The sequence below is a fragment of the Uloborus diversus genome, chromosome 7, assembly GCF_026930045.1.
Source record: "Uloborus diversus isolate 005 chromosome 7, Udiv.v.3.1, whole genome shotgun sequence".
Taxonomy (NCBI): domain Eukaryota; kingdom Metazoa; phylum Arthropoda; class Arachnida; order Araneae; family Uloboridae; genus Uloborus; species Uloborus diversus.
The window spans coordinates 71888546-71960634 of record NC_072737.1 but is presented as its reverse complement, the minus strand read 5'-3'; the positions used below and the strand labels follow the sequence as shown (position 1 = coordinate 71960634).

General features: G+C 34.1%; 1 protein-coding gene across 1 annotated transcript; it reads right to left on the bottom strand.

The window, feature by feature from the left end:
* Nucleotides 1-27459: 27459 nt before the first annotated feature.
* LOC129226016 (uncharacterized) lies at nt 27460-57078 on the bottom strand. The gene is made up of 12 exons (XM_054860591.1): nt 56920-57078; nt 50933-51697; nt 48966-49042; nt 47264-47413; nt 45416-45567; nt 43477-43732; nt 42317-42774; nt 40767-40858; nt 37551-37721; nt 34775-34844; nt 29879-30218; nt 27460-28471 (listed from the first exon to the last, which is right to left on the bottom strand). Exons 2-12 carry the CDS (start codon nt 51644-51646, stop codon nt 27835-27837), a joined length of 3117 nt encoding a protein of 1038 aa, XP_054716566.1. The 5' UTR covers nt 51647-51697; nt 56920-57078; the 3' UTR covers nt 27460-27834.
* Between the last annotated feature and the right edge of the window lie 15011 nt (nt 57079-72089).

Below are 72089 nucleotides of genomic sequence, written 5' to 3'. Positions count from 1 at the left end.
AGTTTTTTATTATGGTAGTATAGATTACTCAATTTTCGTAGATGTTCATTTTTTTGCTTTAAAACTCACATTTAAAATTTACTCGTAAATATTTCAATCCTAGAAAACGAGTATGTTTAAGAAAAAAAACTTTTCTAATGGCAGGAAATCCTTCATATGTATGTGTTATTATTAATATTTCGCTAACTGAAAAAGCAATTAATTTGATACTTTAAAAATTTCTTTAGGATACACTTATAAACTACAAAATCGCCCGTTAAGGTATGACGGGTACAAATTGCTTTTACAATTGAACGAAGGAATTGCCTGTTTGCTGATATTTTGATAGTTGAAATTTTAACCCTAACTCCAGTGGATTAACCCCAAACTTCAATAGATAGCATTGACCACTTTTACATTTTTTCATGCACCAAAAATTAGTCTTACCAGTAAAACAATTAACTTATCGGATCCAGTTCAGCCTTATAAAAATAAAGCCTTTCCCTGCATGTCAAACATTGAAGAAAAAATATTATGAAATTATGAATAACTTACTGAATGTTTTGGTGCTTCAACAATAAAATATTGGCTTCACGCATGCTATGGCGCGAGTTTCATTGTTGGTGACGTCAGAGCGTTGCTCGATCAGTGATTTTGGCTAATTTAGATCCACTATATATACAGGCCGACAAATCTGCTCAAGTTTAGCCATTTTGGATCGGATTTTTCATTGTTGCGTAACAAGGGTTACCAGAGCAAAGTTTTGGGTTTTCCCAAACTGACCAAAAATAATATTTTACTTAATAAACAATTCACGTTCCACTTATAATTTTTCACAGTGAAAAATCACCAAACGCAATAACTTGCCAGAAAAGACAACCACTCAAACACGCGCTCCGATAAGGGTCTTAGGCTATTATATATTTGAGGACTTTTAATTCGGAGCATTTTACGGCGGATCAATTTGAAAATTATAGAGCTGATAACAGATGACAGCAGACTGCAGTGCCTTCGGTGTTTAACCATCGACCTGTACCAAAATCCAGAGACGCACGCATTTAGAATATTTCAAGTAATTTGTAACTCAGAAAATCTTGGCTAAAAAAAAAAAAAAAAAAAACTTTTCAAATTGATCGAAGTTTTTTTCAAAGCACCTATTTACTAACTAGTACATCAACGACAAACTATTTTTTCCAGGATAAAACTTGATGGATATGTAAGCATCCTCTATAAAAAGACACTTTTCAAGAAGCGAAACTCAGTATTTTTCTATTGTCGAGATAGGGAAAAATAGCATTAACTAAGATAGCGGACGGCTTAGCGTGTAGCTACTTAAACTAAGCACACACTGTTAAAACCAGAGATGCTTAATAGGACAGTTTTTCACCCTAGAGTGAAAAAACGGTGCCTCGGGGTGCAGTGGAGGCTAGGAAATGTGTTAAAGATGCACTTCACTGGGTGAGGATGTAATAAACAGAACAGCAGAGAAAGAAGAAAAAACAATTTGAAAAGGAAATATTCTCTCTCTGTTTCGCTTTTTTTTCCCCTTGAATTACCTATCGCGCTAACGTTAGTATCTTTCGTTTAAGTTATTGCGTGAAGCGAATGTAGTATCTCTATTCTTTTACTTATATTTTTTCTGACTTCAGTCAGTGTTTGTGTTTCGTCTGTAGATCAGTTAGAATTAATAGATCGTTAAAAAATTTATTTTGCTTTTTAATCTAACGAACATTGAAAAAAAAATGGATATTCAAATGTCGAATCATATATATACGTACGTTACTCTTGATTGAAAATTCTAATTCGATTTTCTTGTCCCTTGATTGAATATTTTTGAATATTTTTGGTCGCTCATGTAAATGATTCATAAGTACGTACTCTTTGTTTTCGGTACGGATCATGCTGTAGTAAATGTCAATAACATATTGAAGTTAGAACATTAGTGCAAGAACAGACAGATTAAAGTCATGAAAACTTGCAAATTATGCTGTAAAATTTGAAATGTGATCATATGCCTTAAATTACAAGTTTTAAACAGAACTGAATTCAATGTGAAAAACGTACCAAGACTTCATATATCATGAATCAAAGCAATAAATAGGACACCATTTATTCAAAACCACTCTTTACAAGGGGGGAGGGACAGGATCCGAATACGCAGTAGTAAAGGTGCCATTTTTCTCTCCTAAGGTTCCATCTTTCATCCCTAATGCACGTTGGGTTTAGGGTGCCAGCTTTTCATCGTAGCTAGGGAGCAATTTCAGCTCTGTATTGGGTGCCACTGATGCTACCTGTAGTTTTAACTGTGTACACGGCTTTAGGTTGTACTGCTTCTAACCGTTACTGGATGACTGTCACGTGCTCACTTTCGGCAAGGAATATGAAGGCAAACATCTGGATGCACCGATTGATCATCAGCAATCGGCCACTTTGCAGATTATTTATAATTGACGAATATTCAAACAATCATAACATTAAGTGTTATTTTTTTTTAAATATTTGTATTTTTGTTGCGCTGTATTTGTTTTAAAGTATTTCATTGTTCGTTGTCCTCTCTTTGGCCATATTAACTGCTTCAAATCCAGCCGAATTTCTAAAAGTTAACGGCAAAAGCAGACTTTCCTCCCTCGAAAATTAAGACCTTTAATCCCAGCTAATTTTACCGTTTGTTTTTTTTTTTCCTTAATTTCCTTCAACTCTTGTAACATCATATGTATCTAAATTTAGCTAGTGCTATAGGTTATACACAATGATCTAGGACAAAAATTTTCGTGTGAAATGGACTAAAGAAACTCATGGCATATAATAGCTCTGTGATAAACTAATGTCATTCTATTACATATCCATGCATTCAATCGAACGAACTTTTAGACTAGTTGTCGCCAATATCATGGCCAATATAAAGCCATTAAAACCATGTTTACGCACAGAAGGCGACAAACGCTCAATAAAAGATGTGTGCATCACATTACTTCCTTTTACTCCAATTTAATGTCATTTTCTCATTATTGGCAGTTTTGATGTGATCGAATAGTTTACTCTCTAAATATCGCCAATAGTGGCCAAATTAAAACCAGATTTTTTTTTTAAAAGTAAAAATTTAAAAAATCGCCAAATTTGTCGCCAAGTTGGCGACAAAACTTGGCGACCAAAAGACTGGTGATATATCACGAAATGTCCGCCAAATTATAACACCACTTGAGTTTACATCGAAATTAACAATGATTCCCCCCCAAAAAGGGGCGAAAGACCCCCTTTGAGGCATCCGAATGCAACCAAAAGTAGGTGCACAACTAGACCCCACTAAGAATCTAAGTACCAAATTTCAACTTTCTAGGACATCCCATTCTTGAGTTATGCGACATACATACATACACATATACGCACATACATACGTACATACAGACGTCACGAGAAAACTCGTTGTAATTAACTCGGGGATCGTCAAAATGGATATTTCGGGTGTCTATATGTTCCCAGGCACATATCCACGTGTAGTCGGGTTGAAAAATAAACTCCACATTCATTCGGGGGTGAGCAAAATGGAAATTAAGGCCGATTTTTGAGTGAAATTTTTTTCACGAATACAATACTTCCTTTTCTGTAAAAGGAAGTAATAACAATAAAAACCTGTAGCTTAAAAACTTTATTATACGTATTGTTTTTTTTTTTTTTTTTTTTTTTTTTTCTGTTTTGTGTTGTATTACATTTGTGAGGATAGTAGTAAAATTGCTTGTTTTCTCTTCCATTAAGAATTAGAATATTGAAATTCTCATTAAACGAGCTGATGTGTGCATCACATGACTTCCTTTTACGCCAATTTAATGATAATAGCGCTTTGGGGTAAGCAAGGAAACACTAAATATTTCCATCCCTACTTTCTTACGAACCGAAGCAAAAAAAGTTTTACACACATTTATTTCCGCATTATTGGCAATTTTAATGTAATTTAAATATCACCAACATGGGCCAAATTAAAACCAGACTTAAAAATTTAAAAAAAGAAAAAAATATTTCACCCCTATTTTCACCCCTAGTTTCTTGCGAACCGAAGCAAACGAGCTGATGTGTGCATCACATGACTTCCTTTTACTCCAATTTAATGTCATTTACCCATTATTGGCAATTTTAATGTGATTCAATTGTTTACTCTTTAAATGTCATAAACAGTGGCCAAATTAAAACCAAATCAAAAAAAAGCCGCCAAATTTGTCGCCAAGTTGGCGACAAATCTTGGCGACTATAAAGAGGCGATATATCGCCAATTGTCCAAAAAATTATAATACCACTTGAGTTTACATCGAAATTAACAATGATTTCCCCCCAAAAAAGGAGCAAAAGACCCCCTTAAGAACAGCCGAATGCAATCAAAAGGGAAGGTGCTCAACTAGGTCCCACTAGGAGTCTACGTACCAAATTTCAACTTTCTAGGACATTTTTGAGTTTCGCGAGATACATACACACAGACGCACATACGCACAAACATACGTACATCAACTCAACATTCATTCGGGGATGAGAAAAACGGAAATTAAGACTGATTTTTGAGTGAAATTTTTTTTGTGAATATAATACTTTTTTGTAAAAGGAAGTAAAAAATCATTAAACCAAAAATAAAGTAGTGTACACAGTACCATGGTCCCAGTGAAAAAAAAAGTATTTCCCATAAAAACAACAACCAATTCTTTTAAAATCTTTTTGTAAATCATTGCAAACGCCCTGACAGTAAAAATCAACATGCACTTTCAGGTAACTAGTTTAATGAAAAGAATTAACTGTAAGAAAATTAGCACGAAGGGAATAGAAAAAATATTAGATAAACATATAATTTGAATTTTATCAATAATTAAGATTATTGTTTTTTTTTTTTTTTTGTTTTTTTTTTTTTTTTGGCATAAAAAGAATTAACTACAAACCTCCTCCAGTAATATACAATTTGGCATTTACCAAGAATATATTTCCAAAAAAAAAAACATTCTTTTTGCATTATTTGAACTAAGAGTATGACCAAACATGGCGACTACATTCCATACACAGCGTCTCCATATTGGGATGAGTCTCCTATGAAGGGAAAAAGATCAAAGGACTGGCTATTTGGCTTATATTTTAATCTGACACGATTGATGATTAAAAGATTACATCAGTTATTTGAATAAATAGAAATTAGCCCCCATTGTTTAAACGATTTTCAATGGAACGTATTCCTAATCGATTGCGAGTATTAGCGTTCACATCACAGCAGAAATATAAGATATAGTTTATAGAAATATAGTTTTTTTTCTTTCTATTTTTAATGATGTATAGGATTTTTAATGAAATACAGGATTTATGGGACAACATGGAACATTGATTGTGGCAAAGGAATGATAAAACGGGGCGCGCGGGGGTAGGGGGCTTTGTGCGGTCAAAAACAAGTTGCCTTTTCAAGTTTTGAATTAAATAAGTTGTCTTCCTATTTTGACGATTTTCAGAATAAAGGCTGTTTGAGTTAATTGGGAATCAAATAGGATCGGAACGACCTTCGAGGATTTAATGTAAACGAGCTGATGTGTGCATCACATGACTTCCTTTTACTCCAAATAATGTCATTTCCCCATTATTGGCAATTTTAATGTGATTCAATTGTTTACTCTCTAAATATCACCAACAGTGGCCAAATTGAAACCAAATTTAAAATTTCAAATAAAAATTTTTTTTAAAAAAATCGACAAATTTGTCGCCAAATTGGCGACAAAACTTGGCGACCAAAAGCTTAGCGATATATCGCCAAGTGTTTGACAAATTATAACACCACTTGAGTTAACATCGAAATTAACAATTATTTCCCCCCAAAAAGGTGCAAAAGTCCCCCTTAGGAACATCCGAATGCAACCAAAATGGAAGGTGCACAACTAGACCCAATAGGAGTCTACGTACCGAATTTCACCTTTCTAGAACAAACCGTTTTTGAGTTATGCGAGATACATACACACATACGCACATACATACGTACATACGGACGTCACGAGAAAACTCGTTGTAATTAACTCGGGGTTCGTCAAAATGGATATTTCGGGTGTCTGTACGTTCCTATGCATGTATCCACGTGTGGTCGGGTCGAAAAAAAATCTCAACATTCATTCGGGGGTGAGCAAAATGGAAATTAAGGCCGATTTTTGAGTGAAATTTTTTTCGCGAATACAATACTTTCTTTTTTGTGAAAGGAAGTAAAAAGGGGTTTGGTTCCGTAGATTTAAAAAAAAAACTGCTTCATTCTAGCGATGACTAATTCTATAATAAGTTTAACGTGTACTTACATCGATTTTTATGCACAACATGCATAAACAAAACATAAATTAATTTCGTATTCTGTTTATAAAATGGCAATGATAGTCTTTTGGCAGTCATTAAGATTTTTTCTCTGTAATTCTTTGCAGAGCATTAACGCATCCATGACCACTTGTGTCATTTCCATGATAGAATCTTCCTTCCCTAACAAAACAGAAAGATCATTTCTATTGTCTAGGAATGGCTCAAAATTTTCAATGTGAACGGTTTTGGTTGTATGTCATCGAAATCGGTATCTTCGTTGGTTTTGGCTGCCTTTGTCACTCCTAAACTCTCTTTTTTCCTGTGAGTTCTGAACTGTATGAGTTTAATAGCTTTACTTCTGGAAAGAGATTTGGAACCAATTGCATAAAATGTCTTCAGTGACCCAAGCTCGATTATTAGCACGCCAAAATGCAGTTCATTACGTGTAATCTGCAATCTTTAAGAGTTAGTATTTTGAAAGAGGTGGAAAATTTTATCTGTTTGCATTGCCGCATCCGCGTAAAACCGAAATTCATCCGCATAAATTAAAATAAAGGTGCCAAATCTTAAACCACGTATAATCGAAACGGCGTAAAATAAACCAGCGTAAAACGAGGGTCTACTGTAATACAATTAGCCATAAAAACATAGCAGTTAGTATGAGCTATAGTTGCAGCAAACCTAACCTGGCAGCTTCATAATGCTGTGATTATAGGATCTGCGAAACCTTCAAAATGCTTCCAGGCTAGGTTTGTCTAAACCAGGGTGTCTCCGAACTATGGTCCGCGGGCTAAAAGTGGCCCGCGATTGTACAAATTCTCACCCACTGCAACGGGCCAATTTTTAGCTAAATAAACCATCCAAATATGAATTGCTAGGTATGTTTAACATAGTACTGTGGGAATTTCTTATCCATTTATATTTTGTAAACCTTTACTTTTCACATACATTAGGACAAATGAATTATCAGTTGTTAAAATATTAAGTACTTCAGTTGAGTTTCTGTATTTATAACTGGTTTGAAATTAATGAAAAACAATATAATACTCTAATTTCAAGTAAACAATATAAAGTTATAAAACCAAATAAAGCGATTATTAATAAGCAATTCTTTTTCTTGGCACCGCGGCTGTTTAATGAACTAACGGAAGAGATGTCAGGAATGAGAAGAACTTCAAAAAATATAACAAGGGGGCCAATCGGGGGGAATTTGTATTGTATTTTTACTTTTTTCTATATCTAATGTATAGAAGAAAGTATTGGATTCGTGCAAATTTTCGAATTTCGAATTTTGACGGATTCGAACGTTTTGAGGTGTGCTGAGTTCATTTCGACCATTTTTTGAAAATGTCTGTCCGTGTGTGTGTGTGTGTGTGTGTATGTGTGTGTGTGTGTGTGTGTATGTGTCACGTCTGTGTGTGAAAAGTTTTTTGTGGCCGCTCTACAGCAAAAACTACCACATGAAATCGAACGAAATTTGGTACACGGATGTGCCGTTGTGTGAACTTGTGCCCATTGGTTTTTGGCGCGAATTCCTCCGAGGGGGTGGAGCAATGGGACGTTTTTTGAGTTTTGCGTGACTGCTATTCCCCAGGAAGTAACAGGTGGAATCAAACAAAATTTGGTCCATATGTTGCCCCTAACAGGAACAGGTGCTGATTCAATTTTGGTGTCAATAGCTCAAACGGGGGTTGAGTTATAGAACGTTTTTTGTCGTCAATTGTGATTGCTGTATCTCAAGAAATAACGAACGGAATCAAACAAAAATTTTTTGACAAGTAGCCCTTATTGGGTATAAGAGCTAATTTTATTTTGGTGTCAACAGCTAAAAAGGGGGGTAGCGCAATCGCCCATTCTTTTTTTCCATTGTGAGTGCCCTATCTCAAGAAGTAATGCTACGTTCTGGTTGAAATTTGGAATATATGTGAATCCATACGTAAACAGGCTTTGGTTCAATTTTGACTCCAATCGCTTCAAGAGGTGTTGATTTTTTTTCTTTCTTTTTTTTTTTTTTTTTTTTTTTTTTTTTGCGAATAAAAATAGTTTTATTAATGCAACAATAAGAAAGATAAATCGTAATAGATTGTCGTCTGCGTATTTCTCAATGATTTAAAATTTTTAACTGTTGCCATCTTATGTTTGTTAATAAATAAAACATTTGTAATTAATTCAAGCAAGGCTTTTGAAATAACTTTCAATTTTCGCTCTTTGCTTTGCTTTTACAATAATTCAGACAGTGGGATGGTCGTCAAGTTTTTGCATGTGTAATTTTGTTTTTGTTAGGAATATTGCTTCCTCGTCAAGCATGGGGAGGGATCAGAAAAGGAAAAATATAGAAGAAAGTTTCGTGATGGCCACAACATACTAGTTTAATTTGTATGAATAAAAATAGCTTTATAATTGCAACAATAAGAAAAATAAATCGTAATAGACTGTCGTCTGCGTTTATCTCGTGAGTTTATGTACTAATTTTATTACTTAAAGATAAGACACGAAAACTTAGCTTTTAATAACTATAAACTGCTACTACATCTTACAATGATTGTAGTTGGAATCCTAATTTAAATTAAAGTTCAAAGTGTTGCCAACGAGAAATATGAATACAATAATTGCCAAATAACAAGAATAAAAATATCACATTCACCCCCTATAAAAATTCGATTCTTATAGCTCAGTTCAGAATGTAGTCCTTTAGGTAAGTAGGAGGTCGCCTTTGGCGAGTAGGACGAGATGGTGTAACATCCAAGTTCTTTTCCGCCAAATCTTCTGAATTGATGACAGGGTCTGTGTGAGTTGGCGACGAATCTGAATTAATTACTTCGTTTTCTTCGGTATTTACTTGGCTATCAGAAAGCCTGATGTTTTCTCCTCTTGGGGCTAGATGTCTTATCGAAACAGTTGTCTCCCTTCCATCCGCAAGCTTTACATGAGCATAATCTGGGTTAGCTTCAATTAGTTCAACTTCTTGGACTAGCGGTTCGTTCTTGTTTGTGCGTACATGATTCTTCATTAGAATTGGACCAGGTTGAGTAAGCCAAGTGGGAATGGATGAGCCATTATGTGATCTCCTAGGGTGGGAGAACATTCTCTCATGAGGTGTGGCATTGGTGGCCGTGCAAAGTAAGGAGCGAATAGAATGAAGAGCGGGTTGGACAACACTTTCCCACTGTTCGGTTCTCATATTATTAGATCTTAAGGCAAGTTGAATAGTTTTCCAGATTATTCCATTGTAGCGCTCCACCTGTCCATTTTCCGCAGGATTATAAGGAATAGTTCGACTCGTGGCTATACCATGAGATGTTAGGAACAGTTTTAACTCGTGAGACATAAAAGCTGATCCTCTATCGGAGTGAATGAATGATGGCATTCCAAAAATGGAGAAAATATTCTTCAAATTCTGTATTACGGTAGATGCGGAAATATCACTGCAAGGAATAGCGAATGGAAATCTGGAGAATTCATCCACAATTGTTAAGATGTAGCGATTTCTTGAAACACTAGGAAGAGGTCCTTTAAAATCAAGGTTCAATCTTTCAAAAGAGGACGTAGCTTTTACAAGAGTTCCCGAATTTTTAACAAATCTGGGTTTTAACTCATTGCAAATCAAGCAAGAATTCGTTATTTTTCTTACATCCTCTAAAGAAAAAGGAAGATTCTTGCAGCAAACCCAGTGATACATTCGTGTCACCCCTGGATGGCAAAGAGAGTTGTGCATATCACATAAATCTATGCTAGGAGTTAAAGCACCAGCTATACGTGATAAAGTATCAGCAATTACATTTTGTTTCCCAGGACGATATATAGTGTCAAACTTGAAACTGGCGAGTTCAAGTCTCCAGCGAATTAATTTCTCATTTTTAATTTTGCTACTGTGTCGTTGATCAAACACAAATGAGACTGCTTGTTGATCGGTAAAAACTTCAAAATGTTTTCCCATCAAGAAATGTCGCCAATGACGAAGAGATTCAACAATTGCATACGCTTCTTTCTCTGGAGAAGAATGTTTTAGTTCCGATGAGCTTAAGGTTCTTGAGAAAAAAGCAACAGGTCGGCCAGCTTGACTTAGAGTGGCACCTATGGCAAAGTCCGAAGCATCTGTTTCAACCCTGAAAGGTATGTCGTCCTTTATTGCAGCCAACATAGCATTGGCTACATCATTTTTAAGTGAATTAAATGCCAATATCGCTTCACCTGAGAGAGGAAATTGTTTCTTTCCTAGCAGAGGGCGTATCTTTGCTGAAAAACCATTTATCCATCTACAATAATGGGCGAACATACCCAAAGCCCGCTGCAACGCAGAAGAGTCTTCGGGAGGAGGCATTTCCATTAACGGTTTCAGACGATCTGGATCCGGTTTAATTTGGCCGTCACTAACAATATATCCCAGTAATTGTACCGAATTTGTCGAAAACGTACATTTTTCTTCATTTAGAGTCAAATTATATTTCTTCGCCACAGTCAAAAATTTCTCTAAGTTATTATCATGTTCTTTCTGATCTTTTCCACATATAGTCACATCATCAATAAATGGATACGTCAAACTAAGTTCTTCGTCCTCAACAATCTTATCGATCACTCTTTGGAAGCAAGCTACACCATTGGTCACTCCAAATAGTACTCTCAAAAATTGGTACAATTTCCCACATCCTTCGAAAGCGGTGTAATGCCTTTCGCTATCAAGAATTGGAATTTGGTGGTAAGCACTTCGCAAATCAATTTTACTAAACACTTTATTTTTAGAAATTTTTAAAATTATTTCTTCGATCTTAGGAAGAGGATAAGCGTCTAGTAATGTATATTTATTAATTGTTTGCGAGTAGTCTACAACCATCCTGGGCTTGTGATTGTCTCCTCTAATAACAAAAGCCTGAGCTCTCCATGGTGAATTGCTCGGTTCAATGATCCCTTCTTCGAGAAGTTTCTGGATTTCCATCTGCATGAAATGATAGTCCTCATTAGTTTGTCGTCTTGATTTAGTTGTTACTGGTTTGCAAGCTGGGTTTAATCTGGAAAACAAAGAAACTGGTGTAACTTGCGCTACAGCCAAAGAGCAGATTGTTAATGGAGGCATGTTACCCTCAAACTCTATTTCTACTGATGAATGCCCTTTCAGGATATCATGACCTATTAATATATCACTACAAAGATCTTTCATGATTAGCAATTCCACGTCTGGATAAGTGAAGCGATCAATTTTTAAGTTTACTTTACAACAACCCATTACTTCAGCGACCATTGAAGAATTGGCCATAGATATTTTTCCCGAATATGGTTCGATCTTCGCATTGCATTTAGATACATATTTCTCATTAAGGAAACTCATGGAGCTCCCTGTGTCGATTAATGCATTTAGTCGAATATCGTTCACCGATGCCTTAACTATTGATTTTTGAAGGCAGTGAATTGCTCCCGAAATCGATGCAAGAGTGTTTGAAGATGCTGAAGTATTTGATGAGTTTCTTGATGACTTAGACTTACAAACACGTTGATAATGTCCTTTCTTGCCACATTTTCTACAAATTGCGTCACGGGCTGGACACAAAGTTCTTAAATGTATATCATTTCCACAGAAAAAGCATCTAGAGGACTTGGAGACATATGCCGCAGGTGATACATCTTCTTCCGAAAAATTGTTGTCTTTCACAGCAGCAGAGAGTGGCTGATCAGAACTTCCAGTATATGAAGCAGCATGCACTTCCGCTAATTCGAGGGTTCTGGCTTGCTCGAAAGCTTGATCAAGAGTCATTGAAGTGTTTTCAAGAAGACGTTGGCGGATTCTAGGACATCTTAATCCACGAATGAACGCATCTCTGATATATTCTTTGCGATAATCATCTGCTGTTATGTCTGTAAATTCACAATCTTTGCTTAACTGGTTTAGAGATTGTAAAAATTCACCGACCGTCTCCCCATTTTGTTGATTTCGCGTCGACAAACAATGTCTAGCGAATATGATGTTCCGTTTTTTTACGAAAATAGAGTCAAGAGTTGCCATAGCTTGCGCATAAGTCGTACAGTCATTTATGAATAGGTAAACATTTGCACTCACGTAATTGCACAGTAATGGTAGCTTGTTATATTCTTGAATTGTTGGGGTACCTTCTAAAAAATTCGTAAACGTTTTTTTTCCAGTGGATCCATTTAGCTTCTGCGTTTGCGTACGTTGGATCTATATCAAACCTTTCTGGTTTAAGGAGCTGCTCCATAATTCAGGAAGAGATCAGTCAAGATGTATAGTTATTAAAATTGTACTAATTTTATTACTTAAAGATAAGACACGAAAACTTAGCTTTTAATAACTATAAACTGCTACTACATCTTACAATGATTGTAGTTGGAATCCTAATTTAAATTAAAGTTCAAAGTGTTGCCAACGAGAAATATGAATACAATAATTGCCAAATAACAAGAATAAAAATATCACAGTTTAATTGCACAGAAATGATTGGAAATATTCATAGACTAATAATAAGAGTAGACCGAGCTATGGCAACCCTTTTGCTGCTCATAAACCAAACCATGTGACTGGTGGATATCCTAGCAACAGCGGGCGTTAATCGTAGCAGACGATCAACGCCAGCGCGAAATAAAATAAAAAGAATTTATGGAACACGGAAGAATGATCTTTTATGGAGTCCGATTTGTAAATTTGTTATTCTAAGTTGTAAATATTTTGTTAATATAGTGAGTTTTTCGTTTAGATAGTATTGTGCATTTTCTTTAGTCAATTTCAATAACTCTCTAAGCAATAAAAGATGCAAGCGACCAAGAAGAATCAGCAAACGGTAAGATTTTTACCTACAGTTTCAATTTAAGATACCGATTAGTACATTTTTGCGTTAACGCAAAACGTTTACGCCATTTCGTTCACGCCAACGCTGACAGCTCCATATGAAATAAAAGTTACCGAAAACTGATCAAAAACTATTACTAATGTCAAAATAATGCATAACTAAAAGAAAAACAGTTCAATCTCTGCACCTGGAAGTTTTTTTTTAATGAAAACACATTGTCTTAAAATACATGTCGAGTGCCAAACTATAGATAATGCTGCCATCTAGCAACCATGCTGCCAAAGTCTTCGCCAAGCCCTTCCACTATTCACATGATACATCTATGAACCAATTTTCTTCATCAGCAAGAATGAGAAAGCTCGGTCTACTCTTATTATTAGTCTATGGAAATATTATCTCAAAATGATTTTAAAATTTTAACTGTTGCCATCTGGTGTTTGTTAACAAATAAATGTTTGTAATTATTTTAAGCAAGGCTTTTAAAATAATTTTCAAATTTCATTCTTTGCTTTGCTTTTGAGATAAATCAGGAATTGGGATGGTCGTCAAGTTATGGCGTGCGTAATTTTGTTTTTGTTTGGAATATTACTTTTCGTTAAGCATGGGGTGGGATTAGAATTATAAGAAAGATATAGAAGAAAGTTTCGTGATAGCCACAACTTACTAGTTTATAATATAAAATGTTTCAATGCGAGTTATTGTGTTTGTTTTTTTTTTTTTCCCTGGAATCAAACAGTCGAATTATTGTTCTGTGTGAAATATTTATTATTTGTGTAAAATTAATTTCTAAATATTATATTGTTTAATACATATTTGTGTTTGTACTCCAAATTAAACCGATTAAATAACACTGCGGACAGTGCCTTTGGCGCTGTTTAGTCTTGAATATACTACTAACTCATGTTGAACTATAATCAGGAATTTCTTCATGTTTTGTTATTGACGTTTGTAATTTATGTTTTATAATTCACGTTGTATGTTTTAACTTTATTTTATTTTGCTTACTGTTTGTTATGTATGTGTGTTTTGTTAATAAATCTTATCTTATCTTATCTTATCTTAAGGGCATATTCAACTCGTTTGAGTTCGCTTTGGTAGAATTCTATCGACTAGTAGAACAGCGAGAAATTTACTTCTAAGTATAGTAAAGTAAATTTCTGGCTGCTCTTTTGGTAGGTATAATTGATTCTATCAGATTCAATCGAAGTCTGTTAGAGTTGAATATACCCCTTTATGTAACATTTTTTTTTTTAAAAATCCAAACTTTTTTTTTTTTTTTTGTAGTATGTTTCGTTAAAAATTTAGAACAATAAGGTTCCAATAAAAAAAAGTTGTATATGGGTAGGGGAGAGACAGGAGGAATGGGACAGTGCTGCATTAATTCCGAAATAAAATGTGAAAAAGCTTTTCTTGCTTGCCCAATTAAAGTAGCAGTGAGAGTTTAAAGCTGCTACGCCTATTGGACCACAAAATGGAATTAAATTTTCACATTGCATTTCTCCATAAATGCAGCATTGTCCCTTTTGCTCCTCACTCAACTGCAGGAAAGAGATGCTGAAAAACAATTTTAACAAACTATGAATATATAAGGTTGCACAAAATATATTCCTAACAGACAGTAAGTGGTATTTTTACAATAATAACTAATGCTGATAAATTAGAAAAATGTTGATGCCATGAACTTGGTGGCTACTGAAATAAACCGATTTGAAATCAATTTTTAAGTAAATTTTATTACTTATATAAAGTTTTAAGCCAGTCATTAATGAACGTTAATTATAATGCTGGCAGAGAAAATTATTTTACTTTCCGTCATTATTTTTAAGACATCTGGCGGATGAGAACTAAAAGTATGAAGCAAAATTTGAAACTTATTATTAAATTCTTTGAATGCCGTAAAAACACTTAGTTAAAAATGTACTTATGACGCATTGCAGTTACTTCTAATACAAAAACATGCCTGTGATTCTGAACTACGATTTTTATGATGAGAAATTTTTATCTGGGGAAGGGGTTTGGCCCGTGAGTCTCGTGAAACATTTTTAAATATGGCCCTTTGGCCTGAAAGTTTAGAGACCCATAGCCTAAACTATAGATCAGACTTAACTTTATTTTTCACTATTTAATTTATTTACTAGCCGCGTCGCCCGGCTTTGCACGGTCTAATTGGAAAATAATAGTGATGTCAAGTGACGCGTGTTCAGACTTGAACAAAAAATTCTGTAAAATTTCCCGACAGATTGCAGAAAAATAAACAAAAAGGAAAAAATTTGAATCCCCCATTACAGAAAAAGCCTTAAAACAGAAGCCAGAATTTTATTTGTTCATATTTGAGAAAAAAAAGGCAACGCATCTTTCTTCTCAATGATTTTCTTTAGTCTACAAATTTTAGCGAAAGCATTGTTCAACGATGATCGCGATCACCAATGGAATTTCAGTTGAAGGCTTACCTACATTTTGGCACGAGATAAGTTAAAAACAGTTATAATTATTGTTTTAATTACCTTGGAACATTGGAACAAATTTAATTTGATGCGGAAAAATTAGGGGTTTCCATGGATATTTTATTCTAATTTTTGCGAGCATTTTTCGCTCTCATAATATAAAAAACGCCATTTTCGGACCTTAAAATTTAAATTCGAACGGTTCATTTCTTTTTTTGGTGTTTGAAAAACCCCTTACGTTCCTTCTTGGGTGTCCAAGTACCTCCCTGCCAAATTTGGTCGAGATCCGACGTAAACTGGATTTCTATAGGGAACATACATACATATATACACACATATACACATATATTCTCTGTTTTATTTACATAGATTTATTATTTGTTTTCACTTCGAACAAAGTTACACCTCCAAAAAAGGGAGAGCGTGGGCAAGAAAAACATCACATTATGTGAGCCAAATAAAGTAGGGTAATGTGGGGCAAAGTAAAAAACGGGCAAAGTGAAAAGGTGAAATATTTACTCTGTGCTTAGCGCCACCTATCTGGTAATATTTTAACAATGCAGTTGCACTTGTAGTCTATTCCAGTCAAGAAAAAAATACCGCCGAATATTAAAGCATATTATAACATAGTAGGCAATTTTCAAAAATTGATCCTACTGTTAAAATAATTGTCGGAAGTCAAAAATTATTTTTTGCATTATAAAATAATAAAGTTCTTGTTATTAGCATTTTAAGTATTAATTGAGACCTTCTAATATTCAGTATAATATTTATTTTGTTAAAATTAAGCTTATTTGTGTTTTAAATATTTTGCTCAAATAGTTGAGTTCATGCGGTACAAAGTGGCTTATTTCGTTTACTCACTCTGTCATTTACTAAAACTTTTACATATTCATGCATTAATTAATTCAGTTAGATTCCTTCTTTTAGTAATTCACTTATTTATTGATTCATTCTGTTATTTTCTCATTCATTCACTCTTTTGCTCACTTATTTATTTTTCTTCAAACATTAATTATTTATTTTAATTATCCGTTTATTGTTCCATTTTTTTTCATTTATTCATTCAAAATATTATTTACTGATTCATTTGATCAAAAATACTTTTTGAAATCAAATAGAAAATATTTCATTAGAAAAATATTTCATTTTTCACTTTGCCCCATGAAAAAAAATTTTGTGCCTTTAAAAAATAGGGAAAATTTTCCACTATTTTTTAAAGGCTCAAAATTACTATGAAAAATAAAAAATAATGTTTCAGTGAAAGTTTTAGCAAAAACACAATCTTCCTTCTTTTTGTACTGTAATTTTCAAAATAAATTTCCAATTTGTCCATTTTGAAAAACCTCACGTCATCATAACCATTTCACTTTGCCCCATATTCTCCTCACGTTGAGTTTAATTTACGCAGTTTATCAAAGCATCATTAGACTTTTAGTCTTCCTGCAAGTACAGGGTATCTGAGAAAGATCTTTACCATTCTGAATAGAAAAAGAAAACTACTAATATGTGAGATAAAGGGACATTCCACGAAAATGTCAACCACTTGTCCCGCACGAGACGGTTTACGTGTATCATTAAAAAGTAATAATTTTAAAGGGTAATTTTGAAAATTTTTGCTTAAGATATCACACATCCTCATATACATAATAGCCAATGATCGAGTAACCGGCGAGTTTCAACAATGAAACTCGCGCCACAGCATTATAAGGCTGAACTCGATCCGGTAACTTAACTGTTTTACTGGTAAAACTGTGTCATTTCAGGGGAATGAAGAAACGTAAGAATGGTCAACAGTGAACGTTACCTACTGGAGTTTAGGGTTAATCCACTGGAGTTAGGGTTACCATTCCAAGTATCAAAATATCACCAAACAGGCAATGGCTTCATACAAAAGTAGAAGCAATTTTCACCCGTCATACCTTGACAGGTGATTTTCTAGTAAGTTTATAATTTGTTAAGCGGAAAAGTTTGTTCACTAATATTTTGAAGTACTATTTTTAATGACATATATGAGGCGTCACGTGCGGGACAAAGTGACCGTTTTCCGTGGAATGGCCATAAAACTTATTTTGCTGAGAAAGGATGAGGAAAAAAACTAATGCTTTCTGGCATTATCTGCCTAAAATTGAAAGGCTAATTGCTATCCGATTGAGCTAAGAAAAGAAGTTGGTGACTGACAGGAGGAATCGCAGTGTGTACTATGGTTAGCTGAAATAAAATTGATAAGTTTAGTAGGACTCGACCGATGCATCGGTCTGGCCGATGCATCGGCGCCGATGGTTCAACAATTTAGCCATCGGCATCGGCATCGGCGGCCGATGCTAACTTGCAGGAAACATCGGCCCATCGGTCCTAAAAACATCGAAAAGCCGATGGAATTGGTCGATGTTTTCGAAAAAAAGGACCTTTGCTGTTTTACTTTTAATACAAAGTAATGGGAGTTATTGTTTTTTATATAAAATTGTTTACTTAAATTTCAGAATGAATTTCTATTTTAGTTACCCCTGAAAGAGTTTTTAACTCTGCATTCAGGTACCAAACAAGTTAATTATTGCGGTTTTTTTTTTTTTTTTTTTTTTTTTTTTGCGCCTGGATGTACGTATGTATCTCTCATAAGTCATAACTCAAAAATGGTAAGCTGTAGAAGGTTAAATTTCGCATGGATAGGGGGTCTGCGTACGTTCCAGTTGTGCATTTCCCTTTTTGTTTTCGATCGGGTGTTCTAAAAAGCCTATTTACTCATTTTTTGTGGCTATTAATTACTTATTTGAATGCAAAACTAATATAGCGTCTCAGACTAGGCGATCATTTGGTGATATATTTTTGCTGGATTGGAGACCAACTTGGAAACAAATGTGAGATGGCGAAACCGTTTTTGTGTAATTTTGTTAGATTCCCGTTGAACCGACGGTAATGTTTAATTTTCGATATTTGTAATATGAATCACAGTAATGCAGTCTTTTCTGTATCGCTTCTGCGGAGTTACAAGTTTGGGGCCAGTCGAAATACGTTTCGGAGCCCTATTTTTCTATCACGGAAGTTGTAAAACATTTATCATAAGCATTTTTGTAACTCCTACGGTGCCCCTATGGTTATGGGGCCTCTCGCGCAATTGCAACATTTGCTATATTTTAAAGCCGCCACTGCACGTCAAAACAAACTCGGGTGCAAGCTTTAAAAGGGTTTTTCCGCTCATTACTTATGATTATTTTGAACTCAATTTTTTCCGAGTATTTTTTGTATTTCCGAGAACACTTGCGTGCCCCCCCTCCCCTTCCTCCTATTTCTGAAATTGAACTTTTTTGACTATTCATAAAATTAGAATTTTTTTTAAAAACTTAAGAAAAATTTTGAAGATTAATGTAAGAAACTGATTAAAGACGTTTTGAGTGGTGACATAATTCGGAAATCAAAGAATCTTCTGAATTTTTTCTTCGGAAGGTGTTGTAGTAGGTTAAGAAACCCTTCCGACGCGTTGGGGGTAGCGGTTCTGTGCTAAAAAAATATGGCCGAAGTTGTGTGTGTGGGGCCGATATTTAATGTTGCGAGTCTCTCCAAAATCAGAGGGTGATTCCCCCTCCCCCTCCCTCGTTGTTTCAAGAATTTCTTAAATATTTAGCGATTATTTATTTTGCTCAAGAAATGTCCTTTTGCGTTGTATTTCTCATACTTGTTTCACCTATATTTCGTAATGCGCTATCTTTTTTTGCATCATTTATAGCGATCGAGTTTTTTCTATTGTAAGTTACTATTTTTATGTATTTTTATAAAATCAACAAATAAATTATTTTTATTTTCATCATTATTTTTAATAATATGTTATCGAAAAGTTTCAAGGATTTTCTATTATGCATTTTTTTAAACTTCAGAAAATTATTGTTAAATTGAAAAAATTAATTAGAACATTTTTATAGAGCTTCACAAAAGATTGAACAATCAAATTGTTCAATATTATGTGTGCAAACATCAGATCAAGTAGTATATGTATTCAGTTACTAACTTGGTATAAATATCGAGTTTGTTTATTGTAGCTGCGTATTAAGAACCTCGTTTTTTCCATGGCTATTTCTTTTTTCAGCAAAAAAATTATGTCACTGTTACAGCTTTTATGAAAAATACAAACTTTTCTATTCATAAATTTTAAATAAGTATAAAAACATTCCTATTATGTTTTAATATTGTAATTTCTCTATTACCTTTTTTGTTTAATTTGATGACTAAAAAATGTCTACGTGTAATCTTTAAACTTTAATTGCGTAATTTGTTGCGATTTCATATTTTTTTTTTTTTTTTTTTGAATGATTAAACAACATAATTTAGTTTTTTTTAACAATGTATAGTGTACCTAAATCCATTCATTATTACATTATTACTGAAATCGTAGTTATGTGTTCAATTTAAAAAAATTAATTAATTGGTTATCTTTCTTTCTTTCTTTTTTTCTTTTTTTCTTTTTTTTTTTTTTTTTTTTTTTTGGCTGTTGCTTTTTTTTCTCTTTTATCATACAGCAGTCAAAAAAGGAGAAGCAAAACTACTCCCTATACAGATTGTACGTAGTACGATCCAAAAGTTCGGGGACAAGATGTATAAAACCTTGCCCAGGAGTAGGTCACATTACCGAAACATCCACCTTCAAAGGTTCACCTTGAAGGACTATGTACTTCTGCCAATGTTCAAATAACTTTTGGAAACACTCCTAGAAGCCATTTTAATGGTTTTTTTTTTTTTTTTTTTTTTTTTTTTTTTTGCTGGGAACAGGTAAAAGTCACACGGAGTTTAGTCTGACGAAACGTTATGTTATTTGTTAGTCATATCAGAGTATTGACCAATCGAACCGTGCATCCTTAATATGAAAGTCGCCTTCATCCCCACGATGAAGTTAAAGCAGCAGCGCAAGAGGCCTTACAGGAGGTTGCGAAAAATGGCTGCCAGGAGTGCTTCTAAAAGCTATACGAACATTGGCAGAAGTGCATAGTCGTTCAAGGTGACTATTTTGTAGATAAATGTGCTTCGGTAATGTGAACTATTCAGGGTAAGGTTATACAGCTTGTCCTCGAACTTTTAGATCATACTACGTACGTATGAGTTTTCAACTTACTATTTCATAACGTTTTTGAGAGACGCAAGTTTATGCGCATGAAGATATCATAAGAGGATATTTCGGTCATCTATTTGTTCTTAGGTACATATACATGTACAGATGTGCCGAAAAAACTTGTGAAGTTTAAATTGGGTGATCGTAAAATAGAAATTTCGGTCGAAATCTGATTTTTTTTTTTTTTTTTTTTTTTGTGATTACAATCCCCTATTCGTAGAAAGGAAGTAAAGTGAAATGAATAAATGATCCTTTAAATCCCTGACAATCTTGGCAATTTATTTCTGTTAGATTTTTTTTTTTTTTTTTGCCATCGGCCAGCGGCATCGGCCATCGGCAATCAGCCATTTGGAGAAAAACAATCGGCCATCGGCCATCTTTGAACAATCGGCCAACAATCGGCATCGGCCCATCGGCCAAAAAATGCCATCGGTCGAGCCCTAAAGTTTAGAAAGAAACTTCTGTCGAAAGTAACACAAGATTCACCAAAAGTGACATTTGGTGGATCTGTATGGTCAAAAATATCCTTGCATTGTTATCCGTGATTTTTTTCCCCATCTAAAAACAACAAACATTGCACTTTCAGCCGTGGCCATTTTCGTTTCTTAAGCTCAATGGTGTTGTTTTTTCAGTGAGATTTAGTCACTGAAATTGATGGAATAAGCAAAGAAAAATAACATGGTGCGAGAAAAAACTTTCATTTTCCCAACGTTTAATTTTTAATTAATTTTCTAAAATGTCGATTTTGAAAGTAAGTAAGTTGTATGACTACACAAATGATGTACTTTGTCGCATCTATACATCTGTCTACCGCGTTTCCACGTTTTGATAATCAAGAAGCGAGTTAAATATTGCGCTCTGCGGATGGCAGCAGTGAATGGCATTTCATCATTTGTGATGTCATCGGCAGAAGCATAAACAATAAAAGCGCACTGACTAAAATATTTTTTTAAAAACATTAAACTTAGTCCAATTATTTAAGAAATGGTCAGATCCTATGTTTCTAAGCATGCTCCTTCAGAAAAAAATACTTTTAAAATTTCAGAAATGACCCCATTGGCTAGTAACTAGAGCTCTCTAATTCAAACAACTAATATCAGAGAAATCTCAGTTTTTCGTCCTTTTTGAGAAAAACTGCATTTCATTTCATCTGTTAGTGTTCTTATTAAGAAAGCTGATGAAAAAGGATTTAAAAAAACTCTGAACGTTTTTCCTGGAATTAATATCCTAATGTATGTGAGGGGGGCTAGTTGCTAGTCAATTGAGCTAAGAAAAGAAAATGGTGACTGCATAGGAGAAAGCGCAATGTGTATTATGGTATTATGGTTAGCGAAACAAAATAACTAATAACCTTATAGAAAAATTTGTATTGAATGTACCATGAAACTTCATCGGTCTTTGAATGGTTATCCGTGATTTTCTTTCGGCTAACCACAACAAACATTGCACTTTTTCTTATGCAACGGCAAAAAAAAAAAAACTCTGAAAGCTTTTCCGGAATTAATTGCCTAATATAGAGGGGGGGGGGCTAGTTGCTAGTCTAGTGAGCTAAGAAAAAGAAATGGTGACTGCACAGGAGAAAGCGCAATATGTATTATGGTATTACGGTTAGCAAAACAAAATAACTGATAACCTTATAGAGAAATTTGTGTCGATTGTACCGTGATGATTCTTGAAATGGTGCAAACTTGGTAGATCTTTATGTTCAAAAAGGTCTTTAAATGGTTATCCTTGATTTTCTTTCGGCTAACCACAACAGACATTGCCTTTTTTCTTGTGCAATGGCCAATTTCTTTTCTTAGTTCAATTGACTAGTAGCTAGCGCTCTCTACTTCAGCCATTTAATATGAAGAAAATCTTTCAGAGTTTTTGTTCTTTTCGGAGAACTGAGTTTCATTTCACCTGCTAGTATTTTTATTATTAAAGTTTAGCATGGTAAATATCTTTCTTGGACGCGTTGTATTAAACATTTCTTCTCCCACATGGAGTGGAACAACTGAGGTCCCAACATGGAGAAACACCATAAGGATCCATGGTATGGAACCTGCTGCATCTTTAATTTATGTAAATGTGGTTGGAGAAAAAGTGGAAACATAAGCGACTTTGAATAATAGCAAGGCCAAAAGTAAGCCAAATCAATGTCTGGGGACCGCAAGGGTACTTTTCGTACAACTTTTATTTTCGTTGGAAATTTCTAAAAGGAATATTTCCGTTGAACATGTAACATGGTGTGAAGCCTGCGCCAACCTTATTAGGTCTTACTGCGGCTATCACACCTCGTTCATACAATCCACAAAAAACGAGTTCATCTGAGAAGATACCACCCTGAGAACATTTTCCAGCCCGAAAGCCTAGACGTGGCAAAATCCCACCAAACTAGAACATGGGGAGAATGCAGTAATTTAGCAGTGCATTGAGTCGAATTTGACGCTATCCCTATGCGATTGGTCTTCATGTACACGTCCCATCATACTGGCTTCATGCTTTCATAAAACGTTAAACAAATTTTTGATCTCGTTACATTTTTACCACATCTCACAGTTAGAAAAATTCCCTTCTGGCGTCATTTTCTGGTATTAGTTGAGCATAAAGCCGTGAAGCATAGCTTAAACATAGCGACATGTCCTCCATCTTGGGGCTAAACGCTGCTATGGTGAAGTAGCGTGTTTTGCTTCTTGATGGTAATTTTGTAGTTACTCCTCCCAAGATACACCACAATCAAGAAACAAAACACGCGACTTCATCACAGCAGACATAGGAAGAAAGCGGCATCTAGCCCCAAGATGGTGGACGTGCACTACTTATGCTACGATCTAGGACTTTAGTTGAACTCAGTGACTGCAACTTGAATTGATACAACTGCTATATCCCAAGAATGATAAGGTTAATCGATGAGTCTGATACTTCGAGGGCCTCTGAAGCTTTGCGTAAAAGCTCTGTGTATGACGATCCGAAACGTTTGAAATTCAACCAGTAACGCTTACTCCGGTAACAACAGCATGAGGCTGGCATCGGATAAAAAGCCCACGGGCTTAAAATGTCCTCATTTATTACGAACCTATTTTGTATCGCCTACGTCATACTTTTCGAGTTCGCACCACCTATTGAATATCAATGGAGCAACGATTGTTTTTGTTATGATGAAAATTCGTTTCAAATATGACTTTATTCATGAAACCGCATTAAAAAAAAAAATAGAAGTTATTTTTATTGCAAGCTGTACTTCAAATATTCTCAACTTTCGATCACAAACGCTCAAAAACATTGAAACTAGCCCGCATACAAGGGTTGTCCAAAATGACGGAAAAATCGCGCTGAAAACCATGTCTTCCGTATGAGCTGGAGCAAGACTAAATTAAATATGCAGATACCAGTTTTCTGTGTTGCGTATAGTCTCAGTTATGTGTAAGTGTATTTTACATCGTGGTTTGCTTAATGTTGTTAAAAATTAAGCCTAAACGAGTGACTTCTCATAGTAGCAAAAAAGGCAGAGAGTGGGAGCCAATCGGGTCGGAGTAGAGCCGCTATATAGGGCCTTAGGTCTGAGTATCGGTAACCATAGTACTCAGTTGTTAGGGGTATCTATAAGTACCGTGTAGAAAGACATGAAATCATACAATGTTCACCGTCTGCGAGACAAAACTGTGAAAGAAAACCAAACTCACTGAGAAAGACGAGCTGACGTTAAAAATGATTTTGAACAAAAAAATGAAGATTATATCGATGAAAATGACTACTGATCTGAATGAACATCTGCAAAAACAAACATCAACCCATACTCTACGAAGTTAATTACACAAACATGATACATAGAAACAAAAAACTCTGCCTTGAGGGTTTTCCATTATTTTGGGCAATTTCTGTACCTTTAAAGGGTAGCATATGGTACATATGGAATTATCTTTCTTCAGGAGATGAAGTATGATAGTCAAAATTAATTTTCTGTTTTTCTTGTCTTACTTTGCTTTGTGGGAATGTGGGTGTGTCTGTGTTTGTATGTATGCGGTTCTACGCATGTCATTGTGCGCGTAAGTGTGTGCGTTTAAATGGACAATTTTTACTTCCTTTTACAAAAAAGGAAGTATTGTATTCGCGAAACAATTTTCACTCAAAAATCGGCCTTAATTTCCATGTTGCTCATCCCCGAATGAATGTTGAGATTTTTTTCGACCCCACCACACGTGGATATATGCCTACACTGTTAAGACTACAGGTTGCATTCGGCACCTTTCAGGGGTGAAACGCTTGTTCACCAGCGGCACCTAATACGGAGCCGAAATTGCACCTCTAACTAGGGTGAAAAACAGGCACCTTTTAAAAAATAGGCAGCCGGGGTGAAAGGAATGAACCTTCGGAGAGAGAAATGGCACCCTTACTGTAGATCCTCCTCCCCCCCCTCCCCCGTATTGTGTGCGTTTTTGAATACAGTTGTGTATTCTTTTTTTTTTTTAATACTTTTGCTTTGATTCATGATAGTCTACGTTTTGCACACGTTTCACATTGCATGAATTCAGTACTGGAAATGATTAAAACTTGTAATTACAGCATTTGATCATATTTCAGAGTTTTCAACATAGCTAAGAAGTGCTCATCTCAACCTCTTTTGACCCACGGGTCGGTAAAAGCAAATGAAAAACATTGCGGACCTGTGAAATTTTTATCCTTTTCTTAAAAATAAATAATAATAATTATAATAACTCTCGGGGGCGGTAAAAAAAATTTTTTAAAAAAATTCTGCGTACTGATGAGGTTTTTTTTTTTTTTTTTACAAAGTAATATTAAAAATGAATAAAACAATAAATATCTACAGACTTTATTTGGTATCAAAGAGTTGTTACAAATATATTTAAAGTTAAAGACGAGTAATTATTTGAATAATCATAGTTAAGTTAATGAGCATTTGTGAGAAATAACCGCACCGAAAGTAAAGTGTGGAGGTATTTATGAATTATTTACATGAAGAGCCAAAAATATTCTGGGATATTAAAGTTCCGAAAAAACAAATTCGTTTCTCAAACGTTCAAAATTTTAATCAAAATAACAATAAAATAAAATGCGCATGAAATTTTTCGACAGTTTAAAAATTTAAAGCAATTCCTAACGCTATCGAAATATTAACCGCTAACAGGAAATGATTCAAACACTTGAACGAAAAGCAAAAGAAAAAGCTAGACGGAGAGAGATTTCTTTTTTATTCTTTGCGCTCGCTGTAGTAATCTACACGAAGCACAAGAATCATTTTTATTTAGGTTTTAGGTTCTCACTTGTTGATTACTGATAATCTTATTGAGGTTATTATTTTGGTGATTAAATGTTGCTTATCGAGTACTCAAGAAAATAATGATATATATATTTAGTAGCGTTTTGAATGATGGAAATTTCACGACAGTAACGGTTAACTGAAAATTAACAACTAACGGTACTACGGTATCGTAACGGATTAACGGTAACTGAAAAGCATTAAACGTACTTTTAACTATGTTTGAAAGCCCTAAAAGCTACAGAATAATCAAAAGATGTACTTACTTGTTATTTCAAAGAATTATCCTAGAAAAGTTGAGATTTAATCCAATAGTGTACTTCATTCAATGTGAAAGACATAGAAGCCACGCATAGATGCAAACTATCATTCGTTCGCCATATTGAAGTGGTTGAATGGTGAATGTATGCCGGAAGTGCATGCGCTAGCAAGTCATTTTGCGATTGCTTGTTGTTTTGGTACCCCTGTCTACGATTGTCTGCTGTTTTCGCACCTCTGCTCTACTTCCTGGCTTGTATTGTACCCTTGGGCACCATGCTTTCACCTTAGGGGGAATATATTCACTCGTCTGGAACCTCTGGTTATAACAGTGTAGGAATGTACAGACACCCGAAATATCCATTTTGACAATCCCTGACTTAATTACAACGAGTTTTCTCGTGACGTCCGTATGTATGTGCGTATGTGTGTATGTGTGTATGTATCTCGCATAACTCAAAAACAGTATGTCCTAGAAAGTGAAATTTGGTACGTAGACTCCTAGTGGGGTTTAGTTGTGCACCTTCCCGTTTGATTGCATTCAGATGTTCCTAAGAGGTTCTTTTACTACTTTTTTTGGGGGAAATCATTGTTAATTTCAATGCTAACTCAAGTGGTGTTATATTTTGACAAGCACTTGGCGATATATCGCCAAGCTTTAGGCCGCCAAGTTTTGTGGCCAACTTGGCGAAATATTTGGCGATTTTTTTTTTTTTTTAAATTTTTAAGTCTGGTTTTAATTTGGCCCATGTTGGTGATATTTAAATTACATTAAAATTGCCAATAATGCGGAAATAAATGTGTGTAAAACTTTTCTTGCTTCGGTTCGTAAGAAAGTAGGGGTGGAAATATTTAGTGTTTCCTTGCTTACTCCAAAGCGCTATTATCATTAATTTGGCGTAAAAGGAAGTCATATGATGCACACATCAGCTCGTTTCTCCGAAAATATACTGTTCTTTCTCGCTCATACACCGGCACAATTGAGGGAACAAAAGAAAAAAAAAGACTCAGAAGAGAGAGAGATACATAAGTAGGTAGACTGGAAAGCAAAATTACTTTAATTCAACAAAATAATTGTCGCTAACAACGTTTGAATGTTTTAATTTTCTAAATTAATTTTTTTGAGGGGCGCAACATTCCTTTTTCCGTTGGGTCCGTGTAAGAAAACGGCAGCCTGAGAACTTAGCAGGAGGGAGGGGGAGGGACTCTTCAGTTTCGAAACTGATATCGGGATTAAGAAATTTAGTTTCCAATCGAATTTGAAGTAGAAGCATAGTTTAAAATTGAAGCTCTGGCTATCTGTTGCCAATACATTTTACAAATACTCCGTACGGATTTAGAACAACTTCGTGCTTTTATTAATGTCTTAAAATACAAATTACTGAAATCTTCAGTCATTGTTCCACTATATTGGATAGCATTGCAAAATATGAAACCATAAAAAATTTAACAGACTGAAATTTTTACATCTCGTTCGATTTTCTTAAAAATGCCATTTAATAGATATATATATACATGAATCAAAGAGGTATTGCAGCAGAAATTTATGTAAAGGTTTTAATTACTTTCAATCGTTTATATTTCTAAAAGTTTTTTAAAATATGAAGCAATTTCAAAACTATAACAACAAAGAATAATTTTGCTCAAATGCTTGGAATCATCCCAATGAATATTTGCTCAGTTCTTGCTTTTATTTTGAAGTGATAATTTTTAGGCGGAAGCGTCTGCACTGACATCAACGTCGACAGACGCATCAACGGAGGCACTGATATCAATGGATTCCGATCCAGATAGGGAACTTGCAACACTGAACGGAAGGCTTCCGATGAGAAGTTCGTGTATTCGGGCGCCAGCTTTTGCTCCGACAGCGCCGTGACCTTTAAGTCCAGCCTTGACGCCGGCCTCAACGGCGGCAGCGACCTTGGCCCTGGCGAGGAGAGAGTCCGAGGCGTCGGCGTCGACGTACGCTCCCACGTGACCGGCCATGATGCCGACGGCAGCGTCGACGCCGATGTCGTCGCCGGAAGCGATGGCGGACACGATGTTGGAGACGTCGGCGTCGATTTCGGCTTGCGCGGCGGAGCCGAGTTTGAGGCCGGTGCCCAAGTCCAGGCTTTCGCCGAGGATGGAGTCGAGGACGTCGGACTCCCGGACGGCGTGGATGTGGATGCCGTTGATGCCGGCGATTCCGAGGAGGCTGGCGGAGATGTCGAAGCTGGAGAAGGAGGAGGAGGAAGAGCTAGAGGAGAGGAGGCTGTCGCTGCTGTCGCTGAAGCTGAAGCTATCCGTGACGTCCACCAGGCTGTCGTCGCTGCTTGAACTGCTGGAAGAACTGCTTGAACTGGAACTGCAAAGAAATTAATTAAACACTTAGCTTCATAAATCACAAAAGAATTTTCTTTTTTTTTCTAATAGGAGCTGCGTTCTAACGCTACTTAGCCTTTAGCAGACATAGTGCGATCCCCCGATGCGGCATCCAGTCTTTCATGTGCCACCATTAAGTCGCAGGATGTCAATGGCAAGGGTAATTTAGACGCCCAGTTTAAACAGATGGAGGCACCTGGCTCTCTTTTGATGCGAAATTGCACTAGGAATTTAAGTTAGTCGAAGGAATTCTAAGCCAAACGAATGCCTAAGGGATCTTTAACATGTCTGATAATCATACGACATGGGCACTGATGATTTACTGCATCTCGAAAATCAACCGACTTGCCACCCCAAGTCAGAACCTGGGTCTACAGGCGTAGAAAGCCTGCGCCTAACCATTACGCCGTAAATCACAAAGACTGACGCTACGAAAGCACAAAATTGCATCAACAGGCTCGTCTTCAGAGAGAACTTCGTTTTCAAATTCGATTAAGTGGACAACTATTCGGTATTGGAATCTCGAAAATTCTTCTGAATGATAGCTGAGTTTAAAACCTGGAGAAAAGTTATTGTATACTGCGTTTGCAGAAAAGGTAAGCTAGATGTAAATAAAGAAATACACCGTTTGGTGGCATCTACCAAATGTTTGATGTGAACGCAAACAAATCTGTGCCAGGTAGACCTCGAGTGTTTTTTATTGGCTTGAAAATCCCCGAAAATGGCAAACCTTCTGGCAACCCAGTAGTTTACTTTGTTTATTTTTTCACTAAATAGAGTATAATAGAGGGAGCAAATTCTTTTTTGAATCTTGAGAAAAGCTCAGGGCAAACCTATCACATTCTTCATTGTCATATGACATTACCCTTGGCGCGATAATTCATTGCTGATCCTCGTAGTTATTATTAAGTTAGTTACGTCATTTCGAGTTAAGCTGAACATTTCTCAACACGGAAAAAGCGTCGAATGGCATTTTATTCATTACAATTTCACGACGCCAGGGAATGTCACGTGACAATCAAACGAAAAACGTGTTTCATTTTGGGGGCTGATAGAGTCGCCGTAAACTTTCCCTGCTAGACATCAGCACAAAGTTTTAGAAGTGTTGTCAAATATTCGATGCTTTCATGTCGGGATCAACCGTTGAGAAGAGATAAAAGGTAAAGAGAGTGAAACTTTCAAATCTTGAAGCAAGGATCTCAAGTCACGTGGTTTATTTTAAAGTGAAGTAGCAAGAAATCAGGTTATTTCACTCGTTTCTTGTAAAACGTGTCTATCATTCGTTATAGTTAAACCATGTGACTTGGGATATTTGCCTCATCGTTTCTTTAGCCAATGACTGAACTTGCTCCCTCTAGTTACAAAGTCCTGCTCTAAGGATTCAACGTACCTGCTGCTGTCTCCTTCGCTGAGGGAGATGTCTGCATCTACGTCTGCGCTGACGCTGGCACCCACACCGACTCCTACTCCTGCGCCGACTCCTCCGCTTACGCTGCCATCGACGCTGAGAGATACGTCTTCGATTTCGATTTCGATGCTGAGATCGTTGAGTGAGCTCAAATGATCCTGGTCGTAGTCGAATGGACAGACAAGGTGGTAGTTGTCGGAATCGTGGTCGCCGCCATGATGGTGGTTGTCGCCATGACGTCTGTAATCTGATTCGTAACGATGACGGAAGTAGTTTTCTGATACGACCATGGAGCGGACAATGTTGCTAAGCTTGTTGACGCCTAGAAATAAATGACAAATTAAAGTACAGTGGGGCTACCGACGATATGAAAATGTAAACATCCGGTTTAAAGGCGGAAAAGGAAGCATCAATTAGTTTTCAGGGGTGACAGTTCGTTCGTTACGGATGTGCGCTTTTCCCATTGAATTATTAGGCGAAGTTTTGTAAAAATGACAATTTGTTTATGGCAATATTTTTCTTTAATCAAAACTACATTCAATCTATATTCTCACCACAAAATTAATTGATTTACTTTTTTACAACATAATTTTGAACATACTATTTTGCTTTTGCATTTCCGTATAAAAGGAAAACATTTTATTTCTTTAGTGTTGTTTTTGTAGAAACTTCGTTTCCCCTCATTTTTAACGTAGAGGATACAATAAATTAAAAAGGCTTTAGTAAACTTATAAAACGCGTGCGTCAAAATTCCATTGCTATTTTCCATTGACCCAGCTAGATTCATTCTGATGGAATCGTTTTAACTTGACCGTTTGCCAGATTCCACGTCTTTCGAAGTTAGACTGTATCTGTGTACATAAATGTTTCCAGTAAAAAAGACGCATCGATCATCTAAAATAAGTTGTCATTACAACTCTAACTTCGACTAATTAATCGATATACAAAAGCAAAAGATTGATGTTTTATCTAAAATACTAGATTACAATTACATAAGCATTCACACTTTGTTGTACCCTACAAGCGTGAACCCAGAAAGAGTCTTATAGGGTCCCCTCCCCCCAAGAGACTAAATATACTCTGAATCTGAGATTTGAGAAAATATATTTCGAAATCTTTTCCCAGAGCCCCTATTTGAACCCGAGAATTTTGTTCAATTACCGTCCATTTCTGTTAATGGCCCTCGCCAAAACCAAAAACTGGATTCGCTCGAATAGGCATGCATTTGACCGTCTGATGCTTTACATTTCTCTGCCAATCTAGATCCAAATCGCCAGGAAATTAAAATGAGAAAAACTAATAAGGATGTCAATTTCAGATGTATAACCCTCTAAACTGTCCATTTTTTAATATTGCAGGTTTTTAAAATTATAAAAGCTTCTTTTTTAGGAACGAAAGACAGAAAAAAACAATTTTCATTATTTTCGTTATTTAGCTTATCATAGCTCCACATTATAAAGCGTTGAGAAGTCCTTTTTACATATTGAAGACACTTATATGTGTTGAAATAAAGGTGTGCCCCTAGTTTCGCCGACACAAACTTTCTTTCCGTTCCCATCCCCATATTTTTCAGTTTCAATCATACAGTTTGATATACTTAAGAGGGGAGGAAATTTTAACTGTCGGCAAAACTGGGGATAAGCCGAAAACACCTTATAAAAACTATATGAAAGATGAAATTGTCTAAATCCGGTTGCGTGATAAAATTGTTGGCAAACATGTATTCTTATCAAATTTTGACCAGCTATCACGCTTAATTTATTAAAGTTTCAAGGTCACAGCCTAAAATATATGCGAAATGAGACAGTTTTAATACAAATTCGTACGGAAAATCCCGGGTAAAAAAATTTAAATTACTTTTCATTGTAATTTTATTTACATTAGAAACATTTGAAACGTGTGAAATTGTGTACTCAACAAATTGAAAATGATTACTTTCAGTTGTGAGATTTGCTTAATACTACTAAAACATCCAATGAACAGATGAACTTAATTTCGTGTGATTTTGCTTAATCGTAGTTTACAATTAATTGAGAAAAATACTCAAGCATTTATTAAGCACGACTGTATACGTGTTTCAGCTTGTTTGTGTGCTGTATCCTATTTTTGTATTAATTTTTTCTTTTAATTGTTATTTTTTTCAAAATTTTACTTTTATTTTAATGAAACTATAAAAAATCAAGGATAAATACCTTTTTCATGTTAGGAATAGAGATTATTCTGTTATGAATAATTACATTTCTAATATAAAACAACATGGAGCAATTATATCGATACTATGTTGGGAATTTTTGACTAACTTTTTAAATCACTTATATCTTTTCTTTTTCTTTACTATTAATAAAGCTGAAAGTCTCTCTGTCTGGATGTCTGGATGTCTGTGACGTGCATAGCGCCTAGACCGTTCGGCCGATTTTCATGAAATTTGGCACAAAGTTTGTAGCATGGGGGTGTGCACCTGGAAGCGATTTTTCGAAAATTCGATGTGGTTCTTTTTTTATTCCAATTTTAAGAAAAAAACTATCATAAATTACGAAATTATCATAACGTGGAACCGTAACATGGGCACAAGCCAATTGGCGAGATACGAAATTATCATAACGTGGAACTGTAACGTCGGTACAAGCCAATTGGCGAGAAAATTCACCATACATTATTTGTAAATATACAGGCAAACCAAAAGACCTTTAATTTTTCTATTACGGGCGAAGCCGTGCGGGTGCCACTAGTTGTGAAATATAGGGGGTTACATTCAGAATTTCAAACGTGTGGTTGTTTCATAAAAATATGTTCTCTTATCAAAGTATATTTTCATTAGTTTTTTATTAAGACTAAAAAACTAAAATTTCTGTAGCTTACGATTCTTTAACGGTGTTGAATTTTTTGAGGTTGCAAAATGTCATGGATCTGGGGCGGTCATTCCAAGTTCGTGAGCTTGCGAGATCGAGATTCTCGCTTACGTGATTGGTTGTGGCGTAGAAATGTCGCAAAGTAGTATTCTAATCTACTCGAACTTAGCTTGCGGCTAGTTTCGAGTAGATTAGAATACTACTTTGCGACACTTCTACGTCACAACCGATCACGTGAGCGAGAATCTCGATCTCGCAAGCTCACGAGCTTGGAATGACCGCCCAGGTCTAGCACTGCTAGCCAATTGGGGCGTGCAACAACTACAACAACATGTTGAGAAATGAGTATACAATATGTAAGAGTAATAATTTCCTTCATCATAAAAACTCTGTTATTATTTTACCTTGTAGAAACTTATTTTCTACTAATAGAGTCTTTACTTAACAATCATCTCTCGTAAATGTCAATTTTTAGACGTACAAACGTGATTCTGAAATTTCGTTTTTCTAACCAAACGGTTGCTGGGTGTCCGTACTTTCTTCTCCAGCCCACTTTTGAGATTTAAGGAAAGAAAACGTTAATATGTATTCTTCCAGAAAAATTGTTACTATGTAAAACAAAGAAAGCCCCTTACGTCATCAATGAGAGCTGTTACGTTTTCACACTAACTTTTATCTTGAGTATTTTTTTACTTCCTTTTACAAAAAAGGAAGTATTGTATTCGCAAAAAAAATTTCACTCAAAAATCGGCCTTAATTTCCATTTTTCTCACCCCCGAATGAATGTTGAGTTTTTTTTCAATGCGACCACACGTGGATATATGCCTAGGAACGTACAGACACCAGAAATAGCTATTTTGACGACCCCCGAGTTTGTTACAACGAATTTTCTCGCGACGTCCGTATGTACGTATGTATGTGCGTATGTGCGTATGTGTGTATGTATGTGTGTATGTATCTCGCATAACTCAAAAACGGTATGTCCTAGAAAGTTGAAATTTTGTACGTGAACTCCTAGTGGGGTCTAGTTGTGCACCTTTATTTTTTGTTGCATTGGGATGTTCCTAAAAGGGTCTTTTTTCCCCCTTTTTGGGGGGAAATCATTGTTAATTTCGATGTAAACTCAAGTTGTGTTTTAATTTGTTGGACACTTGGCGATACATCGCCAGTCTTTTGGTTGCCAAGTTTTGTCGCCAACTTGGCGACAAATTTTGAGGATTTTTTTTTTTTTTTTTTTTTTTTTTTTTTTTTTTTTTTTAAATTTGGTTTCAGTTTGGCCACTGCTGGTGATATTTAGCGAGTAAACAATTGAATCACAATAAAATTGCCAATAATGGGGAAATGACATTAAATTGGAGTAAAAGGAAGTCATATGATGCACACATCAGCTCGTTTTTAAGTTGATTCTCTTTTTGGTAGGGTAACGGTACCAGTAACAGACAGTCATAAGTTTGAATTTAAATAATAAAAATTTTATGCGGATAAAACTGACGTTGCTGTGGCCCATGAATACGGTGCAACCATCTAGTGTTATCAGAGTGAATTTTATGAGCCAGTTGGTATTTACAAGGCAGTGGTGGAAGGTTATGAAAAGCCACCACGAGGTCTGCCGGTATTTTATGTTCTTTTGAATTTAATAAGGTTTTGGATATAAAAATTAAGAACTTTGCACATTTTGAAGAAAAAGGGGAATTCTGTCCATTACTCACCCTATCTGTTGCTGAATATCATTAGAATTTTTGGTGTCTGTTACTGGAGGGTCGGACTTGTTTTCGAAATTGAGCGTATAAAAATAGAATTAACTAATTCAAAGGATCCAGAAGCAGCCAATCGTTAAATGAGATGTAGTTGCATGAGAGAAAAATAGTTCAAAAAGTCTAAATACATCAAAAGGCTCAGAAAATTGAGTTAACCTGAGAGCGATGTCTTAAGCATGTCTGTTTCTGGTGCTGCTACCCTACTTGTGTCTTAAGTTTCAAAGTTTTCACTCATAACTTTCGTTACAATAAAAAGAAACGTAATGTCTTACCCATAAGAGTCACAGTTCTCTCGAACTCTCGTCTCAAAATGTTAATGACGCGCTGCACACCACATCTACCCTGTAAAAAGCACCGTTAATAAATGAGTTGCATAAATTTTCCTTGCATGTTATAGAAAGTTTTAAAGTTACTAAGCTTCAAAATTTCATAAATTAGAAATTTTCATCATTAATTCAAGATAAATAGTAAAGAAAATTGCTTTGAAAATGTTGAATACCTATTTCATGAAATCTTAATAAACACACAGAGTTACAGAAACTTCAAACTTAACCAAGGGTAGAGCATATGAGCATGTGCGCTCCCAAAATCTGTTACAGAAATAGAAAATTAGTGGGATAATTCTTATTTTTATGCTATTATAGGAGTTTAAACCGGTTAAAAATAAACTCAGCAATTTATTTAAATTGCACTTTTAGTTGTTTTATAAATTATAAACTTTTGCACCTATCAGTTAATGATTTTGAGCAATTTTTCAGCTATGTTTTTATTAAATCATTTTGCCAAGTTATTTTTAGGATGTACTTCGTACTTTTACTTACTAAACTTGATACATCGTTTCAATATGCGTTCAGCTTTCAAAAAACAAGTTGTATTTGGTGTTTCTTTTGCTATCTTATTAACATTTGCATAAAATTAGTCGACTGGATATTTTTATAGTTTTTCCCATTCTCGACATTAAGTTGAAAAGCAATCTATGAAAAATTAACAAATATTACTGTAAAAAGTGCATTATGTAAATTAAGTTTCAAAAGTTTAGAAATAATAAAAATGGCAGCAATAGAACTGTCTTTAGATCAAAGCTCTAAAGATTTCTAACGTTTCATTAAAGTAAAATCATGGGTATTTCAATAGAACTTATTTTAAAAAAAATTTCATGATGCAATTTATTTCATTGGAAGCTTAATAAGCCTAATCACCTCTTACCTTCAGTATCAATTTATAACTTTTCAAATTAGAGCAGCAAATAGTTCGTGTGAAATTGCGTAGAGGAAATTTTAAATCGATTCAACATTTTTCATAAGTACACCAAAAGTGCGAATACTATTCTTTAAGAACATCCGGTTCAATGGCATAATTGTTGTTAAGAACATTTTTTTTTAAAATAAAAAGGATGAAATATAAATATAAATCATTGAAGAAGTTTAAAGAACCTAAGTTAGTTAAGGTAATTGAAGGCAATTAACTAAGAGGGTTTGGCTATATTTACAGGCAAGGGAATGAAAATCCGGTAAAAAAAATTACATTTCAAAAACCAGAAGGGAGAAGAAGAAAGACAGGTCATTTTGCAATATGGATGTACAAGTGGTTAAAGAACTTTGATGTAAATAGATGTTGACTCCAACACTAAAAAAATGTGTATCTTTACTCCGTAAATACGATGGCAGCATTTTGCACTTTGTGTAACCTAATTCCAGGCGGCTATCTTCCTCCATAGCAATGAGTAACTTCTCTACTAATAATAAAGCTGAAAATCTCTCTGTCCGGATCTCAGTGACGCGCATAGCGTCTAAACCGTTCGGCTGATTTTCATGAAATTTGACACAGAATTAGTTTGTAGCATGGGGTGTGTGCACCTCGAAGCTATTTTTTGAAAATTCGATTTTGTTCTTTTTCTATTACAATTTTAAGAGGTTACAGTACCTCAAAAATGATGAAACGATCAAAAAAAATTTTATTGTTTATTTCAAAACTAAAAATTATTCTGAACACAGGGGAAAAGTTTCCTTGCTTTAGTTCAAATATTTAAAAAGTTATGAGTGGTTTTAGGCCATGCTCGCTATGTGTTCTTATACAAAAGAAAAACTTTAAATTGCTTCTTCTCGATGATGGTTTTTTTTTTTTTTTTTTTGTGCGTGTGTTCATGTCATTAGAATCCCTAAGGATTTTTTTCTATTAAAGATACAGCTTTAAAGTAATACTTTTTGCAATTGAGGTAACATATTTGACAAAACTGTACATTGGATAAGCATTCTATAAATTACTCAAATGTTTAGAGCACGTTAAACCTTTAAAAACCAATTTTTTTTTTTTTTTTAATTTGATTTTTTACATAATTAATCACAGAAAATTTTCTAAAAAAACTCATAAGCAAATGAATGCACAGATTTTTAGAGATCATTATAGTAATCGTTTAGAAAAAAAACTTTTTTTTAATTAGTGCAAAAATAAAAAAGCCTTAGGGATTTCGAAAAATTGAAATTGTCCTCAATTTTTTGAATTTTTTAAAAAAGTAGGCAATACCTTTAAATTTTGAATATAAATTATTGATTACGAAATAAGTATGCATGTTATGGTTACAAAGAAAAATAAAATTTACTTAAATTTAAAAAAATATATTTGAAAGGTACTTTGACCCTTAAGAACATTTTACCGAGAAAATTTTCATAACGTGGAACATTGGCGAGCTAATGAACATAGCAAACCGGCGAGAAATTCATCATCCATTATTTGTAAATATACAAGCTAACCAAATGACCTTTTAATTTTCTATTACGGGCAAAGCCGTGCGGGTACCCCTAGTAACTGATAAAGCTGGTGCAACGTATGAGCTTTACACCATCTTTATCAGTTAAGTTACTCCATTGCTATGGAGGCAGCTAAGCTACCAATGCTTTTACGGAGTAAGGTTAAACGTTTTTTTTTACGGTGAAATCGATCAAGATGGGGCCGAGATGACCGAGACCGCTCTGTCCGGGAGTCCGGGAGCTTATGAAGAAGAAGAAGACGGAAAGTGAACAGGAGTCAAGGAAGCAAATTTCTACTTACGCTCTGCAATAAGCCCCATGCGAAAGGTCTGCCAATGAATACGGCATCGGCACCAATGGTCAGTGCTTTGAAGATATCAGTTCCGTGTCGGATGCCGCCGTCCATGTAGATTTCAATGTGGTCGAAATCATGATGATGAAGGCCTTCAACAACCTCAGCAAGAGCTTCAATCTGTTGAAAGAAAAATCGCACACAATCAGAAGCTAGATAAATAAACTCTTAGTACAGTCGAATCTTGATTACTCGAAGCTTATAACTCGAATATTCCTTTATCTTGAAGTTTTCATCGGGTCCCAAACTCTTGAGACTGTTCTGAAAACTTCCCATAGCTCGAAGTACCTATAACTCAAACGTCGACTCTTGGGATTTCGAGTTATCGAGCGTTGACTTTACAGTCGAGCCCGCTTAATGGAATAACTACTTTTCCACGAAAAATTATTCTAATAAGTGATATATTCCATTAAACGGGATTAACAACGTTTTGGTACATTGAAAATGTATTACATTAAACGGGATATTCTTTCAACCGATATTCTAATAAGCGGGTTTGACTGTATTTTATTATTTGTTTGTAAGCTCTCTTCAATGCTGTGTGTATGATAGTTAATTCATTCGCAACAAATGTTCATGTTTCAAAGTGTTTTAGAAAGGATTGCGTTTGAGAATTGCGGGAAATAACCAAGAATAAGGATCTGTTCTGCTCCTATATCATTAGTCGCTTACTTTTCTTTTAAATATCACAATGAGGCGACCGTTTGACATCAAAACTATAGTCTGGTTCTGGTAAAAAGATGTTTGGCCTTGGACGGGCTCATTTATGCTTAGGATGAAAGAGAAGAAATTCTTAGATTCTCAAAACTCAAACAGTTCTCGTCGATACCGGAACAAAAAACGTAGGGGCATTCTTCATCCCTATTTTAACAAATAGAATCATTTAAACTTCAGCCGAACGGAAATCCACTGGTAAAAGACAGACTATGAATTAATTTTAAAGAGTTATATAGTTCATTGATTTCCGAGTTCGTTTTTCCTTTTATGTCAATTTGATTTGCTTTATAGCAAGTGAAGATTTAATAGGTTCAGTGTATTATCTGTTGAAATTTTCTTATTGTTGAGCATTTAGTTTCAATGGATGGTATTGAAATATTCAGTGAATATTATCTCGAACAAGCTGAATAAAACTAAACCTGTTGACACCTTTTGCAAGTTCAACCAATTTTTAATCACAAGCATCTAACATCAAATTGGCCTACAAGTAATTTTTTTTAAATTATTGTAGTTAAACTGCATAACCATAGCAGCGTTGTCCAAAGCAAACTGTTTTCAAGTATAAGCTTGCTTTGATTAATATTTAAATTTATCAGGTTTTTTTTTACAATTGATGTCGCTGAGACAAGATTTCACATACTCTTTATGAAAAACTTGTTGAAATTTAAGTCAGAATAAAAAGTATATTTAAAAAAAAAGGAAACCGAATATCTTCCCTTAATGGTTGCATTTCAACTGTATTTTCTACGTCATTATATAAGCTACAAGTAGTCGACCAGAACTACGAAATTATTTTCTAAAAAATGTAATTTCTTTTTTGCAGGGGAGGGGGGGGGGTCTTTTTTTTTCTGCTTGCACAAGAAGAAGAAGCTATTTATCTCAAACTGTGAATAATTAAATCATAACAATCAACAATCATTAAAAAAATCAAACAGTTTTGCTACATGGTGTAAAAAGAACATGGATAGAGTACCTTTGCCCTCAAAAAAAAAAAAAAGCTAATGTCTACAAGCATAATGCCAAACTTTTATCTATGCATTTTTTCGTTAGTAATTTGAAATACTGCTAAGTATACATGCAGTTATTCTTAAGTAGAGAATTGTCTCAAATTGTATTTAAGAATGAATGGTTGTGGCTATTTCAAGTAAATGCTCAAAATGCTTCTTCAGTCAACGCTAACCAACGCTAAGTCCAATGTTCGGAGTTCAATTCAGGACTTCATAAACTAATATAGTGTTTAACTGAGTTCGCTTGAGGATTCAGTAGCTAAAGATTTCACTAAATTATGTAACGCATACTTTATTTATGCTAGTTTCCAACTAGTAACTGAAAACTTCGTCGAAAAAATGCAGTGTTTTGTATAGTTCAAATCGCTTATAAAGAGCCCTAATTGAACGAGAGTACGGATTTAGCGAGGAAATCAGAAATACTTGGTTGGTACAATGTAAAGTTTATGGGAGCATAACTCGCTTGTAACGAGCCCTTTTGAAGCGAGCAGTATTTTTGCGATTCATAAAACTTCTATTGACTTTTTTGGTAAATTTTTGGTGTTGAGATTTGCCCGTTTTTGGTAAATTTTCTTTAACATTCCAAAGTTAACCAACGTTAATGATAAATCATAAATCCTGAGAACAAGCAATGAGAGCGTTTTTCTAATGTGTGGAGTAAAGAAACATTAAAAAAGGAAAATATATGTGTTTAGATGTATATTCCTCAAAAACAATGACAAACGAGAGAGACATTCAGACAGTTCAAAGCCAAGTAACCAACTTCTTTAAAACAAAGTGATTAAACAGAAGAAGAAAAAAGAAACTATGATTAATTTTTATGATTTTTTCATGAACTATTTTTTACGAGCACTCGGTTATCGACTGTAGAAGAATATTCTTTAACTCAATATTCTCATGTAATCAAACATTATTCTACAATGTCAATAAAACCAGGTGGAATGAGTTGTTCAGCAATAACGAATGACCCTGTATGGCTCTATATTTCATAAATCATTTTCTATGATGCCAATAAAGCTAACTTATTTACTCTCGAAACTCCATTTAGTTTGAACTGTCTTCTGTTGAAATTCACTTTTTTTCTTGCACCTTCATGTCGGGCACGACGCCATGTTTTCTTTTACAATACTGACACTTTGGGCCTCCGCAAAATCAAGTATTTTCTTGAAAATTGTTGAATGTATAAAGTATACAACTTTATCGGGTCGTTTTGATATCAATCGGACATATTTCTCGAAAGGTCCAGAACGTTCCCGAAAACTATTCGGTAAATGGTAATGGTAAAAGATTTTAAGCTCTAAAGTTATTAGATATGCAATGTTCGTGCAAACAGGAACGTATTTTACCACATTTTTAAAGTCTAATGATGGTGTAACATTACTTTTATCGAAATTTAGTGTTGTTTAATTGGGATGTCTCTTTGCAGTGATAGGATACTTACCGCAGCTGGTGTTTCATCCAACTCAGTTCCGCCGTGGTTTGAAACAACAACAGCGTTAGCTCCATGACGAACAGCTTCTCGAGCATCACAGCCTTTAAAAGAAAGAAAAATTAAATTATTTCTATATCACTATTTATCAAAGTCGTTTTGTTTCATTGGCAATGGTTACAGACTGTTGGACACTAGTCAAATATTATCAAAAGTCCCACTAAAACAGACTGTATCTGCTCCTTGACGAAGCCTTTCCAATCGTCTATATACATAAATGGATACTTCTGTATGTAAGGATGTCCGAGGTAAACTTTAAAACTACTGGATAGGTTTTAACCATTTTTTCACCACAGATAGCTACATTATCAGGAGGTAACATAAGCTATAATTTATTTCTAAAAAACTTAGTTTCAAAAAATTATGATAAAAAACAGTAAACTTCATGTAATTTCCCCATTAAATGGTTAAATACAAAACCCATTGTTACAAAAATTCGTTGCCTTACAACATTAATATTAATAGTAATCATATTGAAGGTTTTGAATCAAGGCTTCTCCAGAGCAAACATGAGTTTAAAGTAATTTAAACTTTTGGAAGTTCCAGTTTTTGCACACTTAGGGAAACATAGTAGGGAGCTTTTTTTTTTTCTTTTTTTTTTCTTTTTGTGTGTGTGTACTATTTAATTAAATAAATCGCACGGTTTTTTTAGTGATTTTTGTTTTTGTTAGTTTATATTTTGGATATTCTTCAAATCTTTATACGCTTAAATGTCGTGCTTTCGTTTCTAACTAAATACTATTTCGTTCTTTATACTTATTGCTATTTTACTTTTATGGGTAAGGAAGAAGTTTGATTTTTAATCACGTCAAAACGGTGTGTTCGACTTCTTTCAGTTAACACAGAAAACGAATGAAAGTAGCGATTGTTTCTCACAATTATTACTGACCCAGGCAACGCCGGGTATTTTTGCTAGTATTAAATTGGCTCTTCTACTATAATCATGGTCCCACCAACATTGTAAAAAAAATCAGAAACGTCTTAATTTTTTTCCTGGCAACGTTCAAGGATTTCACGGGTTTGAACCAGTTTCCTGTGAAATTCAAGTATTTTTGCGAAACAGTTTCCTGAATTTTTTCAAGTTGCGTAAATGCGGACTTCTCACTAATGTGAAAAATATTTTTCTCACTAATGTGAAAAATGTTTTTAGCTAACTAACAGTTTCAAAATACAATCAGCGTTTTTATTTTAAGTTTCATTTTCAGGCGCTCACGGTCTGTCCAACTTGACTAAGCCCCAAAAGAGGGCAAAAAACAGTCTCCAGATATTGCAGCTGGCTTAGGACATCGACAATCAAAAACTAAAACAGTATCCTAGTAATTAGTATTGTTTGACGTTATGCGAGAAAATGTGAAATCGCAATATATTTGAGCTATGCGAGAAAATGCGAAATCGTAATATATTTAAGTTATAAAAAGATGCCTAACACCATCGTTAATCGCTTTAATGAAATAGTTGAACTATCTACATTATTAGTTAAGTAAAATAAACAGAAATCTCACCTGTAAGAATGCCTTTGGCCACCACAGGTAAGTCAGTGATTTCTCTAATATGCTTGAAGTCATCCCAGTCTTGGTCACCGGCCAAGACAAAGTCGAATGTCTCTTCGATTCTGTAAGTACCGAGACAGAACGACAAAGTGTTCTTTCTCCTTTCGCCGATGTAGGTGCCTGCGCCAAGGCCATGGTGAGGTGCAACAGGAGGTGCATCGTCCTCGTAGATGGCGTCGGCAGCGACAGCGTTTTGTTCGTGAAGGGTGATGTATTCTCTTGCACCGGGTTCGCCGAAGTCAAACTGGTGGAACCCTCTCTGTCCATTGAAGTGGAGGGCGGCTCCAGCAGCAGCGTCCGCAGCTCCAGCTCCAGCGCCAGCTTCAGCGCCAATATCAGCGTGGAGTTTGTAATCACTCACAGAAATTGACACATCGAGATCGATATTATCTTCTTCGATGTTAGGAACGCTAGAAACGAAATTTACTACTTACATTTTGCTTGGACAAATGATCGTTTGAGGTATAAATGGCAGGTGAAAGAAAAAATATCATAAATTGCTGATGGTGTTTCCCACCACACTGGCAGCTTCGAGACATAATGAAAATATTTATTGGCAAGAATTTAGTATCGCAGTTTATGTTAAAGAGGGAAAAAATGATTTTTTTTTTAAGAATTCAATTTGCTTACATTTTTTTGAATCAAAATAGGTGTAAGTTACATTTTTGGAAAATTTATGTTCAAGTAGGGTAAACACACCAGTAGTGGCCAGTGCTTCGGTAGTGGCCACTTCAAAATTTATACTTGAAAAAATAGGACTCCAGGTCTCCCAATGGTTTAAAAAGTGCATTAAACGGGCAGGAATCTTTGGTATTACCTCCTGCACGTTTGAATCCATTGGAAAACCTGGAATTCTATTCTTTCAAATATAAACTTTGAAGTGGCCACTACTGAAGCACTACCAAGCACTGGCCACTACTGGTGTGCTTACCTTTTATTTCTGAACTCTTTTTTTTTTCTTTTTTTTTGAAAAAATTTAATACCCGTATTGATACCAGTATCATGTTTAAAATTGTACCAACTACCTGAATCATATTTTTTTTTCGGTATTGCAACCACTAGGGATGTGGTTTAATATTGAAAACAAGTTAGTTCCACTAACGTATACTAACTGTAAGTATTCTGGGAGAATAGCATGTTCTCTATTCAGCTCGTAGATGTTTCCATATACTGGAGAGTCTACGGTGACAACAATAGCTTGGTATCCGCTCTTGGTGGCTCTGGTGACGATGTTTTCAGTGATCCTTCTGTCCCGGAAAACGGCAGTTTCCATCCATAGAACAGTGTCGTCAGCAACGAATCGGATCTCTTCTAGCAAGGTATTACTGAAGGCAGAAACAATCATGGGGATTCCTTCACATCCGGCACCTGGTGAGGAAGACACAAAGTTTAAAAACAAAACATATGTTCAGGGCCCTATTTAGAAATTCTGGGACAGTAGGCCTGACGCATCTGCTGGAGCCAGCTTCAACAGTACAATCGACGAAAGAGTGCTGCAGAAATGCAAAAGAGGAAAAAGTGAAAAGTTCAAAAACTTGGAATATTTGTGGCAAGCAGGGAAACGTAGGGATGTCTTCCCCCTGAAACATTTTAAAAATCATGAAAAGCGATCTTTTTCCTGGATTCTGTTTTTTTTTCTTCCTATATTTTTACTTATTTCTTTGAGTAGAACCTGAGTATTGACCTTATTGTGAGCTCCATAGGCGAAATAATTTTCACGGGGCAAAAAAAATAAAATAAAAATGATCTTAGAAGCGTTGCATATTTCATACAAGTCGCTCTTCAGTAAAGAAACTTTCCGTGTTATATATATTTATACAAGTTACATTCACAATATAATTAATATTAAAAATAAAATTAAGTATATTCATAATATATAACTAATATATATTTATGTTTCTGGGGATGCATAACCCCCTCCTTGTTTATCATTTCCTAATATTGAGGAGATAAGAAGAGAAAAACAATGGTTGTGGCATATTCCCAGAACTTGCCCCAGAATATACATTTATATTTCGGGGGATGCATCCCCACTCCTTGTTCATCATTTCTTGATATTGGTGGGATAACAAGGGAAAAAAAATGGTTGTGGCACATTCCCAGAAATGTCCCCAGAATATATATTTATATTTGGGGGGATGCATCCCCCCCTCCTTGTTCATCATTCCTTGATACTGGTGGGATAACAAGGGAAAAAAATGGTTGTGGCATATTTCCAGAAATATACCCATACATTAATGCTATATTACATGCATTGCTTGGTTTCACTTTTTCTCTTAATTATGTCTGTGAATAACTTGAATAAACATAAGTAATACTGGGAATTTCTTTATTGAAGATGTACAATGCTACTCGTATGCAACGTGCGACGCATGCAAGATTTTTTTTTTCACACTGGGATTTTTTTCTCGCGCATAGGGCTCATAGGAGTGAGGCCGATAGTCTGGTTTTAAACCGAAAAATAAGTTTCAAAAACTGAAAAATAGAACACCCAGGAGAATTTTTTTTTTAACATTTTTACAGGCGTATGTATTCCCCTTAAGTCTCCTTTCTGGCTAAAATGATCATGTACCTAAACTTTTTACCTCAACAGCCCTTCAAGAGAACGTTGAGAAATGCTCCCTTCCCTTTCCCTCCAAATCAAAACGATCGCTATTAAACTCGAAAACGAAAAAAAAATACGAAAAGGGAGCTATCTCTAATTTTTGGTTGGTGCAGGAGGGACCCAATGGGAAGTCATAGGAGGCCATTGTGACCTCCAAAACATTTCCTTATTTGGCACATTTTGACCGTCGATTCGGCAAAATTATCCTCATTCGGCAAATTGAGAATTTCCGCCGTCTCAAAAATTAAAGTTCGGATTTCCCCTGGGTGAGTGATGAAGAAAATCGGTGATCATACCTGATTTCAGGAAGTCACTTAACAAAAGAATCAGTAGGAATAGTGTCAGGCGCATTTTTCTTGCCACGTAGTTTTATTTGTCTCACAAAACAATAATGGGAAACATGCCTTTGTAGTTAATATGGAAAGGGAAGAGATCATGGTACGTACCAATTGCAGTTCCAATTTCACCATCAGGATGCGCCCACTCTAAAAAGGGAACAGGAGCCAATCCAAAAGGTACAGATGATTTTCTTCCGAGGATTTTGACTCCAATATTGGGACGTCCAACTCCTCTCATAACGCGAGGACGTAGCTTGTACCTGAAAAATCCCAAACAGTACATCATTCAAATATGTTTATCAGTTTACAATTAAATTATTCACATAAGATGTTAGTGGGAGTTGTGGTCATGTAAGTGAAATGGCTCATTTGTCAAAATGGCGTTAGTTAGAGCAAAATCCGTTGAATGTCAGTGACAACTATTGCTCTTTGATACAGATACTAAAATAGGGAAATTTAGTCAGATTATGTTCAGGGAAAATGTACTTTTCTATATGAGACAGTTACCTAGTTATTTCATCAAGGTAAAATTTTAATTCCTGTCTGATAAAATTGACTGATTGACTCAACTCTTTATTGGCTTCTGCATCAATTTATTGTCTAAAATTGAATGAGAACGCTGATTTTTGTATGAAGCTGATTAATGTACTGTAATCATGTTTTTGATATAACTTAGAAGTTGGTAAAATGGCCCAGTATGCAAAATTAGGTACGTCAAAGGGCGTATCTCAAGAAGATAAGTTCATTATGCTGGATCAATCCACGGAAAAGAGGATATATTGTCCCTCACTATACATTTCCACATTTCCTTTCAAAAGGCATGATGAACAAAACATTTTTCCTAAGAAATTGCACATGTACGCATGATTTCTTACGGGAAAAATTGTTGTTTAGTGCATTTTTTAAATATTACTTTCGAATTAGAATACAGAGCTGTCACATGCAGGACAAAACGTCTGATTTCCTGCGGAATTTCCCACTATGTGTTTCTTCTTAAAACTAACATTAAAAATTTATTAGTATGAAATCAAAATACATAATCAAAAAAAAAAAAAAAATTCGGTGGATATCTTCGTTTAATTTAAAAGTCTAAAACAGATAAGTTTATAATATTTTTCTATAAAATTATACACTATGTTTTCACTTAAGGTTCGTGCCCCATGCTTTAGAACTTATATCTTTATAGTTCGTAAATAACAAAAACATTTCCTATGCTAAAAGTGACTGCAGCGGCTGTGGGCATTCAGCTAGCTTCCATTAAAAGCTAGTCCAATTGTCCCACACGTGACGGTAGAGTTGCCTTTTTTGCTATTGAAATCGTTCTTTTAAAGTCATGGGGCAGTGTTTGTATCTGAAATATTTTGTACTCAGAATACAGATATAAATATCGACACCTGTCGATTTTCAGACACTTAAACCTTTCTCCTACCTTTCAGCGAGATGTCTTGCGTTACAATGTAGCTTAGCAGAAGTGGTAAGTTTTTCAAGGGCCAAGGATTGAGCCTAGTTCGTCTGAGTAAAAAAGATAGACCACATGAGACTTAAGCATTAAACTGATAGATTCTCCAAAATGTAAGACGTACAAATTTCAGAAAGTCTTCGATAACCAAATGCTTTTGTTACTGATGCTATACCATCCAGAGTTCAAAAGGCTTGAACGATATTGCTAAAACAAAAATTACGCGTAGCGAGTAAAACAATGGAGTGACTCTTAACGAAGTAAGGTCCAGGAAGTGGAAGTAGTCCGACTTAATGGATTTAGCCGGATATACATTTTGGACAGTATGATGTATCAAGTTTATTTTTCGTTTTGCACGGAAATTGAGCTGGAGTAAGAATGCCGATTTTAATAAAGCTTCAACGGACAATCATTCGAAGCTGCATTGTGTTATCATTGGCATAAAAACCTTTGAAAACCATGAGCATTGCTGCGGTGATTACTTGAATGGGACTCACCTGGAGAATGCATTGCTATTGTCGACATTGGTAGTTTGATTGTCTGAACCATCGTGGAAGAAAGCTCTTCTTTGTGCGTCAACTTCCCTGAGGACGTACTCTTTAAAGTCATGTACAGATACGAAATCTTGATATCTTCTGTAACTAAACCTATAAATCACAAGAAAAATAAATAAATAAATAATAAACGATCATGCAAGACATTAGATTTCATCTGAGTTAGTAGTTATCAAGTAGTTATCAAAATAATGGAAACACCTGTGAATAAAAGTGACATTTTTGAATGTGCTTCGTTCGTAAAAAGGAATAAAACTAGATATCTGTTTTTTTATAAATAGCAATGTACATATTCTGGTAGTATATGGTGGATTAACTGAAGTTTTGGACGTCTTCGAATTTTTTCAAGCGCATGAAATATCGAACCTCTCAAGTTTTAAAAAAAGGCCAAATTGTCAGGAGCACGTCTAGCTGAAGCAAGTGTAACTGAAACATCTCAACTTTTGGTGTTTCTAGAGGAACAGTATCTAAAGTCATGACAGTATACACGCAGCGAGGTAAGACAAACTCGGCAAAGCAAAATAGTGGACGGAAAGAGAAGCTTAGTAAAAGAAACCGACGGTATTGAAGAGGATTGTAATGTCTAAAAAGAACAATATCAGCAAAAATGGCCAGAGAACTCAATCACCATCTGGATTCACCAGTGTGAGTGTTAGGAGTCAGAAGGCACCTTTATCAACAGAATATTTATGGAAGAGTAGCGATTCCCAACACGCTTGTCAAAGAGTTTTTCCATTATTTTGATAACTACCTGTATTTATGAGCAAGACGAGGTTTTATGTACAACATATGAGGAATCACAACACAAATGAGGGGAACAAGTAGAGTACACGTCTAACTGTTATTGATACATCATGGAAAACGTAATGGATCTACCAATGAGCGATCTATTTGTAGAGCGTGCGCATTTAACCATGCTTTGGCGGGACTATGTTACAGTCAGTATTGAAATCCTAATGTATGGTAGTTTAAGCCTAGAATTTGAGAGTAAGCTCTTAGCTGTAATATAGTGTTTTGGACTTCTCAAGTACTTGCATCAATCGGCTACGAGAAGGAAGACTGTATCAATCCTTAATACAAAAGAAGCAAGAAGACAGAGTCAAAAGAGAATCTATTTGAATGTACTTATATTTATATAAATTAACAGAATACTCTGATATTTTGAGGTTGCTGTAAGAAATGACTCGTGTCGGATTATTAAAACTGAAATGGTGCTATTCCGGTATCAGGTACCAAAATTATTTTGTTTCCAAAACTAAAAATTCTATGATTGGGATCTTGGCCACAGCATACTAATTTTTATTTTGTCATTGTTTTCTGTACTGTGTACAAGGTTAACACAGAAGTAACTATTCAAAGAAAGTTACTATTAAAAAGTGAATCGTTGGGTGATATTACTTTAGCTCCCCTATTCTAAAATTTAAATTTCAAAACCTGTCGATATAAATCTAAATTAAAAATGAGAATTTTGTTTTGCGGTATAAAACCTAAACAAAAATTCAAAAGCTACTTTTTGACGGACTTAAGACACAAAACTCGTCGATGTAAATAGTAAATGACATTTTGAAACATTCTCTCAGTCAAAAGTTTGAAGAAAAAAAAATACACATGATTAAGGAAATGCAAATGGCACAGAGATACTTACTGAACATCGTTAGCTGTTCTATCAAAATCACAACCGCAATGATCATCGGAGCTATCATCATCAAAATTGTCATCGAGCTGCGAAAACGAAATATAATCACTTAAAAGCATAACATTTTAAAAGACTTCGTAATAAAAACGACACAATTAAATAAATCTGTTCAAAATCAACAAATTTTTGATTCAATGAGGTATAAGTTGTTCCACAAAACTTGCAAACATTAAATTACGGTAATTTTTATGCAAATTAAGCGAGAAACTGATTGTTCTGAATAAAAAGACGTTGATTCAGTTCGGTTTTTTACTAACGCAACTTCTGTTTTGTGGTGCAACAACCAATCCCTCCTACAAAGCTAAAAGTTAGAGCACTCTTTTTCCAAAACTCATTTTTTCAGGCTTTCTCTAACAGCCTGGTAATTAACATTATTTTTAAATCTAAAACTAGGATAGTTACTTAATCAAAAAACTTAAATTTACGTCAAACAATCAAATACACAAAAGGTTGTGACGAGTTGTTTAAAAAATTTCACTACCAGCCATAGACTACCAGCTATGGCTGGTTGTGCACTACCTGGCTGGTGAAGAACTACCAGCTACAGATTAATTCAAAAGTTCAGAACCCACGAGGAAGAAAAGAATTTCAACTTTATGGTAATGTTTATTAGCAGATATCGAAAAATACCATTTGCTTACCTGCTCCTAGTTTTCGTTAGAACAAAAAGCTAAATTAGATAAAAAGCCACATTTAACACCTATTTACGCACAACAATGGCGTTTAAATTGCTTCCTACTTGTACAGAGTGTCCCAATAGTAACTTTTTGTACAATCTCTACTTTCTCAGAAATATGAGCAATCTATACGCTGAACAATCGAACCGAAATTTCACTCATGGTTGATTTATTGGATGATTTTAAACAATTCAGAGTTTTTGGTAATGGTTACAGTAATATAATTTTGAAATTTAGTGCTAAAATATGGTTAAGATTTAAAAAAAAGCATGTTGATAAAGTAAAAATGAGGCAATGAGAAGCAAAGGCATGAAAGTGCCAAAATTTAAAATGTGAAGATAACCAGTACAGAAAGTTGGTGAACCCCTCCTCTCTCCACCCTGGTAGGTGCTGCTATACAGCAAGATTTATAAAAACTTTTTAAAAAAAAACCTACCTAGAACCGGATCTTTAAGCACGTTTTACTCAAAACTTGAAAATATCCACTTAAATCCCTTTGCTTCTCACTGCCTCAAATAGTCAAGAAAATCTTTGATTTGAAGAATGGTCTTAAATACAAAAAGCATACTAGGTAGGATACAAGAACTATAAAATGCTCCTTTCATCAACTAATTGATTTTTAAAATGTTTCATCCCTTCAAGATTGTTCTTGCATTTTCAAAGCAAAACCGCTTCATAACTCAATTTTGTTAATCTTTTCTTTACTAATAATAAAGCTGAAAGTCTCTCTGTTTGGATCTATCTCTGTCTGTCAGGATCTCTGTGACGCGCATAGCGCCTAGACCATTCGGCCGATTTTCATGAAATTCGGCACAGAATTAGTTTGCAGCATGGGGGTGTGCACCTTGAAGCGATTTTTCGAAAATTCGGTTTTGTTCTTTTTCTATTCCAATTGTAAGACCATTTTCCCGAGCAAAATTATCATAAGATGGACGAGTAAATTACCAAGTTACCATAACGTGGAACCGTAACATTGGCAGGCCAATTGGCGAGAAATTCATCATACATTTTTTGTAAATATACAGGCGAACCAAAAGACCTTTTAATTTTCTACTACGGAAAAAGCCGTGCGGGTGCCACTAGTGGCAGAATAAAAGTTGTCTCAACAATAATAAACGCTTGTATGGTCAACTTTTTTTCTTAACAAAATTTCAATTTTTCTTACAAAAATATTCAATTGAATGCTTTAAACAATAAAATGTATGCACTGTATCTAAATAAACTTTAAAATATACTTACAGAAACACTAGCGGAAAAGGACTCCGAAGCACTAATGTCACCACTTACACTTACGCCTTCACTCACGGAAGCTGAAGCGTCTAAAGATGCACTGAGGGAGGCATCTACATCAGCACTCACAGATGCTGAAACATCAGCGCTTGCTGACACATCGACACCCAGTGAAGCTTCAGCACTTACGGACGCATCGACACTAACTGAAGCTTCTACATCGGCACTAACTGACGCTTCTACATCGGCACTAACTGACGCTTCTACATCGGCGCTAATTGAGGCTTCTACATTGGCACTAACTGACGCTTCTACATTTGCACTAACTGACGCTTCTACATTTGCACTAACTGACGCTTCTACATCGGCGTTAATTGACGCTTCTGCACTAAATGACGCGTCTGCTTCGGCACTGAATGACGCATCAGCTTCGGCACTAAATGACGCATCAGCTTCGGCACTGAATGACGCATCAGCTTCGGCACTGAATGACACATCAGCTTCGGCACTGAATGAAGCTTCTACTTCGGCACTGGCATCCCCTTGGACTTGTTCTGTAAATAAGTCATCGTAATCGTTCCCTTGTCCTTTTTCTTCATAGGATGCTTCGTACGAGGCTTGGTAATTTTCGTCCGCTTTGGCTTTTGTCTCTTGCTTTCGACGCTGGGGGGAGGCGTTGACAGCAACGAGCGAGGACACGAGCAGTATTAGCAATATCTTCATGTTTTTGAACTGAAGAGCGAACCGTTGCGGTCGGTGTTTGTCTACGGCTCACTGAAAACGGAAAAAAAAAAAGAAGAGTAAGAATAGCAATCAGCATAATTTTACACTAAGTTACCGCTCCTGAGACAAGGCTAAGGCAGAAAAAGAACTACATGCGCTACACCAGACAATCCGGTTATCTCATCCAGAAGCTGCAGTTTTGTTCTTATTTGAACTCATTAGTATGTTAAAGAGAATAACCAAGCTGGAGGCGGATGTCATCTCATTGAAGCTGAAGCGCTACCAAACTGGTAGATAAAGTAAAATTATCTCACCAACGAGTGTCCGCAGGATGGTGTGGCTCAACTCATGAATTGATGGCAAAGTTTGGATATTTAGCAGTAAGTTATGCCCTGAGCCATATTTAGCCCCCTATTAAGCCAGGGCTAAAGCTGAACTACATGCAACATACTAGACATCCCGGTTATCACATCCAGAGACTGGGGAGATAATTTTACTTTATCAACCAGTTTGTAGACGCTCTCGGCTACAATGAAATGACATCTGCCTCCAACTAGGTTATTCACTATTCCAGACTGATGAGTTCTAATAAGAACAAATCAGCAGTCTCTGGATGCAATAACAGAGCTGTCTGGTACATTACATGTAATCAACATAATGCCTGAACATGGTATTAGAACATATTTTAACTTTACTTCATTAATAGATGTTACCAGTCTGTATCATTTAAATATTTAAAAGTTGCTTCCTATTCCTCTGCACAAAACACAAAGCAGAGGAGTTCGACCAGGGTTCCGTGGAGCTCAAGAGGTTCCCTGAAACTATGGCAAGTATTCCACTAGTGTTTCAAGTGTACTTGGCGGGTACTAACTATTTTCTTGGACATTTTTCCAAGCAAATTCTTGCCCACATTTCAATAAAACTTTAATTTTTACAAAAGATATCCTTAAAAGTAGTTCGCTTGTAAAAAAAAAAATAATACTAGCACTTTTTTTTTTTTTTTTTTGCTTTCGTTTATTATTAACAGAATTTATTTTTAAACGGCTGTAAAAAACCTCATTAACTACCATACCATTCGTTATCTTATTAAGATGTTTGTTGTTTGTATTGTGGGGGAAAAATCCAAAAATAACTATGTAAGTTTTGATATCTTGTTTTTCAACTCTTGGATCAAAAGGTTTTTGGAAAATGGTAAGCTCCAAGAATTTTGCAAACTCTAAAAGGTTGAAAACCCTTACTTTCGGGGAGTCCCGGTTCCTTCGTTTTTAACGGTTCCATAAGAAATCAAGTCTGGATTGACATTAGCTCTCTCTCAGTCTCTCTCTCTCTCTCTCTCTCTCTCTCTCTCTCTCTCTCTCTCTCTCTCTCTCTCTCTCTCTCTCTCTCTCTCTCTCTCTCTCTCTCTCTCTCTCTCTCTCTCTCTCTCTCTCTCTCTCTCTCTCTCTCTCCCTCTTTCTGTCTCTCTCTCTCCCTCCCTCCCTCTCTCTCTCTCCCCCCTCTCTCTCTCCCTCTCTCCCTCCCTCCCTCCCCCCCTCTCTCTCTCCCTCTCTCCCCCCCCCCCCTCTCTCTCTCTCTCTCTCTCTCTCTCTTTGTGTCTAAACCTAAAAAACTTACTCTTTGCATATTTTTACTTTTGGATCAAGATATTCTTGGAAAATGGTAAGCTCCAAGAGTTCCGCGAAATATAAAAGATTAAATACCCTTATTCTCGGAGGAGGATAAATTATTGATAACCTTAGTTTGGGTTAACAGCAGTGGCTTCCTAATTTCAAAACTAAATGCTATTGATGTTAACTGTTTCACTTTTTTTTCCTGTTTTGAGGAACACCCATCTCTGAGATGAGATATTTTTCATTTACGTTTTTATCGAACTGCTGATTTTTAAGTAGTTAAATTTGAATTAATTCAAAACAGAGAAAATGCAATAAAGTATTTGTATTTATATTTTGAAATTGAGCTTGAATTGTTCAGGTCGACTTAATATTCACTCCCGTCGACATTTCTAACCACTACGGCTATATTCGTCCTATGGATGGTTTTATCTATTCGAAGTGTTCCGTTAAGATATTTAGACAGTTATTTACGTACATTTAAGCAGTTATGTATTAAATTCGCTTTGCCCAATACGACCTTGCGTGAAAAAAAAAAAAACCTAGATTTTTCTGAACTTTGGTATTACAATAGTGCTTCATAAAAGTGGGGTTTGGTGCGGGGAGGAGGTTCATTTAGCATTTTTTTTAATAGTAATGATTATGGGGAGGGGGAGATGTATGAGCACGATCGTTATGGCTCTCTGAGGCTGATTATTCAACACGCATATGAGAATTTTTTATCTTTACAAAATAAATTTATTCTTAATTGCGTGAATTATCTCTTAATACACCTAGGTTATCTCTTTATCTTTATAATTCGGAGATTCATGTCCTTTGGTTAATTTTCGTTAAATTTCCATTAAATGTACTTAAGAGCATTGTGCAATACACCACTTTTTTATTATTATTATTATTTATTGTGTTCTTTTTATTCTTAATTCTAAGCTTTCAATCTTTCTTACTTTTTTTCTCTTTTTCTTGTTATTTTTTTCGTTAATCTTTATTTTTTTCTGAAAGTGATATAAAACCGTAGCTTGTTTAGATTTGTTACCCTTATGACACAAAATAATTATAAAGATCAAAATGATACTAACTTTAAAAATGAAATAATATCAATTTTTCGAATATTTCTTCGTATTTTTGATTTCATTCATTTATTTCTTTATTTTTAGTTTGATTTTTTTTTCTATTTTGCAAAAATTTTAATTTGTGGACATTTATTATTTAACTTTTGATAATTTGCTTATTTTATGTGCTACATTGTATTCAAATATTCCAGTTTTGTACAGCATACAAAAAAACCGATATTTCCCATACGGAGGGATTTTAATTTTTTTATCTTTATTGATAAAATTTTTACATGAGTATTTTTATTTTTAAAATAAAAATTATTATATCCTAAGTCGTTGATCACATATTACTGATCATCTAATTAATTGCATGGCACAAATTTTAAGCATTTTCCCTTTACATTTATTATTTTTGACCCTAAATCCTGAGTATAATGAAACTCATTATTTACTTGTTTATTTTACTCTTAGCTTTCATGAAGACATTTTTCGAACGTTAGTTTCTAGTGTGAATAATGCTGTGAAAATCTTTGTGTAAATTCTGAGTTTTTTTAGCTACAGTGAAATCGGTCAACTTAATTTGAACAACTTTGTCGGAAGTGAGTTAGTTTTGCCAATATTGACTGATTTTTATTGTCTTACTTTTGTTTTTCACACACACTGTTCTTAATGCTAACATTAAAACAAAACAGTGACGAGTCGTATGATTTTAAATATGAAAGATGTAAGCTGTCTATTGACTGATCCTAACATTATGCTCCAGTACTTTATGTTGAATCACGTGTATACATGCATGAAACTGAGTAAACCTCTAGTATATAATATTCAAGTTGCAAACTCTGTGAGTTTAACTGCTGTAAGAAAAAGGGAGCATTACTTTTCGGTGTATTTTTTTCTGTAAGACATATTTATTTGATCAAGAAATTAATTTGCTTTACCAAAAACTAAAATATATTGAAATGAAAGTTATTATTGATGGGGTAACTAGCTCAAAACGACAAAAATTGAGCTACTAAATTCAAAAAACATCACGTGTTTCAATGAAAGTGTATAATAATTGGAGTTATAAAACATACTTTTTCTTTCTTTCCTTTCTTCTTTCAGTTTTTTTTTTTTTTTTTTTTTTTTTTCATCATAATGCCAAATATTTTATTTTAAATGTTACGTATTCATTTTGCTCCTCATATAATTTTAGCATAATGCGTTTTCATTTTTTGTTACTACAATTTGTTAGCTATCTTAATTTTCTTCCTGTACTGTGTTTTAATGGTTCTTAGCAGAAGTTTCTTTTATTCTACTTCAAGTGCAGATTAATAGTTGTTAATAAAATTGACGATTTTCAGAAGTACTTCTACTTATTTTAAAAGAATAAAATATGTTTCAATAGTGAATTAACATTTTCAAACATATATCGTGTAATAAAAGTCCCTTCCCTAGTCATACACCTAGTCCTTTACGTATAGGATGAGACTACGTTCCCACTGAAATTCATCCGTGGTATTTTTCATTTCATGAACGGGAGCTCGCTAACAATCAAATTCATTCGAAAACTCATGTATAACTTTCACCATTCTTTAAGTTATTAAAAAACCACTTCCATTCCACCGATTGACTAAAAAACCCACGATCTATTTTTTTAAAAAAAGGTTACTAACTGGAGTTTTGTTTTTGAAGCTCTGTGATAGGATATTGGTTATGTATTAAAAGAAAAAGGAAAGAAAGAAATAAAGGAAACGAAAGAGAAAACTTTGATGTGGAAAAATAATAATTTCTTGCAACTATTTTTTTCTCTTTTTTTTAATAACAAAAAACTACTTTCCGTTTAAAAACTGAAATCCAAAATCTATCATGCACTTTTTAAAACTGCGTACGATAAAAGTAATAAAAAGTAGCGAAAATATGTGTTGCGAACACTGGCCAAATTACACAAAAAGCTCATTTGCTTATAGAGATAGATTGGATGGTTTCCTTGGAGAAATAAATACCCTGATATGAAAAACGACTTGAAATTAAAATTGATTTACCACAAAAAACAACAAGGATCTCTTTAGAATCATTCGAATGAAACCAAAAAAGGTGCTAGTTATACGGCATCGTACAGGTTCTAGATACAAAACTTCAACCTATACCAATCTGAACTTCAAGCTATTTGCAAGGATTAAAAAAAATACTTGTCAAACAAGATTCAAGGGAGGTTAAATTCCAATCAGTTTGATATTTGAGCTGATTTTTTTTTTGTGTGCAAAATATTTCCTTGTAAAATTGGCTATTGAGATTTGTTTCCAATCTAAAGTCTAGTACAAACAGATGATTTTTACGTGTAACTGTTCATAGGCTCAGTCTTATATTTTTCATCTTTTTTTTCCCTTAATTTTTTGTACATTATGTTTTTTTTTCTTTTGTACAAGGAAGTAAAATAGGTGAACTAAAATTGGTCATTGATGATTGTTATGATCTTAAACTCAATCCAAACAGACAAATTGCGCATGAAATTTTTAATTTTTTCTAATTTTACTTTTTTTTTCCTTTGGAGTTTTAATGGTTTTAATTAATTAAATCTTGTTTTTAATTGTTACGCAAATTTTCGCACGTAAACAATGATTTTTCTTACCTCTTTGTTTCAAAGCCTGACTTTCCCGACCCTAAAAATGTTACTGCACAGTTCTTCCGTTGCGTGTGCAGGGCAGTAACTAGGAGTCAGGTGCTAATTCACCCTTATATGTTGCTTTGTTAGAACCAACCTCCTTTTTCAAGGGGTGTTTTGTTAAAAATGGGCGGTACCGTGTGGGGCGTCCTTTAAAACGCCCTTCGGCGGCTGACGTCTTCAAATCCCTCCCGCTGCCCCACACAAACCATTACTCATTTTTTAATAACAGTTCCATCGGAAAAGTTAAACAACCGACTTTACGACATTAGAAAGGTTATAGTGTTTGTATAAGCTACCTCGAGGGGAAAACTGCAAATAATATTTTTCTCGTTTGATTCCTTTTCCGATTGCCTCAACTTTACTTCTAACAGTGTTTGCGACTCTCGTTTCTTCTATTTTTCTTTTCTTTTTTTATTTTCAATTGATATGTTTAAAACAATGTTATTATTCACTATTGAATTTCAATCTCAAAGCTGCCTTTCACTTTTAGCCATTGTCATCATGTTGTCTCTGGCACAGAGTTTGCAATTATGAAAGGGATTATTTTACCATTAATTTTTTTATCATTTAAACCCAAAATTCAAGGTATTCTTTTTACTTCCTTTTACAAAAAAGGAAGTAAAAATTTTCACCCCAAAAATCGGCCTAAATTTCCATTTTGCTCACCCTCAAATGAATGTTGAGTGGTTTTTTTTCAACAGGACCCCACGTGGATATGTGCCTAGGAACGTACAAACACCCGAAATATCCATTTTGATGATCCCCGAGTTAATTTCAACGAGTTTTCTCGTGACGTCTGTATGTACGTATGTATGTGCGCTTGTGTGTATGTGTGTATGTATGTCGCATAGCTCAAGAACGGAATGTCCTAAAAAGTTGAAATTTGGTACGTAGATTCCCAGTGGGATCTAATTGCGCACCTTCCTTTTTGGTTGCATTCGAACGCTCCAAAGGGGGTCTTTTTCCCCTTTTTGGGGGAAAAATCATTGTTAATTTCGATGTAAACTCAAGTGGTGTTATAGTTCGGCGGTTGGTCGCCAAGTTTTGTCGCCAACCTTGGTGATTTTTTTTTTTTTTTAATCTGGTTTTAATTTGGCCACTATTGGTGATATTTAGAGAGTAAACTATTGAATCATATTAAAACTGCCAATGATGAAAAAATGACATTAAATTGGAGTAAAAGGAAGTTATGTGATGCACACATCAGCTCGTTTATAGAGGCATCAAGAAAAGAAAAGGAGAGAAAAAAACATGTTTTGCCCTCTTCCGATAAAAGATGATTTTCAGCTGAAATGACCTTTCATGACGTTTAATTGCATTTAGCATCAATAATTTGGTAATTTCTTGCATTTGAACAGTTTTACGTGACCTTTTATTACTTTTTTGCGGCGTCATAAAATTAATTTCCCTCAAGTTTTCTTTAGATTTCTTATTCTAAAAAAATCTTAGAATTAGTTTTTTTTTTTTTTTTTTTAAATATTAAAACTGAATTTAGCTTAAAAATGGTATTAATAAGAGAAATAATTAAATTTCGTAGGGGAATGTGGGGCAAAAGTGAAATGGTGAAATATTTACTCTGACTTTAACGCCACTTATCTTGTAATATTTCAGCTATGTAGTGATACATATGGTCTATTCCAGTCAGGAAAGAAATACCACGGAAGATTAAAGCATATGATAATACAGACATTTTTCAAAAATTGATACTCACATTGTAATATTTTGTTTTAAGTCAAAAATTAATTTTGTTTTTAAAATATGATAAAGTTATTGTTATTAACATTTTACATATTAATTGAGACGTTCTAATATTCGGTGCAGTATTTATTTAGAAAATATTAAGTTTATTTATATTTTAAATATTTTGTACAGTTAGCCGAGTACATGCGGGGTAAAATGGATGGGGCAAAGTGAAATAGTTTATTTTGTTTTACTCACTCATTCGTTTACTAAGCCATTTACGCATTTATTTATTAATTATTTCATTTGCGCTCCTTTATTTAGTAATTCACTTATTTATTCATTAATTCATTCACTTGTTTTCTTATTCATTTACTGTTGTACCAACTAATTTATTATTCTTCATATAACGTATTTATTTCATTATTCGTTTATTGTTTCAGTATCTCTTCATTTATTCATTCAACCTTTTATTTACTCCTTTACTTTTCACTTTGCCCCATAAAAAAGTGAAATTTTTTCCACTTTTTTTTTACTGCTAAAAATAAAAAATACTGTTTCAATGCAAGTTTTATTATAAAATACAATGTTCTTTCTTTATGTACTGTTATTTTCAAAAAAAAATCAATTTTTCATTTTGAAAAAGCTCAGTCATCTTTATTTTGCCCCACATTCCCCTACCCTGGCAAGAATAACTTTACGCAGTAATTTTAAATATTTACACCAGAAAAATTAACTTTTGGCTTTTGTTTGAATAATTTATACTTTTGAATGTGATTTCTGTTCAGCACATATCAGCGAATGCATTTCATATGATTTTAGTTTTCAGTGAAATGAGTTTTACTTTTAAAAAAACTTTATTTATTTTTTAAACTGTGGTTAGCGTTAGATATTTATTAATAAAATTATTCTCTGTATGATAACTCTGCAGAAGAGAAATATGAAACGTACAAGTGAGCACTGGTTTTTTAAGGTGCATAAGTTTCTGAAGGAGTTAATAGTTTTTTAAGACAGAATCACAAAAAACTGTTTTTTCCTAGCTACAGCACTTGATGAACATCATTCGCAGGGGTGTAAAAGCACTCTGTACAAAAATACATGCAATAAATAAAAAAGAAAAATTAATATGCAGTTTTAAATAGTGGGTATAGTAGCAGTTTATAAAAGTAGGCATAGTAGAAGCTGTTTCTAAAGTAGGCATTATAACAGCTTTCAAAAGTCACAGTTGCAGTTTTAAAAGCACAGTAGTTGCCATGTTTAGAATTGCATGTCATTTGGAAATATTTATTTATATGTAGTGTATGATGCATCGTTGTGTAGTGCCTTTTTTTTTATTTATTTACTTCTTCACTGAAAGAAGTTTCATAAACGTGCTCTGCTGAAGAATTACTTATATCTTTAAAAAGTTCAGCAGTTAATTCTTTTCAGTTTTGTAAAGAGGGAAGTGAAATAGCGCGGCAAAGTAAACCGGTAAAAAATTTTTCAAAGTTTGTAACGCCACCTATCTAGCAACACCTTAACTATGTTCTAAAACATATAGCTGGTTCCAGTCAAAAATAAATAACTACATACATCAAGGTACAGATTATCAGGGTCATATTCGAAATTAGATACACATATTGCAATGTTTTGTGGTTCATCAAAACATACTTTTCATTGTAAAATTTCTGTAATTATGTAGTAATATAAATATTAACTGAGATCTACTGATTGTCCAGCGCTGTACTCATTCAGTTAATATTAGGCTTATTCTGGTCTTAAATGTTTGATACAATTTCTCAGTTCCACGCGCGGCAAGTGAATAGAGCCAAGTGAAATTCAGTGAAATATGTTTGACACGAAAATGCTTAACATGAAAAAAAAAAACAGTTGTTATTAAGGGATCTAGCGATCCAGACTGTATGCTGAGTTATTTACGCAAATATTTTAACAAGAAATTCTTTTATCCTCTGAAATTATTTCGGTCTCCTAAATTTCATGTTAAACATTTTCCACTGCACAGTTCATTTCATTTACTCATTCATTCCTTCATTAAATCATTTACGTATTCCTATTCATTCATTAACTTATTCATTTACGTTCACTCAGAGTTTTTATTCATTCACTGTTTTATTCACTCATTTATTTTTTTCTCCTGTAGTAATTTAGTTATTTATTCGTGTATTGCTTTATAATTTAGTCATTGGTTCATTCATTCATTTGTTTTTTCGCTCATTTGAGAAAAAAAATAGTTTTAAACAAACAAATAGAAAATATTTCGTTAGAAAAATATTTTATTGTTCCTTTTGCCCCCACACACTCTCTTTGCCCATGTTGTCAAACTAAATATTTTTTACTTTTTTTTTTATAATACAAATTTACTCCAAAAATTCAGAACGATATTGCAATGCAAGTTTTATTTAAACTACGTTTTAGGACTCTATACGCATTGAAACAGTTTTATGAAATGTCGTTATGAAATATCAGGGAGTCAAAAGTTTTATTCAAAATATGGAGAAAAAAACTATTTGTTTTTACTGTTTCATTTCCGAAAAGGTATTAAAGATGTAAAAACTAAAGAAAATTGCTCCCAGGAAATGTTCAAGTGTTTCAAAATGTGGTGCTTTAACTACTATCGATAAAATATTTCTTGCATTGTACTTTTACTTCTACCCACCCCCCCCCCCCCCCTACACACACACATCCTCTCCCTGCGGGTGCAAACTTCAATATTTTTTGAGAGTTAAAGGAAAAAGTATCTTCATTACGGCCTGCTTTGCCCTCCTTTACTTTTTTTTATTGTAATTTGTTTATTTTCTTCCTTGAATTATACCCTTTATACCTTTCCGCGCCAGTTTTTAAACAAAGTTCTTCCCGTGTTTTACTTGTGTCAAAAAAAAAAAAAAAAAAAAAAACAATAAGTGCAATACTTAAACATAATTGATATTTCGAAATAAATCAAATTTTCCTAAAAGACATTCTGGCATTTCTAATTAAAATCTGAAATTAGCTACATGTTTTACTCAATCAACATCAAAAATAAAACTCTTAGTAGTTCAAGGACAGAAAATATTTTTAATTTCTCCCAAAAGCATACATCATTTTTCCCCTATCGTTTTTTAGGACAGCTGATTGTTTACAAGCAAGTGTGATTTAGGAATAATCAGGTAAGATAAAAAAAATGGGCCATTTGATGTAAGTAAAACGTCATTTCTCAAATAACTCTTGAAATGACACACAAAGGATATGAACCACGTCACTTTCCCTCAACAGTCAATATTAACGAAACTGCACAGATTGATGTTGACAAAGAAAAAGCTCAGCTGGCCGGCCAATCTACTGTATAAACTAAAGTATCCGCTTTCCGAATTGTCAATCGTATTTTTCGCAAGTTCCTTGCAATGATTCAGCTGTGCAATTTTAGCTTTTACATTAAGTTCTGTAATCGATTTGGCATCTCCATCGGAATGTGGAGTATTGCTTATTTTATTCTTCTAGGTGAAATCTTCTGTGATTCACTTTGTCCATTATTTTTATGCGTACCTCTGCCAAATGGACAGATTTCATGCCGATAACTGCGTCGGAAGGACCCATTAAAGAAAAGTTTTTCTCTTAAATATTTTCCTACTTAAGAGGACTGACTGTACACGTGTAAATAATAAATTGCTAAATTTTATGTGCATTTTCCTCCAAACATTTTAATGATAGAAACTTACAATTTTCACAGTGCTTTCAAGACGTATCTAAGATTTTACTGAAGAAAAGTTTTTCCTCTTAATTATTATCCTACTTTAGGTGAGCTGGTACGCTGTGCACGTGCAATGTTAAATTGCTAAATTTTATGTGCTTTTTCCTCCAAAAGTTTTAATGATAGGAACTTACAATTTTCACAGTGCTTTCAAGACGTATTTATATAATACTGAAGAAAAGTTTTTCTCTTAAATACTTTCCTACTTGAGGAGAGCCGGTATGCTGTGCACGTGTAATGTTAAATTGCTAATTTTTATGTGCTTTTTAACTCCAAAAGTTTTAATGATAGAAACTTACAACTTTCACAATGCTTTCAAGACGTATCTAAGATTATACTGAAGAAAAGATTTTTCCTTAAATATTTTTCTACTTTAGGGGAGTCGGCTACACTGTACACGTGTAATGTTAAACTGCTAAATTTTATGTGCCTATTCTGCCAAAAGTTTTAATTATATAAACTTAGAATTTTCAAAGTGCTTGCAAGACGTATCTAAGAGTATACCGAAGAAAAAATTTTCTCTTAAATATTTTCCTACTTTAAGGGAGCCCGGTACACTGTACACGTGTTAACCGCCGAAACACGTGTCTGCTGTAATTTACAAATTTGTGCTTCTGCTTACGTTGTTTTGTCTTACTTTACTATTCAGCACAAAGGTATTTATTTATCTTAATTCTGTTTATTTCGTATTTTACTAGTTTTTGACCAATAGCCACTTTTTTAATGAAAAAAAAAATGGTTTTTGACCGTAAAAACAGTTATTTAAGGAAAAGTGTCCAGTCTTAAAAACAAAAATTTCCCTTCAGTATAATTATGAACATATAAATAAAATGAGTTGAAAATTTCAAAAGTAATAAATAAAGTTATTTTTTAGAAAAGGGTACATGAGTTCTTTGAATAGACGTTGCGAAAATAGCTTTTGAAAGTAAAATTTTACCTACATTGTAATACATTCCGGCCCCCCATTAATAAAAATTGAGTTAATTTTATCTGCATAGAAACTTAATTTTGGTGTTGCTTGAAAGTTCTTGATTTTTTTTTTTTTTTTTTTTTTTTTTTTTTTTTTTTTGAATAAATGAAAACTGAAAAAAAAAAATTGTTTTTTAAGTTTTTTGGGTAGCTTACCCCAACTCCTCTTAATAAGTTCAAATGTAGAATTTTGATATTGGCTATTTTTCCGTACGTGCCTGGAAATGCAGTCTTTTCCATACCACAATCATAATGTATATGCATACAGAGTATGTCTGTATTCTTTCCCTGTAATCTTTTAAATAAACGAAGTAACTACAAAGGCAATTCTCTATGCAAAACTCAGCTACCACTCACAACACATAACGCATACGATATAAAAATAAATATAGATTTTATTTATTTATTTTTTTAAAACACATTTTTTATATTTACTTTTCAGAACTAATAATACTCAAAACATTCGCTTCTATTTTTTCCTTAGATGAGAATGGCGTTAGTCACACTAACATAGTTTCGAGTAATTGAAGGTGTTGTAAAAAACATATTAGACAAAAAAAATTAAGAGGACTACGTAAGCTTCAATTTCAAGAGGAAGATTTTCATTTTAAACATAGGTAGGGGAATATAGGGCAAAGTGAAATGGTGAAATATTTACTCCGCTTTTAATGCCACTTACCTAGTAATATTTTAACTATGTAGTGGCATATGTAGTCTATTCCAGTCAAGAAAAAAAATACCTTTGAAAATCAAAGCATATGATAATACAAGCAATTTTTAAAAATTGATACTCAAATTGTAATATTTTGTTGTAAGTCAAAATTATCTCGATATTATCAAATGATAAAATTCCTATTGTAAACATTTTAAATATTAATTGAGAGCATCTAATATTCAGTGCAGTATTTATTTAGTTAATATTTAACTTACTTTTATTTTTAATATTTTTCACAATTAGCCAAGTGTATGCAGGGCAAAGTGAAATAGTTTATTCCGTTTACTTATTCAATCGTTTACCAAAAGACTTACGTATTCATTTATCCACAAATTTATTTACATTCCTTTATTCAATAATTCACTTATTAATTCACTGTTTCACTTATTTTCTTATTCATTTACTATTTGATTTAACTCAGTTATTTTTCTTCGTGTATTAATTGATAAATTAATAAATTTTTTAGTTTATTGTTTCACTGTCTTTTCATTTAATAAATTATCCTTTTATTTTCTCATTATTTTGTTCAAAAATATTTCTCACAACCGAATAGAAAATATTTCATTCGAAAAATATTTCCTTTTACACTTTGCCCCATGAAAAAAAAAGTGAAAATTTTCCACTTTTTTTTTTTTTTTTTTTAAGACTCAATTTTACTGCCAAAAATAAAAAATAATATTTCAGTGCAAGTGTTATTATAAAATATAATGTTCCTTCTTTATATACTGTAATTTGCAAAACAAATTTCCCATTTTTTCATTTTAAAAAAGCTTAGTCATCTTAACCATTTCCCTTTCCCCCACATTCCCCAACTTAGAAAACATTTTGAGAATGTATTATAATTTACCTTCTTAATATGTGGGAATTAAAACAATTGTATCAGTAAAAATAGCAAATTGGTGAGATTTAAAAAGAAACCTAAAAAAAGAAACAGTAGAAGGGCGAGCAATACATTAACTATCTCTACTATACTCGTTTATGAATGAAAGGGGGACTCCCGAACATATTTGCATTTGCAGTAATTTATTTATTTTATTTATTTATTTTTTTCAGTTAAAAATAAGTTATATGAAAATTTTAGAGATGTCTTCTATTTTTTACGCTACTAAAATTAAATTATGTCACTACCCTTCAAATGAGAAGAACACGGAATGCTAAGATTAGTAATTAAAATTTACGATATTCGAAGTCTGCATTTCAACAATGAAACAAACAAATTCATCTTCCCTTGTTTTCAATATTTGTATCGAAGCTTTATGTAATTTAAAAAGTTATATACACGTCAGGAAAATTTGATGTTCGACAATGTTCAGTTATAATTTATTATTTATAATAATTATATACATTAATAACCCAAAAAGAGGAACGCCACTTAATGCGTAACACTTCTCAAAGCTTGTGCTTGTAGTCAGGAGAGTGTTTTTTCTGCATTAACACTGCATTGACAAAGAAACAACATTTACAGACTTTTCCTCCGAATTTACATATCAGTGAAACCTGTGTAAGCTGACCTTGTTCCGGTGCAACAGTTTAGTGCTCAACCAACTTAGATAGATGGTCAACTTATAGATGTTAGTATTATGATATAGGGCCCATTCTGGACCTGACAAAAGCGGTCAACTTAGGCATGTGTTCAACTTACAAGGGTGGTCAACTTATACAGTTTGTTATTATGATATGGGACTACAACCCAAATTCAAAATAATAGAATACTTTCCACTTTTTTGGAAAAAAGTTTATTCTAACCAATTATAAGTGCAAATTAGGTATTTAAATGAGCGTGCCACCTTTCTTAGACCTTAAAGTGTGCATTTCATTTCAAATATGCTCAGTTAAAAATAATCTTAGACAGAATAATCCTAAAGTTTATAATGATGAAGATTTACATTGAGTCCCAAAATTAGAATATTCAATTGAAAGGGGGGAAAACACTTTTAAAAGAAACAATATTAATATTAGAATACGTCATTTATTGCTGGATTCAATGCCTTAATCCTTTCTCACACGGATTCTACCATCTGTTTACATGAATCTTTTCTGACAGTTTCCATATTCTCTTCAATGTGCGAGCTCAATTTTGTTGACGTGCACCAGGTTTTGAACCGCTTTCTTTAGATTTGACGATAGCACAATTTTTTGATCGTATTGAGATTGGTAGAGTTGCTTGACCAGTTTAATACTGAAATTCCTCTTTCTGCTTAAAATCTATGAGTCGATTTAGAGATCTGACACGGAGTAGAATCTTGCTGAAAAGTAAAATATGTCACTAAATGTGTAACTGCTGTGCCTCAGATAAAGTATCATGCAGTATTATGGATAAACAGTGAAAGTGACGCATTGTTTTATTTTAAGACATGTAAAACTTCCCAATTCCAACAGCCCTCATGCACCCACAAACCAAAAAGGATGTGTCAAAGTGGAGAGAAGGTCTTACACAAGATTTCTCATACGCTTTTCCTTTTAAACGTCAAACTCGAACACCATTTTTTGTTCACAGATACTTCAAAAAAAGATTCATCACTGAATATAATACTTTTCCAATCTTGTTGCCCCCGTTTGAGCTTCTCTTTGCTCCAAGAGAGTCGCACGTTTCTGCTTCATGTTTATATTTGATCTCACTTCGTAAATCTGCAATTAAAACTGCAGTTTATGCAACCGTCCAAGTGTAGTTAGCGTGGATAAGATAACAATACATTCTGTCCAACACTTATGGACGTAAGAAGCATTTTTCAACGATTATTTTGGACAATTTACTTTAATTTGGGTTCATCTCTGCCAGGTGTTACAATTTTTCTACCTCGTTTACTTCGATTACTTTTTAGTTAGTCAGTCCTTCTATATTCCTTTAAAATCTTACATACCATAGATTATAAAACGTTCATTTCAATTGAGTTGGATAGTATTTTTTTTTCTTTTTTTTTTCTAACTTTAAGAAATGATACTATATGCAATTTCGTTTTTTTTTTCCTATTTATCACCTTGTCGTCCTATTTTCAGCCACATAAAAGGCTTTTAAAAGAGCGTAAACTTATCCGAGCACCAAACTCCATGCTTGTGACAAACTACAGGGCAACAGGTGTGCAAATATTTTCACTACTTTTAAAAATTCACATTGAATGAATAGATTATTCTAATTTTTTGACCCATATAAACTATCTATTTTTCTAATGTGTTAATGATCCATAAATTGTTTAAATAATATCTGAAAAGTTACTTAAATTGATTTGCCCATTCATGAATAACGAGTTTTAGTCTTTTTAATTTTCATGAGTTCATTTTTCCCGACTCAGGGACAAGTTTTGTTCAAACAGTACTGATATTCTATTTTTTTGAATTCGAGTTGTAGTTCTGTACCTGACATAAACGGTCAACTAAGACAGGTGGTCAACGTACAAGGGTGGCCACCAACATTACAGGTTTTACTGCAACAAGAGATGTTTCTCGACAACTCTGTACACTTTAGAGAGATATCTTAGAAAAACTGCAGCGGTTTTGCCCAATTAAGTTGATTAAACCTGTCAAAAATAAAAATCTTTAAATATTCACGATATTTTTACATGCCTCCATTTACATTTGAATCAGCGAAAATAAGCATTGTAACCAAAAGAACACAAGTGTTGAGTTGTACAGTGCGGGTAGCAAAAGTTTGATTATCGGTACCCTTTAAAAGAATTCATGATATAGCTTGACCACGAAGAGAAGGCGGATGACCTTGAAGCGAAACCTCATTTTGTATTATTTGTAATAGGTAGAATCAACCAGAAAGCACCTAAAAGTGAGAGTCGTTTTCATTGATCCTATCTATCACAAAATAATTACAATCAATCGATTGCAAACGATACAAATGATGTGTTTGCTTCAAGGTCAACCGCCTTCTCTTCGCGGTGAAGCTTTACCGCATGGCGCGGAAGGCATGCACAAGAACCTTCGCAACATGGCAACCAAAGCCATAATGTCCTTGGAAAGAGCTTCGAGACTTTAGAGCCTTTTTTCACCGTATACTGCTGTGGTCAGGTAAACTCCAGCATCTGAAGAAATGAGTTTTCGAGATATTAGAAGAAACGCATTTTGGATTCAACACCAACAATAGGAAAATTTTGGCATTGGATTTTTTTTTTTTTTTTTTTTTTTTTTTTTTTTTTTTAGCGGAAATGAAATAGGCTAGCTTGTACGATAAAGCAAATATACAATAGATGACAAAAATGAAAAAAAAAAACTGAAAAGGGAAAATTTTTGCAGTTACTGTCCTTTACTCGCACACAGCAGTGTTCTTCTAGAGTTTTTCTGGTTATTTCCCGTCGGTACAAAAGCAAGATGTAAGAAACGGACACATCACATAAGATTTATATGCAGTTGACTAGAAAGTTCTGCGACAGAGCGTATAGCATTGTTCTGAGATTTTACTCGGTACTACTGTTAGTACCAAAGCAGTGTGTGTATATATACAGTGCTTGTAAAATTATTAGACTAAGACTATTTTAAAAGCAAATTCTTTATTGATTACATAACTATAGACACATTAACGAACAGTGAAATAATTATCTAATATTTAGTATGCACTCCCTTGTTCATGATGAGCATTTTAAGTCTTTTTGGCATACTTTTCACAAGGTTTACACCATTTCTTAACTTTTTTAAAAAAAGGAGGTAAAAAATTGTTTATACTCACATTTGTATATACTCACATACACATGCTCACTAATTACTTATAACTAACTTAAAATATTACAGAACACACTAGTAAAAAGAATTAGTGAACTGTTTAAGCTGATTGAGGTTATGTTCCTGTTAGGTAGATAAACAAAGAACATAAAAAAAGCAGACAGTGCTGCCACCTGCAAACATTGAATTATGCTAAAATAACGTAATAATCAGTTCACAGTATGTACTGTACTTTAACGGTAAAATAAATAGTATTTTAGTACAAATAGTTTACAAAAAACAAAAAAACTCTTTAGTCTAATAATTTGGCCAGCACTGTATATGTGTACGCTTTGAGAGAGATAAGTACATTTTTACGTGTGTTATTTAAAATGGTTTTAGATTATTGAAATGCCTTCATTTATCCAAGCTCAAACTGTGATCGCTATTGTTGCGACAGCGCAACAAGATAAAATTTCGTTTCAAAAAGCTAATTCATAGAGAAACCAAATAAATATGTTCAATGAATGGGGTTTTTTTCCGAAATTTTGAAAGCATTTTTTTCTGAAAGAGCATACTAAAAATCATAGAATTTGATCATTTTTTAAAAGTTTGACAAATTATTAACAATTATTTTAATCGGTGCGCAAATTCAATTTCATTTTTTACGCTTCTGCACATGGTGATGAAATGTTATTCACTGATGCCATTAGCACAGAGCGCAATATTTAATTCGCATCTTTGCTCACATGCACTGGCAACGATATGGTTGATAGTAAGCGTAGAGTGCAATGTTTAATTCGCTTCTAAATTATCAATAACTGGAAACGCGGTAGACAGTAAGTAGGCATTCATCGCGTCAATGGAGTTCATCACTTGTGACGTCATAAAGACCACGCCTTGTTTGAAAAATTAGACATTTAAAAAAAATAATTAAACTTTTTGAAAATAAAAGTTTCTCCTCGCACAATGTTTTTTTCCCTTTATTCTTATTAACTTCAATGACTAAAAGTAGTACTTTTGACTGAGGGAAACAACCCCATTATTATTAACTATTTGCAATCGGTGGCTAGATGTTTCGCCTTTTTGCGCAATTTGCTTTTTATTCCATTCACTTTTTACGCCAAGACTGCTGCCTTCAGCGACTGCTTGAAGACATTTGGCTGAAGAATAAAATTCTGTCAATTAAAATATATCTATCAGTATATTTTATTTACTTATATATATTCATATCTGTATTACCACATCTCTATGCCTGTCTCTTGTGTATCTATATATCTATTTACCTCTACCCATATATTTATGTATCTACATCTCTATATTTATCCACACATATCTTCTATTAATTTCAAGGTAACATTTTCTGCATTTATATATATATATATACAGGACCCGACTAAGTAAAAGTGAGGCCCTAGGCCCACAATCATTTTGAGGCCCCATAAAGACTGATTTTTGGGGGGGGGGGGGGCCCTTCGTCTATCACAGAAATATGTAAATCATTTATCACGTGCATTCATGGATCCCCTTCGGGACATCTCATAATTGTGACATGGTAAACTCACTACTGGTAGAATTAATAAAAATTATCATTTAAGTATGTTCTTTTCCAACTAAAAATTCGGCAGTTTATAGTATTACTTTACAAATGAATGTAGTTTTCGCTTATTTTTAATGCTATGCATAATTGTTTAAGTAATTTGGGGCCCCTTAGGAAGATGGGGCACCAGGCCCAGGCCTAGTTAGCCTGTGCGGTAATCAGGCCCTATATATATATATATATATATATATATATATATATATATATATATATATATATATATATATATATATATATATATATATATATATATATATATATATATATATATATATATATATATATATATATATATATATATATATATATATATATATATATATATATATATATATATATATATATATATATATATATATATATATATATATATATATATATATATATATATATATATATATATATATATATATATATATATATATATATATATATATATATATATATATATATATATATATATATATATATATATATATATATATATATATATATATATATATATATGTGTGTGTAGAGTCTATGTAGCTACGTGGTAGAAACTTCGTTTCATAAGCCTGAGGTTGTGGGTTCGATTCCCACCGGTGCTCTTTGTGTTATTTCCTCTCTTATGTGCTGTAAATTTTTCTTGGTTGTCTTATTTGTAAATCAATAAAGGAGCCATTCCTTTGAGTAAATGACATCTATCTTTCCTATGTGTTTATTGATTATGGACACGATAACAACAACAACATATATGTGGGTTTCTGTATGTAGCCATGTTTATCTATTTCTCTCTATTAGACTGAAAATAGTCAAATGTTTCAACATTGCTGCACTGCTAGATACAAAGCACAGCTCCTAAAAATCTAAATTTATTTCTGACTTGAACTGAATTAATGGGGAAAACTCCATTGTTATAGACTCTTAACAATTATAAGGCACTTAAATTGAATTTCACTATTTGAAACAATGCATTAACACAATTTCTTCCATCTCCATTGAATAAAAAAAGACAAAAAATCACACAAAACACTATATAACCTTTTTTGCTGATAAATTAATCACAAATGTGACTCCGAGTTACACATCACCATCAAAAACTACATCTGTATGCCAAATTTCATGTTTCTAAATCATTTTCCCGGGAAGGGCGCTACACACAAACACACAAACATCTTATTTTACTATGTACACTCTTGTTTCTGAAAATTGCAACCCCATGAAAGAAGCATCATAGTTGAATGAAATTTAATACACAGTTGATTGGTAATGGTAGAAATAAATGATTACATTTTCAAACCAAACAAACAATAAAAAGAGATAGAAATTAGTATTTTGTGCGGCCACCACGCGCCGCAATAAGAGCTGCTACACGACTTGGTATGGAGTGAAACAAAGTTTGAATATATGCCTGCGGAAGAAGTTTTCCATATTGTTTGTATGCGAAACCAAAGTTCGTCTGTCGAAGCAACAGGACGAGGACCACGAGCGAGTCCTACACATATTCAATCGGCGACATGTCCGGGGAATATGCAGGCCAAGGAAGAAGCTGTACCTGCTGCGAATCAAAGTAGGATTTGACAGTCCTGGCGACATGTGGGCGGGCATTATCCTGCTGGAATACAGTCCCTGGCAATCCTTGCAGGAAAGGAATAGCTTGGGGCTGTAAAACTTCGTTTATGTATTGGGCACTGTTCAAATTGCCCACAATTCGTAGCAATTGTGATCGTCCATGATATGTTATGGCACCCCAGACCATAACTCCGGCTGTTCGTCCACTGTGACGTTCGATAATGCACTCCGGAATGTGCCGTTCACCG

Excerpts from the sequence above, each read along its gene's own strand:
- LOC129226016 (XM_054860591.1), bottom strand. The coding sequence starts at position 51,646 with ATGAAGATATTGCTAATACTGCTCGTGTCCTCGCTCGTTGCTGTCAAC. Across the intron at positions 42,775-43,476 it reads ATTCTCCCAGAATACTTACA|CGTTCCTAACATCGAAGAAG; the intron begins GTTAGTATACGT and ends TTTCGTTTCTAG. Across the intron at positions 34,845-37,550 it reads CATGGGGCTTATTGCAGAGC|GGTAGATGTGGTGTGCAGCG; the intron begins GTAAGTAGAAAT and ends TGCTTTTTACAG.